Source organism: Nelumbo lutea, chromosome 8 (genome assembly GCF_056320005.1).
Source record: "Nelumbo lutea isolate HS-2025 chromosome 8, American lotus-T2T, whole genome shotgun sequence".
NCBI lineage: Eukaryota > Viridiplantae > Streptophyta > Magnoliopsida > Proteales > Nelumbonaceae > Nelumbo > Nelumbo lutea.
In genome coordinates this window covers 42,025,619-42,097,707 of record NC_142691.1, presented here as the reverse complement: position 1 = coordinate 42,097,707, position 72,089 = coordinate 42,025,619, and the positions used below count along the sequence as shown (strand labels likewise).

The window sequence follows — 72,089 nt, the reverse complement described above, 5'->3', positions numbered from 1 at the left end:
GCAACACTCAATACTTGGGCATTTTTTTGAAAGAAGAGACTCCTATAGCATAGTCGAACTAGCTTGTAAAAGGGGGTAGCAACTACACTGGTTCTCATGTGTGGACCTTGAGGAGAATGGCCGGAACCTAGATCTCACAATGTCCACATGGACACCTAGTAACAACCCAAATACCTAAGCCATTTTAGATATAATGAAATTGCAATATTCTCGCTTGGGAAAGTTTTCCTCCTTTATGTGTTTACACTTATAAATAGGAGAGGACCGAGACTCTCCCCACCTTTGTATTTTAGAACCCTTGCGTAAGTTCTACGGAATTGAAACCCTAATTCTCCCAAGCTGACAACCTCCCCATTGTGTTACCCTTCATGTTTACACCAACCACTTTCCTTCCTTTTACCAACATTATATAAACCAAAATCTATTTTTGTTTTTAAGCAATTAGGAAGTTAGGACTATTCCTTTTACTAACATTGTATTGGCTAAGAATCAACATCTTATTGCTTACCACCATGTTCTATGGAAGGAATAGGATCGAGGGAGAAAAAAGGAATAATATTTTTTAGGTTCACTACCATCTAGTGAAGCAATTGAAGGACAACTTAGTGGATGCACATGTGAGTTGGGTTTATGGTTGCATATGGGAGATTGGAGATCATGTTAGGGGATAGGTGGTGCTTTTATGGTTTGTTGGGAAGGATGTTAAGATCATATATAGAGCCTAGATTTTAGGCCTAAATTGTTACTAAAACAAATTGCTCTTTCCAAAACCATAAGAGAGCAAGGCATAACTTATTGGTTCTTTTTCTATGCCACAATTTATATAGGTCCCATCAACCTTTATGCTCTTAAGCTCGAGGCTCACACTAACCACTAAGGAATTATGGCTAGACTTCAAAAGAAACAATTTAATCATAAGACCAACCTTTGAATTCCATATCCAATTCCACACTTTCTTAGAATCTCCTCTATTCTCAGCCTCATTTTTTATTCATTTTAGGAGCAACTTGATACATAGATTTGATATAAAACTTTTCTTTCAGGCCAAGTCCCTTATTAGTTTATTATCACCCCAACCAAAATTACTTAGGTGAGTTCTTTTAAATTTTGAAGTGATACTAGGAATAGAATTATTATCATTCAACTCCACATTCTAATTCTTATTTGCACTATGAATAAGGTCACATGCTTTTGATGTGTCGAGGACATTGGGCCTAGGCCTAAAAATTCAAAAATAATCCACTTCTAGAATGCAAGGGTCTTTCCAAATATCCACATCCTACCCTTTATTAGTTACTCATTTGTCCCCATTTAAAAGAACTTGTCTTCCAATTAGTAAGCTCTTCCACCCTCATGAGGCTCTCTCTCACCAAGGAAGTTAGAAAGGGAAGTTTTCTCCTCAAATATATATATATATATATATATATATATATATATATATATATATATATATTTTATAACCATAACCCATAAATCATTTGAATTTGAGCAGATGTTGTTGTAATTAGGATTTGCTAAGGCTGCATTTGGAAACAATACAAATAGGTGTGAATGTAAATATGTAGAGTGTAAAACGGTTCATATAAATTGCAGAATTGGGTTAGATTTGCACTGACAAATTTACCTTCTTATCAAACAGACTTTTAGCTGCAATGGATGCAAACATGAATTCCAATAAAGTATATGCTTTTTTTTTAATCAAAAGCCCACTTGAATGCAAATTTTCTCATTTTTTATTGATGTACTTTTACATCTTATTATCAATGTAAATATGCATTGGTTTGTCATTTGTCAATGCATAAATTTAATGTTGCCAAACACATGCGAAAGTGAACCAAGGTGCAAATTTACCTTGAACCAGGATTTACACTCCATTTGCATAATTTCCAAACGCAGCCTTATGTTCACTTAAAGCCATATGTATTTGTTTTACATATTCTTTGCTAATAAAATGTGTGTTTTCCCTCATTGTTGTAGTTGGTGCTTTTGACTCTTGGTGTGTGGATTCAGGCACCATTGACCATGTCTACAATCCATTGCATGGACTATGGGAGGTCAAAAGGTTGCATGAAGGGGAGATGCATTTGAAGCTAGGCTTAGAGGATAAGATCACCGTTGTGGTTACCGGAATTTTACATGTTATTAGACTCTAGTTTTGAATTAGTTTTTAAAAGATTGTCTATATTCTCTTAGGATTAGAAGGAATTTACTTTTTTTTTTTTACTTTTTTGGATGGTTATACTTTTGTTTTTGATGGTAATGTAGAGATTGCTGTTGGAAATAACGTCATTGCTTTAGAAAAGTTACATAATGGTTTATTCATTCTATTTCCAAAACTGATTGTTTTAAACAACAAAGCCACAGGTCCATGTAAGACTGTCCTGTCAAAGAGAAAGGAAGCTTCTCAGAACTTCACTTATCTTTGGCACCTTAGATTAGGTCATATTAGATGGATAGGATAAATAAGTCATATTAGACTACGTCAAATGTGGGGTTCACTTGCACATGTGAAAAAACAATGAGTGACTAAGTTGGAATCCAAAACAAAGGTGTGTTTGTTCATTGGGTATCCCATGGGAAAAAAAAATTAAGGATACAGTTTCTATGACCCTAAAGAGTAGAAGGCTTTTGTTAATAGGGATGTAATAATATTCCTAGAGGATGAGATCCTCATGGAAAAGACAAGTTATGTGGTTTTATAAGGACTACGTAACAATTCAAATGAATCTCAATAACCCAAGTTATTATGTTCCCTAATGCAATAGTCATGAGACCACAGTTTGAGGCTAGACCTCAATAGAGAGAGCCAATAGTGGTACAAACAGTCTTCTTAGACACTATTAATTTGACTAAGGAGACATTTCCAAAATGACTTGCAGTCAATTAAATAAGATATTCCTTAGGAGCAGAGGTGAGCAAAAAAAAATGAAAAACCAAATTGAAAAATCGGTTAACCGAATCGGTTGATTCGGTTCCAATTAACCATTTAAAAAAATCAGCAGTTAACCAATTTGACCAATATATATACAATAATATATATTTATATAATATATTATATATTATACTTTTTATTTTTTTGAAAATCAAATAAGAGAATTCGACAGAGACTTTTAGCCTTCTCTTTAAAATTTTAACCTCTCAATTAAAAGTTTGGTAGTCTACCATCCGCCCTGCCCAGTCTCCAATCTCCATCATTTGCTCTTTTGTCTTTTCCCCTACCAGAATATCAATACTTCTTTTGACTATTTTATTTTTTCTTTCTCTCAATGTTTCACTTTTCTCTTCTCTTCTAAGTTCTAGTCTTCTTCTTCTCCTTCTTCTATAACTCTTCTTCTTCTTTGACTCTTTGTATTCCAGTCCCCACTCCAAACAGTTGTGCGGTCCTCGCCAACCACCAGCATGACAACACCAAGCAGCAATGCCAGTTGCCGCTTCACTAGAAAGTAAGCACCAATGGTCCAACGCCATCTGATCTCTTCTCTCTCTCTCTCTCATCTCTCCTCTTTGCGTCTCCACCCAACGCAACCTCTCAAGCTCTTAGTTTAGGCGACAAAGGCACCAAGCAGTCCGACATCGACAGCAACTACCAACACCAACTAGTCCAGCATTGAAAGATTTATTTATTTTTATTTTAAGTGCATAAAAAACAGAAAAACCGAGCTGCGGTTAACCAATTGCATTGGTTCAATTTCGGTTTGGATATTTAAAAAAGAAATCAGATTGATTTGGTTTGAAAAAATACCCCGTGAGCACCTCTACTTAGGAGACACTTCCGGAGATTTTAGAGGAGAAGCCTAAAATAAATTCACCTAAAGTTGTGTAGGTCATACCTTAAGATATCTCCTGTAGTGCCATAGAGAAAACTGCTTAAGAAGTTAGAGAACTTATTCAACCCACATAACCTATACTTTTGCATAGTGAGAGTCTTGAAAAGCCTCTTGAACCACCAACACCCCATCATAGTAGAGGGTTTCAAGACCCCTTAAATGACGGATGTATTTGGGAGAACTGTACATGATGACCCCAGATCATTCAAAGATGTACCTTGCCACTTATGAAGAGGCAATAGCATATGTAGACTCTAATGCCTTAATTCCTGGAAGAAATCCATGCAAGCTAAGATAGATTCCATGATGACCCCAGATCATTCAAAGATCGACCAAGTGCAAAAGGTTTATAGGTTGCAAATATCTATTTATAGCTTAAGGGCCCATTTGGCGCATCTTTCCATGCAGTCTTTCGGTTGTTTACAAGCCGGGAAGATCGATTTTCGGTCCATTCCCATTTGACTCGTGGAAGATCTAGCCGCCAAAATATGGTGCATCGAAAACAAGTTGTTATTTGAAGCTTCCTGATAAGAACCCACTAGACAACCTGCTCTAGGAACTCTTGAATCAAGTTGTTATGCGCACCCAGAAGGTAGAAAACAAGCTGTAGTTGATCAGATTAGAACTTTAAGGAAACTAAGTCATTGAAGAATCCAATCTTGAAGACGCCACAAAAGTTGATCACTCCCTTGATAAGTCAAGATATTGTATTCTACCAAGAACACAAGAAGGCAAAGCTAAGTTTGCTAAAAATACCTCTATATTATTGATGATTTTCGTTTTGCATAGTTGTGGCTTTTATATAGGCATGTAAACATCATTATCTTATAAGGAAACTCTTGACTAATGATGATCCCTTTAATTTAGGAAAACAAATCTGACTATAACTAATGACAACTAAGCATAGAAAAGTCAAAGTAAAACAAAGCAAGACAAAACATGCCCAACATGACAAAACAAACCCATCAATACATCTTAGCATGCGAATTGGGCATTTTCTTATCATGTCTATGTGCCAAGCCCATTAATACATCTTATGTCATGGATTCCAATCTTTGTTCTTCAAGGTCCAAGCCTCGCACATCGTCTTGCACATAAAGATAGGTGATTATCCTTGGTGAAGCTTTGGAAACTTCTAGAATAGTCTTAGAATCTTCTATAATAGTCTCTTTGTCATGCACTTTCATGATTAAGCCTTGTAAAGCCTCTTTCATCATCTTTGTTTTTGCCTTAGTCATTGGCCCATTAGTTCCTTGCAAAGAATCTTGAGAATATTTGGGAATATTAGCTTGAGCCATTTGGCCAGCACATCGATCTCAATTATTCCCTCCTTCCTCGAAAGGATCAAATCTTTGTTATTTTGTTAATGGCTCGGCAGTCCACACACATACGCCATGTTCCATCTTTCTTTGGACTAAGATGATAGGAACCGAACATGGGCTAAGACTCTCCCTTACAAAACCCTTTTGCACCAACTCATCCACTTGCCTTTGTATCTCTTTTGTTTTTTCGGGATTAGCTCTATAAGCATGTCGATTTGGTATGGCACAACTGGGTATAAAGTCTATTTGATGCTCAATACCTCTTAAGGGAGGTAATCCATGGGGAATCTCATCGGGAAATAGGTCATCAAATTCGTACAATAAAGACACAACAACACTAGGCAAAGAGGGGGTAAGGTCATTAGTAGAAAAGTAAACATCCTTGTACATAAGTACAAGTAGTTGCTGCCTTGCAATCATGACACTCTTAACCTCATTTTTTTCACTTATTCCCATGCTTTTCTTTCCATTTTGTACACTTTTCTCCCCAATTTTCCTCTCGGCCTCACTCTTTTTACTTGCACCTTTCCTCTCGGTCTTACTTGCTCTATTTTCTTTTGCTTGTTCACTTTCTTTCTTTTTCTTTTCCTCTCACTCACACTTTTGTTCTTCTCTCATTTTGCACTCTCTTTCTATTCTAATCTGATCTTCATAAACTTGCAAAGGTTTGAGAGGGGTTAGTACAATAATTTGGTTATTCATTACAAAAAAATAACGGTTTTTATTCTCATCATGTGTAACTTTCCTATCAAACTGCCATGATCGGCCAAGCAATAGATGACCAACATGCATTGGTGCCACATCACATAGAACCTCATCCTCATATTTGCCAATTGAAAAGGAAACTAGAACTTGCTTGGTTACCCTCACTTTTCCACATTCATTCAGCCATTGTAATTTTTACGGTTTAGGATTCTTTATGGTATGCAAATTCAGCTTATCTACCAACAACGTACTAGAAACATTAGTACAACTTCCACTATCAATAATCATAGTACATACCTTATCCTTCATATGGCATTGTGTGAAAAATATGCTCACATTGCTCCTCATCACCATCATCCTTAGGCTGTATACTTAGGACTCTCTTTGTAACCAGCAAATCACCATGCACGGGTTCTGCAACTTCAATATCAAAACAATCCTTCAATGGTGGCATCTCATTCTCACTTGATCTAGCACTTTTTATTTCTCCATTCTCCAACACAATCATAACTCTTTTGTTTGGGCGTTGAGAAGCAATATGCCCGAATCCTTGGCACCTAAAACACTTAACATCATATGACTTAGAAGAAGTTTTAGTTTCGGTTTTACCTTTATGAACAACAACCGAATCCTTTTGCTTTGCTTCCTCTTTTGTTTTTGAGGCAACTTTGTTGTCCTTCCAATTAGGTTTCCATGAAGAACCAGATCTGAACCCTTTTGATTTGATTTGCTTCTCTACTTTGATGGCTTTGTGCAACAACTCCTCCATCTCCACATAGTGTTGTAAATCAACCACATCAGCAATCTCCTTGTTCAAGCTGCCAATAAGTCTAGCCATTGTTGCTTCTCGGTTCTCCTCTATGTTTGCTCTAATCATGGTTATCTCCATCTCTTTGTAATTGTCCTCTACTCTTATGGAACCTTGAACCGGCCCTTATAACTTTCTATGCAAATCTCTATAGTAATGGCTAGGTATAAATCTCTTGCTCATTACCAATTTCATCTATTCCCATGACCGAATTAGCTTCTCTCCATTCCTACGCCTATTGATCACCAATTGATCCCACCATATACTTGCATAATCTGTGAACTCCTCGGTTGATAGTTTTACTTTCTTCTCCTCGGAGTAATTATGGCAATCAAATACGTGTTCAACATTTCTTTCCCACTCCAAGTATAGTTCGGGATCATTCTTTCCGTGAAAGGTTAGAATCTTTATCTTTATGCTGCCTAAGCTGCTATCTCTTTTGAAAACAACATTCTTGCCTCGTTTAGAACTTGATTCCTCTAAATCCGAATCATATTCCTCTTCTTTCTCAAACACACGTCTTCTAGTGAACTTAGAAATAAATGGGGATTGCAAATCATCCAGCATCGCATTCAACTTTCTAAATTGTTCATTAACAATCCTTATGAATAATTTCATGTTAATCTCTTGTGGTTCTCCTTCAATCTCATATTTATAACCTGTAAAAACTTGCTGGAAATATAAGAAATTTTGTTCCTCACCTCTCTTTTCCTTTTTTTTTTTCACTCAAGCCAATCCCATTTACATTCTTAATAGGATCAAGATCAACAAATCTCAAGGAGCAATTGGTTAGATGGTGGCAAATCTCAAAATCAGAACTTTAAAAACTTAGTTGAGGCAAACGGTATAAATAAGGAAGGAAAAAAAAATCAATTATAGGGGCTAAAAAAAAAAAAGAAAACTTCAAAAGTAAGCAAAAGACATGCAAAAGAAATCACTAGAATATGGAGCACGAAATTAAATTAATTTACACACAAGAATCCTTATTTGATAAGGATTAGTAGTAATTAATATAGTAAGACATATGTTTAAGGAAAAGAAATCCCAAATCAAAAAGGATTATACAACTAGCTTTTGAATTAGTCAACTAGTCAAACCCAAAAAGGAAAGGAGAACTCGTATGACTTATAGGAATGTGATTTTGCAATTCAAGAAATCCCATTCATGCTGGGAAAATGATTAAAAATCAAATTTGCAATCTAACTCTTTTTTTGAATTGGATGTACTTTTCTGTTTGCCTCTCATTCTTTTTTTTTCTGAATTGGATGTTCTTTTTTGTCTCTTTTTTTTGCCAAATTAAACACAAAACAGAATTGACTCTATTTAAAAACACAAAGAAGTCGAATGGAAGAATTCAAAGAAACTATGCAAGGACAACATAAGAAACGCGCAAAAATCAAAGAAAAACACAACAAGGATAAGCAAAGGATAAATTACCTGTTTCTAGAACCAAGGCTCTGATGCCAAATGATAAGAACCCACTAGACGACCTGCTCTAGGAACTCTTGAATCAAGTTGTTATACGCACCCAGAAGGTAAAAAACAAGTTGTAGTTGATCATATTAGAATCTTAAGGAAACAAAGTCCTTAAAGAATCCAATATTGAAGACGCCACAAAGGTTGATCACTCCCTTGATAAGTCAAGATATTGTATTCTACCAAGAACACAAGAAGGCAAAGCTAAGCTTGCTGAAAATATCTCTATATTTGTGATGATTTTCGTTTTACAAAGTTGTAGCCTTTATATAGGCATGCAAACATCATTTCTTATAAGGAAACTCTTAACTAATGAGGATCCCTTTAATTTAGGAAAACAAATCTGATTTGAAATATGAATCATTCTAAAAGAATACAACTAATGACAACTAAGTATAGAAAAGTCAAAGTAAAACAAAACAAGACAAAACAAGCCCATCAATACATCTTAGCATGCAAATTGAGCATTTTCTTATCATGTCCATGCGCCAATCCCATCAATACATCTTATGTCATGAATTCCAAGCTTTGTTCTTCAAGATCCAAGCCTTGCACATAAAGATAGGTGATTATCCTTGGTGAAGCTATGGAATTTCTAGAATAGTCTTAGAATCTTCTAGAACAGCCTCTTTGTCATGCACTTTCATGATTAAGCCTTATAAAGCCTCTTTCATTCTCTTTGTCCTTGCCCTAGTCATTGGTCCACCGATTCCTTGCAAAGGATATTGAGAATATTTGGGAATATTAGCTTGAGCCATTTGGCCAACACCTCGATCTCCATTACTTCCTGCATCTTTCGTATTTTAATCTCACATGGAAAGACATGGGAGGATGCACGGAAAGGCGTGCATATGCCAAACTATTTTCGGTCTGCCTGAATCTTATGTCAAAAGCTCAATGCGTCTTTTGACTATTAGAGCTACAAGAAGATCTTCTCAAAAAGGCATGCCAAATGGGCCCTAAATAAAGCATCTAGGAGTTGGAACATTATATTTTATCAAGTAGTTAAGTCCTTTAGTTTTGATCAAAATGTTGATGAACCTTGCATTTACAAGACGTGTAGTGATAAAGTGATTGTGTTCCTTATATTATATGTGGATGTCATCCTATACTAATTGGGAATAATTTCCATAGTTAGGCTTCTTATCATTTTTCCTATAAAGGACCTAGGGGAGGCATCCTATATTTTGAAAATCAAGTTGTTGAGAGATTGGAAGAATAGGATGATTGGGATGAAACAAAGAAACTAGGTAGAAAATGTTCTGGTCAAATTTGGTATGCAAGAATCTAAGATAGGGCTCTTGCCTTTCAGACATGATGTTTGTCTCTCCAAGAAGTAGTGACATAAGACTTTGATGAGGAGAAGAGAATGTTGGGAATCCCTTATGCCTTAGCTATGGAAAATATCATGTATGTCATGCTCTGTACTAGAATAGATATTTGCCATGTAGTGGAAGTGGTTAGTAAATTTCAAGGGAACCCCTGTGAGGAGCATTGGACTGTAGTCAATAACATCCTTAAGTACTTGAGAAGGACTAGAGACTACACATTAGTGTACCAAGAAGATAGCTTGAATCAGTTGGGTTACATAGATTCCGACTTCCAATCAAATCCAAACTCTAGCAAAACTACTTTTGGATACATCTTCACTCTAGAAGGAAAGGCTATAGGTTGGAAGAGTATGAACCAATAATACATTGTCGATTCCACCACTAAAATAGAATATATTAGAACTTCAAAAACTACAAAAGAAGAGATCTAGATGAGGAGTTTCCTACAAGGGTTTGTGGTGGTATCATCTAGTCAGCTACCACTGACCATGTATTATGATAATAGTAGAGTTGTAGTAAACTACAAAGAGATGAGATCTCAAAAGAAGGGTAAGAACATAGAGAGAAATCTTGTTTGTGAGTTTTTATAGAGAGGAGATCTAGTCATAGGTAAGATTATGTCTACAAATAACTTGGTTAGTCCCTTTATCCCAAAAGGTTTTTGATTGGCACGTGGATGCAATGGCTTGGCTTTTAAATGACCAAGTGGTAGATTGTTCGAAATAGTATTTCCTTATGTTCATTCAAAGCCATATGCATTTTCATTACATTCTTTTTGCTAATAACAATTATACTTTTTCATGAGTCATGCTCTATATAATTATTCTCTATATTCTATCATGAGAGATCTGGATAGCCAAGTTCCTTACAGACCTAAAACATCATGACCATGGGTAATCCTGGACTACTCACTTTAAAGGTTAGCACATGGATAGTTTCCACTAGGTGGAATGCTGAGATCTTAGTTATTGAAATAGGACTTTGATCTACCATGTAGGTGTGACTTGGGATATACATTGATACATCCGATTTAGAGATTGACTCATGAAAGGATTTGCTCATCATTGTCAATTCTATGAATTTATCTTTTGGAAAGTCTTTTGGTCCTTTTAATATACCATGAAGATGGCTTCTAATGATTTAAGGCTATGAGATTTCATATATTGGGTGTCTTTGAATGGTTCTATGAATTTATGAATTTCCAACAAGGAATTTGCACCTTCAAACAAGAGGAGAGTATCTCTACTAAATAACTGACACAAATCAGGGTTTTGGCTAGGAGTTCTAGTTAGACTAGGACTTTGGTAGAAGAATCCTAATGACATTAGCACTCCTACATAAATCTTTAGGCAATACTGAGATGAATATGGGAGAATCCTACTTGAACTGTGATTCTTGAGAAGGAATGTACTTGGCTCCGAGATGCCTTTGGGATGAATATGGGAAGAGTCCTTGTAGCATTAGGACTCTCAGGAAAGTTTATAGGACTTGTCTCATAATGTCCTAGTTGATCTAGGAATCCCTAACATACCTGGGTGAGAATGCTAGCAATTGTCTTGAAATAGTTTTTAGAGGAAGAAACTGAGTTGTTTCCTAGTTAGAAAACAACTCTTGATAAAATTCCATATGATGATAGTTGGTTGAGATAGTGACTCATTGTGTGGTTCCCTAATTAAATTTGAATATTGTTTTGCAAGTTTAAATTGTCTTTTTTACTTTGCATGAAGAGGACAATGTAATAATTTCAATGACTTAAGGACATTGCAAAAGTGTAGTGAGACACCTTTGCAGTTTTCGGAAGTCTTTCTAATCCTAACCACATATTAGAAAGAGTGGATGGAAGATTTCAATCCAATAGCAAAGAGATAGAGTATTTCTTGGGAAACCCTAATCCATAAAGATGGAAACCTTGATAGGATCTCACACCCCTTTAGAACTTTGCTTCTCTTAATATATAATCTGTTAGAGAGCTCAAAAGGAGAATTTGGCTAGTCCTAAAGGAGAGTTCAAATCACCCTAATATAGCCCCCAATTAAACTAAAACCGAGTGCTGAAATTTGTAGAAACAAGGGAGCAACATGACTTCTGTAGGTAGTGTTGTGAGGCTAAGTGTGGTAGTCTCCTTGAGGGACGAAAGAAGGCTAGGGGTCTTGGGTAACAAAGGTAGGCTACAATCTTCTATCGATAGAATCATGTGTTTGTTATGATCCTCACCCCTTTTGTAAGGAGAGATCTCAAGGCCATGAAGGGAAAGAGCCAAAAAGGGTTTGACTCCAATTTGGAAAGGGGATCTTTGATTCGGTGTTGGTTGTTAGGGGGCATTGCTAGGGATTTGCTATGTGTCTCATGAGATCTTTCTAGGACAAAGTTTCCTTTCATCCGAGGATTCTCATAGTACACACGCACTATTTCCCTTTGCGAGTCCCTTATGTTGACATGGTCTTGGGTAACAAAGGTAGGCTACAATCTTCTATCGATAGAATCATGTGTTTGTTATGATCCTCACCGCTTTTGTAAGGAGAGATCTCAAGGCCATGAAGGGAAAGAGCCAAAAAGGGTTTGACTCCAATTTGGAAAAGGGATCTTTGATTCGGTGTTGGTTGTTAGGGGGCATTGCTAGGGATTTGCTATGTGTCTCATGAGATCTTTCCAGGACAAAGTTTCCTTTCATCCGAGGATTCTCATAGTACACACGCACTATTTCCCTTTGCGAGTCCCTTATGTTGACATGGCGTGGGTGACACTAGAACTAATTTGACGTATTGGCCTATTTGCTTCATCTTCAGTTGGTTGTTTCATCATGAGTAGTTTGGTTTGTTGTAGATGCACGACATGCATTGCAGGCCAGTGATGTCTTTGAGCTCATTGCGGGTCTATGACGAGTTATGGGCTCATCATAGATCCACGACAACCTCTGTGTTGCCATGGGTGTTTTTATGGTTCCAATTTGATACCTCCACAGCAATCGTAGTTATGGTGATCAACATGTACTTACAACTTCCATTGGAGGAATTCATTTGGATAATTGGATTGATGTCATTAGTAGAATTTTATTCAAAGAACTCAGATTTGGGGAGAAAATTTTGGACAATTTACAGGTATGAAATAAAACAAAAATAAAAAACAGTCAAATACTCTATGGTGATCTTGTAGATATTGTGAATTAAGTATGCTTTATTTCCTACAATTTCACTTTCAAAGCTTCCACACTATTTTAATTAGAAGAGCCAAGTTAAAAGCATTAGGGATCTCTCATACTCATTCCACCCATTTACCCTACTCATTTTTAATATTACTCAATCTATTCCGAGCCCTTCGTTAAATGGTAGATGCGTGAAAAAATCTAGTAATTTTTTATCCCATAAGTAAACCAATTAATTTTGATTTTTTGGCCCACATGATTTCTTTTGGTTGAAGGGCTTTATTTAGCTCATTTTCTATTTCTTTCACATTTTTTTCCATCATATTCACCAAGAGAGCCATCTTATCCATACCAAGCATACCCTTCAACTCCTCTTTTTTTTCACATTCCATCATACCCTTCCACTTTCTACATACTTCTTAAATCAAAACATTTAAATTTCTTAACAACACTACAAAAGTAAACTTGTTAAATTAGATTCCATATAAATAAATTGCACCTACAATTTAGAATATTGAAAATTATATGATTTTGCTTGTTTAAGCTATGCACTCCTTTGTCTCCACACGAATATTTAGTCAAAATCAAATCACTTATGTGGCACTTATGTGAAAGAAGGATAGGAACACATGACCACAATTTGAAGTAACGAGGCACACCATAATTGAATACACAAAGGATCATCTATGTTTTGTTTGCAGAAAAAGGTAGGGAAATTAAAGGAAGGGAAATGTATGAAAATCTATAAAAGGTTAGTAAATTTATTTCTACCTTTTCCCTACATTTTCCTTCAAACCAAACACAACTAAGTCAAAGGCATGAGGTTCTTTTGTCTTTTGAAACATGTACTTATTTTGTCCAAATTACCCACTAATGCCTTTGATGGTGTGCGGTTTGAATGCTCATAGCTGGAAGGCGGCTTGGATGTCGGTAATGAAATAAACTAGTCGAGTTGCAAGACAGATGGATCAGAGAACTCAGGGTGGCTAACCCGACGAGGTTGCTCTGATGCTTATGTTAGTACTGGATATGAGTAGCGAGCTAAAAGTAAATAACTTGAGAGCTAGAATGCACTGTATCGCGTGTATTTGGGTCTCAAGGGGTTAATTCCCTTATATAGCCAGCCGGCCTGCTGTGAGTCTCATGAAATGCTCCCGAGATCTTTGGTGATGAGAGTAGAATTTATCATATTTTTATCCCCAAATATTCTGTCTTTCATAATGAATTAGTACTTAATTGAACTCATATTTGTTGTATTTCGGTTAAGGGCATGAAAGATGGCATCAGAAGCAAAGAAAGGCAAATCGGATGATTTTTCATAGTTTCGGCATCATTCAGTAATTTGGGCCTAACTCGCGTACCCGAAATCCGATTGGGCTGATTCAAGACCCACTGGAAAGATAAGAGAAAAATCCACAACTTTCATGTTTTGGGATTTCGCAGATTCAGCCTGAATCGAAGTCAAATCTGGGCCCGAAGTCAGAAAGAATTCATAGGAAGGCCCAATCCGGAGCTGAAACCCAACTTGCAGAAAAGCCTGGCAGCAGCCCAATTCGTAGAGGAGGTCTAATACGAATCCAAGAATAAGAAACTGAGAAGAGTCCTTCCAGATCTAAATTCTGGATGTAATCTTAGGAAGATAAAGGGATTGAGTTCACTAGATAAAGAGATAAAAGTAGGATTAGACTAGGACTTTCTATTCTTGCAAGATAAACTTCAAGAGGAAGTAGGAGACCACCCCCTCCCCTTTAAACTATGTAAAGTGGGGGGGGGGGGGGACTAGCTTTAGGCATCACTCAATCTCTGGATTGAATCAAGAAGAAAAAGAGCAATCAATCAAGAAAGGAGAAAACAAATCAAGAAACTAGGGGAAGGTGATCAAGAATTCAAGAAACCTCAAGAAGAAGGTGGTGGCAAGAAGTGGAGATCTCAACACCATGGGCGAATTCAAGAGTTCTTTCTTTCCCTTTGTTTGCTTTAATTCTTTTATCATGAACTGGTTTGTTTCTTGCTAGGGTTGTGGAAAGCCTAACCAGGTTAATGAATATTGATGAGGGCGGATTTGGCCCTCTAGTGAAATTTTGACACCTGGCACCTCATGCAAACCAAGTGCAGCCTCTTGACAACTGGGCAGCTCGGGCAGCTCGGCATAGCTCGGGGAGCTCGGTATAGCTAGGAGCAGCTCGGCATAGGCAGATGGCCACTCTACAGGCAGCCTGGCGTCTTATGAAGAGCTCGCCACTTAGGGGCAGCTCGACACTTACAGGTAGCTCGGCATAGGCAGCTTGCCACAGGTAGTTGGTCACTCCGTAGGCAGCCTAGAGTCTTACGAAGAGCTCACCACTTAGGGGCAGCTCGGCATATCGCAGGAAGATCTTCTACCTGACAACCGTACCTGACAGATCCGGAGGCCTACGCCCACATCTCTCGCTAGGCGGCGCCGTGCCTGCCAGTCCTGAGAGCTGTCCCTTGACTGGTAGAGCCATACTCTGTAGTAGTCGCCTGCACCCGCCACCTCAGCTCTGGCAGTAACGGCTATGGCAGAGAGATAGAGGCAATTACTCCTAACTTGACAGAGGCTGTTACGCCTAATTTGACAGGACACCACTATATAAGGACTCCGACTCCCAAAGACAAGGGGGAGAGAATGAAAAAATGGAGGTAATCCCTGTTCTCTAGCTCTCTCATTCCTCTAATATCATCTTCAAGCTCTCGACAATAAGAGTGCTAACTTAGGCATCAGAGAGTCCCTGTTGGGTAAATACCCCCAGGCCCCCTGGTTCAGTTCTTGCAGGTTCCCTAGCTCTCGCTGCCTACAAAGAGGAGGAAAAGATGGAGTTCTCGTAGGTCCCTCATCTCCCATCGCTTACAAAGGAGAGGAGATCACCTCATGCAGAGGGCTGTTGGGTTGCGCTACACCAAGGAGCTCCACCATTCTCTGAGTTACAGGCCGCCTAGGAGTAGGTCAAATGACGAGTCCACCAAGGTAGTTCACCACCAGGGAGCTCATCACCATGTAGCTCTCCACTAGGGAGCTCGTCACCACGTTGCTCTCCACCAAGGAGCTCGTCACCAGGTAGCTCTCCACCAGGGAGCTCGTCACCAGGTAGCTCACCACCAGGGAGTTTGTCACCAGGTAGCTCTCCACCAGGGAGCTCTCCACCAGGGAGCTCGTCACCAGGTAGCTCTCCACCAGGGAGCTCGCCACCAAGTAGCTCTCCACCAGGGAGCTCGTCACCAGGTAGCTCTCCACCAGGGAGTTCGTCACCAGGTAGCTCTCCACCAGGGAGCTCGTCACCAAGTAGCTCTTCACCAGGGAGATCGTCACCAGGTAGCTCTCCACCAGGGAGCTCACCACCAAGTAGCTCCCCACCAGGGAGCTCGTCACCAGGTAGCTCTCCACCAGGGAGCTTGTCACTTGGTAGCTCACCCCCAGGGAGTTCGCCACCAAGTAAATCATCACTAGGAAGTTCGCTACCAGGGAGCTCCTATCATCCTCTAAGTCACAAGCCACCTGGGAGCAGGTCAAATGACGAGGTACTTAGCCAAAAAATTGATACATCACAAAAAAAATTGGTACGTGACCAGAAACGGTTACATCAAATATATTTTTATCTTTACGATTTATCCAAGATTGTGATTTCCATATAGTCTATGAATTATTGTGCTTAATGCAATTAAGAGCTTGGCCACCTCTTAATTGATTTGGGTTATGTGAATGAATCGAGAGAGGAATTCACATAATCGACTGAATAATTTATAGTGTGAATTGAATGGTATATAGAGATATATATACATGATTCATTTGAAATTAATGGTTTTCCTTGAATTTAATGCACTTCCATCTTGAGAGCTCTACTTGAGAGATCAAAGGGTTACCTGATGGGCGTAGTTTTAGTATATCTCGAGAGAGAATATTAAATAAAATTGGAAAGACCTCAGCTTATGAGATTTGACAAGTAATCTTGGTTAATTGAATCCATTAATATTCATTACATTTGTTAGTGATCACCCTTGCTTCTATTTTCTTTTTCTAGTTTTTATTTTCAATAGTTCTTGCTCAAGTATGAATTTCGATTGTCCACATAATTAGGGAAGATTGTGGTTCTAATACTTATTTTGTTAAATCCTCGTGGGAACAATATTTTTATACTATTTGATAACTAGTGCACTTGCTAGGGTTATATTTATAGCTATCATTCGGTCCTGACCGTTAGAGTCTGTTCCGCTCCGGAAGGTGGATAACGTGCTAGCCAATAAGGCTTATTGTGTCCTTCCGATTTGGGCGGGATGAGGATAAGGCCTGTAGTTGTGCAGTGTGATCCCAAAAGGCTCGAAGGTAGCTGAGAAGCTTCAAGAATTCTAAGTGTCACTTCAATAGGCTTGGTCATTTGAGGGACCTAGGCTTCAGTGCTATCTGAAGTGACCGGGACACCCGAGGTGACTCATTTTGCCGAGATGGCCGAAGGTGCTAAGTCACAATCTAATTAGCAGATCGTGTTAACGTGTTTGAAAGAATGGTAGGATCCATCTAATGGACGCCATGAAGGGTGCGGAATGGGTGGGCAAATTTCAAAAATTTTCCTACCTTCTTCCAATTAGGAATCATATTTCCTAAATTTAGAATACAATATTCAAGGATTCTACTTGAACCATAATCAAACTAGATCTGAACCAAAAGGAAACATGAAGGATTATATATGATCCAGAGAAATAATATCCCCCAAAGTTGGTGTTCACGCCCAAAGAAGAAACCAAGATCCGCTCCTGCTGAAGATGACACAGCTGTGGATGGAACGGAACCAGTAGGGTGCGTCCTACACACTGGATTCTTCACAAGAATCCTCTGGAAACCTTGAACACCAAATCTTTCTGGTCTTTCTAGCAAGATTGTTGTCAAGAATTGATTTCTTGACTTCCTATTGCTGCAAAGATCCAATCTTGCAACAGGGAATGGCGGCTGCTGGAGGAGGAGAAATCCAGGGACGAAGAGGGCTGAACTGTGTCTCTTCTCTCTGGAGTCTGTGTGAGATTAAATCTCAATTCGCAGGAGGTATCTCTTGCATACAAACCCTAGTTCAAAATCTGAAATTTTTTTGTTAGGGTTTCTCCTCTTTCTTCTTGATTAAGAAACCTCCTAATTTTGGGAGTTATCCCAATCTAAATCAGTATTTGGATAGGGGATAATCTTAATCCTATCTACAGATTAGCTAACTCCCGATCTTATCAGGAGGTTACCAGATTCAAATCTAATTTGAATTTGGTCTCTTAGAATGGATAAGGTTAAAGACCCAATCCTTTTACTAACATTAATCTCAGATTCGCCCCCATGAATAGGTGATCATATCACCCCAGTTCGAAATGGGCTTTTGGCCCATTAAGTAGTATAAAAACTCAGCCACATGGGTTCGGTCCAGCCTTTATTACAAGGCCCGGCCGAATTCACTGAAAAACTCAGTGACCCCCTTGAGCCCATCACATGGACCCTATGGGCCCAACACTTACATTAAGTGGTCCCTGGGCCAAGCTATTTTATAAAAACCCAGGGACTGTGGGCAGGTGCAAGATTAGCCCATCAGGTATTATCCTAAATAGTTTTACACTTAACATCTCAGCCCTTAATGATCAAGCATTGCCCGACAAGAGAAGACCTCTCCCTCGGCTGCATGGAATAGTGTTGCACTCTCTACTCACATGGATCCCGGGAATTAAAACATTTTGCAAATCTTTTGAAATCGTACATATACATATATATATATATATATTAATTTTGCAAAACAAAATTCCAACGAATGAAATCAACTGTCGGCAGTTTGGTTTCCATTAGAGAGTGCATTCCCGATCATTACCATTGTCCGACAAAGGGGCTGATCCTGTCACTATGATCACTCACTCAGATGAATTCTCAGACTGCCCCAACATGTCTAGGTTTTGACCCCCACTAAGGATCTCATTGATTGACACATCAAAGACAGCCCGATCCGACACCTAGTGATGTGTCATAATCGAGTCTAGGGGTCAGGTGTAACTTTTCAATTTTTCCCATCTGTCTCCAAGGTCTAGGGCAATACTGGAAATCTGGTCCGGTTCAAGGGTTCAAACAATCCCATACTGCATGTGCCTTGGGTTTTACCCTAATGGCCGAAACAAGCCATCCCAACACTTGGTGGCACATCAGTATCAGCCTTGGTAGGATAAATCTCCCCAGACTTATCCAATGACTATGAACATTTAAAACTAACACAAGTTTCTATAAGTGTCCAGTTTTAGGATCTTACACAGAATTATACCAAACAACATGAATCAAACATGTATTTTATTTATTTACACTAAATGTCAAAAGTACATCAAAATGGATTGAAGCTAAGGGCATACAAAACTGTCCAAGAGTGTTTTCTTTCTATTAGATCATGCCAAATCACCCCTAATTAGCCTTTAAATATGGAAATGGTATGTTCTTATAAGTAAATATCTTCATCAAAAATCTTTTTGGGATTATAAGCCTAATGGTAATGCTGCAAGAGCTTGGAATGCCATGTTAAGCTGTCGGGACATTTTTCGTAGAGGTTGCCTATGGTTAGTGGGCAATGGCTGGGATATTTCCGCTCTCTTTGACCCATGGATCCAAACAAGACATGCTATCCTATATCAGAAGTAAATATCAAAAGAATTACCATGGCAAGCCTTAATGACCATAATACATTGTGCTAGAATGAGAATGAAGTAAGGAATCTCAACCATGTTTGGTTGTTTGGTTCATTGCCAGTGGCCTCATTCTTTTAATTATTGCCGATTATAAAAAAGAATAGGCAAAAATGAATGAGATGTAGTGTTTGGATATTCATTTCTTGCCGCAGAACTCATTCTTCCCATAAAGAAATTTTGGTCTCGCCAAAAATGTAACAATTTTCGTGCCCCATCCTACCAATTCTTTTTTTCTTTCCATTCGAGTTTGAAACTCGAGTCCTCTCGATTGAAGTCACTGAACCCTCATCCCTCCCTCTCTCTCTCTCTCTGTACAAGGTAAAGTTGAGATCGATCTCAATCTGTTGAAGTCCTCGACTGAAGTCATTGAACCCTCGTCCCTCTCTCTCTCTCTCTATACAAGGTAAAGCTGAGATTGATCCCGATCTATTGAAGTCCTCAGCTGAAGTCATTGAACCCTCATCTCTCTCTCTTCTCTCTCTGTACAAGGTAAAGTTGGGGTATCTCGATCTGTTGAAGTCCTAAAGCTAAGATCAACTCTCTCTCTTTTCTGTACAACATAAAACTAATCATCTCTCTCTGTACCAGAAAATAATTATTTTATTTATTAATTTTTTGTTTGTTTGATAATTGGGGTAGAATGTGCTGCTGGAGTTTGTGAGGATTGTGATGGCGAAGGAGCAGGTGGTTGCTGATACTCTGCACCATTTGACTCAGGAGGTGATTGAGGCTGGTAAGAAGAAAATTTATGAAGCCATGGTTGAACTTCAAGGAGCTACAGGAATTCAAGCCGGTTGGAGATGCCCCCACGATCACTTTGTCGGATCTCAGTGCCAGGCGAGGTAAATGATCTTGGAATCTCTCTTTGCCCTTGAATTTTGAAGCAATATTGAGTCCTGATTTTAAGGGGATCATTGACTGTAGAATCGTATATACATATTTTACATTTAGCTTGTTAGGGATTATCGGAATTAATTCTGGGTTTGGATGCGATTGAGAATGCATGTCTTCTGTAATTATGGTTTCTCGGATTTTCAATCCATCAAATATACAAGGCAGGGAATAGATTGTATCGATTAGGAAGAAATGATATCTCTGTTATTGTGCTTGAGTGGGTCTTCTTTAGAAATTTTGTAGGCTTCAAGTATCTGGTGGATCCCCTTTATTTTTGTTCTAATCGGAGGTGCTAGAATTGTTGGAGTCGATATTCGAAACCAAATTGGATCATGAAATCACAAACAGGAGAAGTTTGAACCAAAGTGAAAAGATTTGACTTTTTAATTTGATGCAAGATCATGAAATATACATATAGAAGTGTTATTAAAGCTTATATATTTCTGTTGTTGATGGCATAATACGATTACTACTAATAATCTAACAAAATTGCTGCATAAATTTTAGTTTGGTTTTAAATGCAAACAAATACTTGATGTAGGCAACTCCTTGACCATTTAGACTGATCATGTTATAAGTTTACAAGTATAAAATCCATATCACCAACTAAAAGTTTGAATTTGTTGAGAAGTAAAAGAAAATAAATAAAAGTTGATAAATGGATATTGTTGAGTCAATACTCAATACATTGGCAACCATATTATCTTCCATCTATATCTTTATTCTCTTTCTTGGTTGTTCTATTTTTGTTTTGTTTTGTTTTTTATTTTTTCCTGTTTTGATCTTTAATGATAATGTCTTAACATCTCCTTTGAATTTCCTTTATTTATTGAGATAGCATTTTAATACAAAAAAAAAAAAAGATTTTATTAGTCTCTAGAACCACAACTGTTCCTTGTAGGTTTCTTTTGCTATTTAATTTGGGTTGATGTTTATTGATCCAAGTCTCCAACATTCAAAGGTGCCTGTTTAGAATTGTGCTAAAAAGTAATGGCAATTCAATGAGCACTCATTAAGTCATTTTTGCCCCACCATGTTTTTCACTTATTGGCTTGATTTTTAAGACAAGATAAACTGTTAAGTTTTTCTATTTCCAAGAAGGTGAGTGACAAAGTTGTCACCTTGTTTGTATCAAGTCTTTGGGCTTTGAACATGCTTCATCTTTCACATGCAAAATACAATACTTTTCTTTTTCGGATATAAAAGAAAGAAATTAATCGACTTTTTAATGCATGTTTCAACCCCATTTGCATTCTTTTTTGGGGGGGGGGTTACTTTTTACATGATTTCTTCCCCCCTTATTGAAGGGTAATTGGTATTCTGCTATTTGTACATAAAAGCTCCACCCATGGGAACTTCTATCCTATGGGATTTGGAAATACAAGATGTCTAGGTTGTGTTATGTGCCTGAACCTAAAAGCATAATTAAGTTTCTTTCTTCTTTTACTTGTTTTGTAATTGCATGTTCAGATTCTTCAGGAGGACAAGAATATGCCATATTCACATTCTTTTAGAATCATGCTTGACCTAGACTAACCTCTTCCCATTAAACACTTTACCCTTCAATATCCAAAGCCTTCCTAAGCCACTGGAACCGATAGTGTACATGTAACAGGCCATGTTAGGGGGTCGTGTTTAAGTAAATTTGGGCCAAATATTTCCTAGTAGTAATTATTGGCCGATCATGTAAATCTAGATGGCCATGGACCAGGATGGAGAGCAATGCCAGAACATGATCCTATTGTCCAAGATGCAACAAATCATGCTGTGAAGACTATCCAACAGAGGTCAAACTTGTTGGCCCCTTACAAACTGTTGGAGGTCCTTCATGCAAATAAAGACCATTTATTTATCTCTTGGCATGGGAATTGCATGCATATTAGCAACTTACATAGTTCGGGAAGATAGATAAATGGTCTTATTTTTTGTGATTCATGCAGGTAATTGAAGAAGTTGAAAAGCTCGATTTGCTTCTCAAAGTCAAGAGGGAAAATAAGGAAGAAAAATTTAAAGTTGAAGTACATAAGAATGTTGAAGGTATCTTTCATTTGAATCTAATGGAGCAAGATCACTCATGAGTCATGACTCTCGGCACTACCCTAACATGTTAATATGTGTGGATTTATATAGACATCTGCTTTAATGCTTTGTGAAACTTTAATCAGTACTGCCTACAGATGAAAGAAATGTATATTGCTTGAATAATGTTTACATGTTACATAGATAAGAAATATAGCCTATTATAGATGTTGCCTTGGATGCTTCTTTTCTCTTGTTTTCATATTTGAAGGGCATACATTTGGGCCTTATGTATCTGTAGCGCCTTAATGAGAGAGAATTGCAATTGCAACTAACCTTTATGATTATGACCCCAATTTTGTCATTCGACAGTTGCGGTTCCTCTATGGTGCTTTGGTGCATACAACATGGTGGGGGAACAACTTGGGCCTGGGGTTTTAGGTCCGCGGGTTAGCACAACCCAGCACAACTCGTATATAGTGTATATATATTTTATATATACATATATATATATAATATTTATATATAATATATTATATAAATTATAGTTATATCATAATAAAGTATATAATATATTAATAAAAATTATAAAATAAATAATTATTTTCAATTTTATTATACCAATTTATTTAATTATTGCATATATAAACAATTGTATACATCAAAATTCATATAAAATTAAAATTTTAAGGTTTTTTTTTCAATCTTTTAACTAAATAGCTTTGGCCCGGTCCATGGCCCACCCTGGCCCTAGGCTTGGCCCATGGGCCAGCCTAGCCCATGACACGGCACGTGCTTGGGCCGTGGGAGGTGCCGGGCCGACCCCCCAAGTTATCCTAGGGGAGGGCGACACAAAACAACTCGCACTTTACGTGGGCCTGGCATGTCACGTTTTACACCTCTAACTCTTATATTATTATTTTGAATTTTTTATTAATAAAAAAATGAATGAGAATGAAATTTGTAACCAAACAGGTTACAAATTTTACTCTCATTCTTGCCGTAAAAAAATCATTTTTTTGGGAAAAAAATGTTTGGTTTGTAGCAATATTTTCTCATTCTTCCCATTTTTACTCATTTTTTTTTCCATTTTGGGATTTTGGATAAGAATGAGAAAAAATGAGAATTGAGCCAAACATGGTCCTCTTTGAGAGAGAGAGCAAATTCCATCCTTAAAATCAAACTCCCCTAGCCTGGTACATTGATTTCTGATCGACTCGTTTGGACAAAGACTCCACATGGAAATTTCACTATATCTTCAAGTCTGCTGCTCCTCCGAGATTCTCCGGGCCCATCAAATGCCAATTTTGGGGATGAAAACTTTAATTGGAAATGCTTCCAAAACATTTTGGAGATTCAAACTTCTGCCACCCCGCATTATCCTCTTTCTTCCAAAACATTCTTCCTACTAGAGCTGTTCTTGCAAATCATCATGTCCAGGTGGATCGTGATTGCCCACTTTGCCATAGTTTTGAGGAATCAACTGAACATATCCTCTTCTATTGCCACCACACAAGACTGATTTGGTTTGGTTCCTCCCTAACATTAAAACTTGTTAGAGAATATCAACATATTCAAGGACCTCAACTAATATCTTAAGCATTGAATGGTTCTTTAAGATGGCATTAAAGCCATTTTGACCAAATGGTCTAGTGTTTAATCCTCATTACCCCATTATAATTAATTAAGTTTTAATATAAGGTATGGGTGGGCCTGTGCTTATTCATGCTTCAAGCCCAATGGGCTTGTGCTCAATGTAAATGCTATTGATGAGGATCACACGGGCGCATGCTCTTATCAACCATCTGGTGAATGAATCCACACTTAATGACCTCAAATTAAATTACCAGCCCAATAGCCCTCCAATCGTCTCAAGGCTCTGTTGGTTTCATCTATGTCCAGATTTTGTGAAAGTCAATGTTGATGGCGCTACATCTGAATCATGTGCAGGCGTGGAGATTATCATTCCTGACCACAATGGCCACTTCATTGTTGCTAGATCCATTCCAACGGACCCAGTTCCACCCTAGTTCTGCCCATTATGGTTGAAGCCATTGCTTTCTTCTTTGGGGCCTGTTTGCTAGATCATTTTGGAAGGCGACGCTCAATCAATTGTCAAGCTTCTGTTGGAGAATTCTTCTCCTTCATGGTGCATTAACACCATCATTGTGGACTGCAGAAGCTATTTGTCTCGCCTGAATTCAGTCTCAATCGTCTGTATCAATAGGGGTGGCAATTTTCCCTGTCCCCGACGGGTACTTGGGCTCCCCAACCCAACGGGGTCGGGTATGGGGTACTTTGGCAAGGTCGGGGTCGGGGATGGGGCTATCTCTGAATCCCCGATCAGATTCGGTGATGGGGATGGGGAATGCAATCCCTGCCCCGACCCGTCCCCAATCAATAAATATATAATTATATGATATAATATTATATATTATTTATACAATATTATAGTATTATATATTATATTATTAATTCATTTATTTAATTATTTTAAAGATTAAAACTTAAAAAACAAAAACACTTGACACTTGGAGGTTAGAATCTTCGATAGACACAGACAAAGAACTCTGAACCGTGAACCCTAGTCAGTTTTCTTCTTCCTCAGTCTTCATTGCCGACTCATTGACTACCGTTGCTATCGCCACTCACCTATCGGACATCTATTGTCTCTGACTACCGGTTTACCACTTGAGTCTCGACAGAGGACAAAGATACTCAGAAGAAAGAACTGAAACTCAATTTCAGTCTCTCAAACTACCAGTCTATCGTCGCCGACCACTGTCACCGTTGCCCGTCGAACTCTCTCTCATCACCGGCCTCAACTCACAATGGTCCTCTCTCTCTCTTTCTCTTTCTCTCTCAGTCTCTCACACTTCTTTCTCTCAACTTTCTCTCAGTCTCTTGGAGATTTGAGTCTCGTGGAATTTATCCCCATCGGGTCAAGAATGGAAGGGGATTTATCTCCCCAACGAGGATCAGAGACGGGGATGCGGAGTGAATTGGGGGTCGGGATCGGGAATGGAGAATGTAATCTCCGCGCCGAACCCGCCCGTTGCCATCAAAGAAATCATCCTATGCACCGTCTTACAAAATATGCTCTTCAATGCTGTAGACCTACTACGTGGACGTTATGCCCTTCCGTCCTTGAGAATTCAAGGAACAACTAATTAATTGCTTGGTGCCGTTTTGTACAAGTAATCAGACTATTAGTAATTTTCTTGTGACCACTATGCAATTAAACATCGGAAATCATTACGTCAGTATGCTCTCTTTTTTCCATGCTCATTTTCTCCTTCCTAGGCCCCAACCATTTCCTAGTATAAATGACATTTAATTGTGAGAAAATGAGAGAAAAGTAACCAAAGTAAAATAAAAATAATAAGGAAAAAAAAGAAAGAAAAGAAAGAAAAGAAACTCTTTGCTTCCTCTCACTGTTTCCTTCTTTTTATCTATCTTCGCCCAAGGATTAAAACATCTATATGCCCATATGCCTGATACCCAAACACGGGTATTGATGTGTATAGGTTCACCCTTTTTTTTATTATTTATTATTTTATATTGATAACTAAAGAAGTTAGGAAGAGAGTCTTGGATCATTTACAATTTTTAAAAAATTCTATATATCAATATATTTAGATGTATCTATGTACACTGATACCGATATAATCCTCTCATATCTATATTTTAACCCTTCACTTATTTTTTTGGTTTTAAAAATCGATCTGAAAATGAATCGTTCTGGCCATCAGTTTTTGGGTTGATGGTTTAACCATCTAATTTGAACAGACGACCGTTTTGACAAAAAAATTAAAAAAAATAATTAAAAATAAAAAATAGTCAAAACCATTAAATAGATCAAATGAATTATTAACTTATTCAATAATTTTTAACCAGAAATTGAGTTTGAGATAAAATAAAACCAGTTAAATGAATGATTCTGGGCCGAATAATCCAACCATCCGATCAATGACAGTTAGAAGGAATTCGTCGTAAGACTAAACCACTTAAAAAAATATGTTCATCCTTCCCTTCCATTTCCTTTGGAACCAGATGCAGTATAATAGTAAGCAAAAGTAGTACAAGGAATGCGTCGTAAGACTAAACAAAAGTACAAAAGTAGTACAGTGGGCTCAAAGAAGACCGAAGTGTGAGTCAATCCTATCGATTAGGAGGATTAAATTGGCGTATGTGGTGATGAGGTGAAATATAAAAGCACAGAAGTAGAGGAAAGATAGAAAGCAGACTAGCAGCCGAAGGAGGCCTGCAACAGACACCTGGACCCATGAAAATACACACTAGACAAGACAACCTTTGATGGGTCCCTGTTTGTCTGTGGCAGGGTTGCCTCGGCAGCCGACCTGTCTGTTAGCATTTCACAAATGGTGTTCTATAAAATCTGGATTCCAAGAATCCATGAGCTGCTAGCTTTCTTTTCTTTTTCTGTTTCATCTTTGGAGAGAAGTGGGATCAGAAAAGGGATGATGATGACTACTTCAATGGATGTGCTACAGGGTTTCATCTTCTTGTTCGTGGTTTTCTTGGCCACAGCAGTGTGGGTTCAGGGGCACCATGAAACAGGTATATGCACAATTCACAATCTTTCTACATGCTTGTCCATTAATTGGTATATGCTTGTTCATATGCGTAATTGAGTTTAAGTTGGACCCTTTTGATTGAAATGAGGGTCTGTTTGATTGGCAGTTAGAATTGAAATGGAGATGGTTTATTTTCATAGTCTTTTTGATTCAGAAATGAAAATGGGAATTGAAATCAACAAGAATGAAATTTCATTTTTAAGGGAGGAACAGGGAATGATCATATCCTCAAATGGGGGAATGAAAATGGGATTCCAATTCCATCCAACCAATCAATTAAAATCAGAATAGCCCATTCCAATTCTGATTCCAGACCCTTATTCCCGGGTAACTAACAAAGCCTGATTCTAATGACAGCATATTTGGGCTTTCAAGGTTTTTCAGCATACATCATTTATAAGCTTGTTTGTATGAGATCCACCTCACAGCTGCTGCGTGAAAACCTTCCCAAACAGGCTACTGCTACCACGGGAACAGTAGAATATATTCAGAGAACTTTGGGCTCCTGAATTCGCCAATCAGGAGCTCCAACTGTATGATCAAAGACTCATTATGTTTGGTTATTAAGACTGTCTAGCAATAGGACTTAGGGGACACATATCAGCTGAAATGGTTGAATGATTTTAAGGGCTGAAGCCGAAGTTGGGTTCATTACTTATTGGGGAAGAATGGAGTCATTGTAATTTTGGAGGAGAAGCTTTGAGACACGTCTGAAGATACTGTCTTTAGAACATTATTTGCCTCCACTCAGTTTTATTGAATTTGCTATTGAGTTACAGACAAATTCATTCTCAAGATACAACAGAGCTTTGGGCGAGAATCTACAACCAGCAAAGTTGAAGAGTCTCCAGAGAAACCTTCTGTGAGACTGTAGCAGATCAGACAGAGAGAGAGAGTGTGTGTGTGTGTGAATTTCGAAATTGTGTGATTTGGAGTCTGATTCATGCTCCTTAAATAATTTGTGAAGAGGTATGAAGAAAAGGTGGGTGCTAGTTTAGAGAAGGCACATTGAACAGTCATAATTTCAAACATTGTGACTGTTTAAAAAGTAGTTAACAGTTGGTGACTGTTAACTTTGAATTGTGTCTCTTGATCACACCCGATCAAATCGTGACCGTTGATCTCATCAACGGTGATCAACGGTCATCAACGCACCAAAACCAGAGCCGTCCATCGTGAGCCACACGGGTGCGCGCAAAGTGCGAGCAAAGTGCACCTCATTGTGTTGCACACATGCGCGCGTGCGTTGCACGATATCGAATCCCCACACTTTCCTCTACTAATTCTAAGGAGTGTAAATAAGCTCCTATTGAAAAACTGAAAACAAAACTTATAATTTTCCAATTTGGGACAAGTTCAAAACTGGGTTTTTTGTAAGAGAAAAACTGATTTTTCAACCAAGTGTGCAGGTGCAATTTCTCATGTAATTGACCAATCAAACCAATTGGATTTAATCCCTTATGAGATTAAAATCCAACAATCCCCCACATTGATTGATCAATTACGTAATTCTCTCACAATTCAAAACTACTATGACACAATTATGCATGCAAAAGGTGTTTATCAACTTAAACCTCTTGTTAGTATAATTATCTCAGAGCCTTGTCAAAGTTATTGGTGGTAAGACCTTAAACCAATTACTCTCAAGATAGACCGGAGACACCTATACATACAAAAATGTCCAGTCTCTATAAGAGTTTCAAGTTTTGCTCAGCACTGTTATGGTCATGTGCTTCTTTCCTGGTTTCATGAACAATCCCAAGAGCAAATCCAAACCCTCATGAGAAGCGGCACCACTTCTATGTTCACATAGGTGAAGTTCCACTATGTGCTCTGTTATTTGACACATTTCAGAACTTCATTAAGAGTTTATCTCAACCTCTCATCATAACGGACAACACTGTTTATGTTGTGATGGGAAATTTCTCAATGTCAGTGCTAACAATCACATTGTTGTAATTTGTTGTTACCCATTAAATCCAATACTGATGGTTTTTCAGTTCAGGTTGGGTTATCGTTATAGGTGACTAAGTAAAGGGTTTTAATCTCATCTCTTTGGTTGTCATTCTTACCAATTCTTTGGCTAAACCCTTGGTAAGAGGATCAACCAAGTTTTTACTTGACCTCACATAGGTTATAGTGATGACTCCATCTTGAATCAGTTGCCTAACAAATTCATGTCTCAGACTTATATGTTTGGACTTACCATTGTATGTACCACTGTAGGCCCTTGATAGAGTTGCCTCATTATCATAATAAATGGAAATTGGAGGCATAGGACTAGGCCAAAGTTCTATATATAATAATAAATTTTTAATCCATTCAGCATATTTTCCATCATCCGCTAAGGCTATGAATTCGGATTCCATGGTCGAGTGAGATATACAAGTTTGTCTCTTGGATGCCCAAGAGATCGCACCCTCACCAAGGACAAAAATCCATCCAGATGTGGACTTGTTATCTCCATTACCGGTAATCCAACTTGCATCAGTGTACCCTTTTAGTACAAATGGATAATCACAATAAAACAAGCCAAGTTCCAAGGTTCTCTTAAGATATCCAAAAACTCTCCTAATTGCCTTCTAGTGCTTTGCACCGCCATTACTTGTAAACCGATTGAGTTTACTTATTGTAAATGCAATATCAGATCTGGTACAAAGCATAGCATACATCAAGCTCCCTATTGCACTAGCATACTCAAGTTGTGCAATTGCTCTACCAGTATTTTCTACTAGCTTTATACTAGAATCATAAGGCGTGCTATTTGAACCCTAAATGCTTAAATTTCTCAAGTACTTTCTCAATATAATGTGATTGGCTTAATACATAGCCCCTACTATGCTTTTTAACTTTTATTCCCAATATGGTTTCTGCTTCTCCTAAATCTTTCATCTTGAAGACAAATGATAAGTAGTTTTTAGTTTCATTTATGCCAACCATACTTGTACCCATAATAAGCATATCATCAACATAAAGACACATAATTACTCCATAATTTTCAGTGAATTTTGAGTAGATGCATCTATCAACACTATTATGTTTAAAACCAAAAGCTAGAATACAAGAATCAAATTTCTCATGCCACTATTTAGGTGCTTGTTTTAATCCATATAGTGATTTAACCAATTTATAGACTTTCTTCTCATTTCTAGGAAGAACAAATCCTTTTGGTTGTTCCATATAAACCTCTTCATTTAAATCACCATTTAAGAAAGCGGTTTTAACATCCATTTGGTGAACAGATAAGTGATAAATGGATGCTAATGCTATGAGTGTTCTAATGGAAGTTGTTCTAACCACTGGTGCATAGGTGTCAAAGTAATCAATCCCTTCCTTTTGATTAAATCCTTTGGCTACCAATCTAGCCTTAAAAGTTTGTACAGTTCCATTAGTGTTGTATTTTCTTCTAAATACCCATTTACATTTAATTAGTTTTGATCATGGAGGTAGGTCTATTAGTACCCATGTGTTATTTGACATTAATGAATCAATTTCATCATTTATGGCTTCCTTCCAAAAGGCAGCATCTCTAGAGGTCATGGCCTTACTGTAGGTTTTTGGATCATTTTCAATGTTTAGGACAATAGGTATCTTATTTAAAATATTTTCTCTATCAGCCTTAACCAAAAATACAATTGGCTGAGTAGAGATAAAATCTGAACCTAAGTGTTTCTCTGTTCTTGTTTTTGACTTCTTCTAAGTCCTATTGTAGGTATTACAGTTGTGTCATTTGTTCTTTTAGTCTCATTATTATCAACAGGTATTGAGATCTGAGTTTCTCTGTCATTTTCTGTGGATTCATTTTCTGTAGGTTCAGAACACAGTTTATTTTCAAAGAATTCAACATCTCTAGTTTCAATTTTTATGTTGGACTCTAAGTCTAGAAACCTATAGGCCTTGCTATGTTCTGCATATCCAACAAACATACTTTTCTTAGCTCTGAGTCCTAATTTGGTTATTTTAGGATCTGAAACTCTATAATATGCTAAGCACCCCCACACTTTGAGATATGTTAAATTAGGCTTTCTTCATGTCCATAATTCATATGGCCATTTGTTATTAACTCTAGAAACAATTCTATTATGTAAATGGTAGGCTGTTAGGAGTACTTCCCCCCACAGGTTTAAGAGTGCATTAGCTTTTAACAACATGCAATTTATCATTTCTGTAAGTGTTCTATTTTTCTTTTCATCTAGGCCATTCTGTTGAGGGGTATAGGGAGCAGAACATTGATGTATTATTCCAAATTCTTCACAGAAAGAATTAAACTTATTTTTAAAATATTCAACACCCCTATCACTTCTAAGGATTTTAATTTTATTTTCTAGTTGATTTTCAACTTTAGTCTTATATAGTTTAAACATGTCAAATGCTTTATCCTTAGTTCTCATAAGGTAGACATAGGTGTACCTAGAAAAGTCATCTATAAATGTTATAAAATATCTCTTGCCTCCTCTACTTAATACACCATTGATTTCACAGATGTCAGAATGGATTAGTTCTAAAAGTTGAGAATTTCTCTCAACACTAGGGAAATGTTTCTTAGCCATTTTAGATTTTACACATATTTCACATTTTTCATTACTGTAAGCAATTATACCTAGTTTGTTCATGTTCTTTATGGATTTAAAATTCAAGTGTGCTAATCTATCATGCCATAAAGAGAAAGAATCAACAATATAAGTAGAAACTTTTCCTTCATTAATACTTAATTTGAATATACCATTACAGCCATATCCTTTTCCAACAAGCATCCCATTCTTGGATATGATTAGTTTGTCGGATTCAAAGACAACTTTGAATCCTCTCTTACAAACAAGATTTACTGAGACCAAGTTCTTTCTAATGTTAGGAACATGGAGAACATTTAGGAGAGTCAGTGTCTTTTCAGAGGTGAATTTCAACTCTACGCTGCCTCTTCTAACAACTTTGGCACATGTTTGGTTTCCCATCTGTACGTCCTGACCATCAGTCACTTCTTCACATGTCTTGAAGAAGGACTTATCCTTGCAAATATGGATTGTGGCGCCTGAATCAAACCACCATCCAAAAGACGATTCTGCCATGTTGACTTCAGTAATCATGGCCATGAGATTGTCTTCTACCATGTTTGCAGACTTGATTCCGCCTTTCTGATATTGGCAGACTCGGGCATAATGCCCCTTCTTTCCACAAACATAGCAGGATCATTTCTTATTGTTGCTCTTCTTGAAGTTCCCATCCTTCTTCTATACTTGTAATGTAGGGTTAGTCTTCTTAGATCCGTTTTCCACAAAATTGACCTTAGAGTTCAGCAAACCGGTCATGGTCTTATCCCTACTACCTCTAATTCGAGACTCTTCTTCAATACAAAGGTGTTGCTAAATTTTCTCCAAGGTAAGTTTTTCAGCTTTTGCAGAAGCTTCTTCCTGTAATCCTTCCAAGAGGGTGGAAGTTTGGCCATGATTGCTCCCACTTGGAAAGATTCAGGAATGATGATGTTAAGGGATCGAATTTTGTTGATTATCACCTATAGTTCATGAACTTGCTCCAATATGGGTTTATGGTTGTTCATGGTGAAGTCAAAGTATTCTACAATAAGATACTTATTTGTACCTGCTTTTTGCACCTTGTATTTGAATTCCAGGGCCTTTCAGATTTCTTTTTGAGATGTAAGTTCCTTGTAGAAGTTGTAGAGCCAGTTTGATAAAGCATTTAGTATGTGTCCTTGGCACAGAAGTGAGTCCTCATCTCGTTTTGCTCTTTCCTTCTTTAGTTTCTCCGAGTCTTTGCCAGTGGGTTCAGGAAGTGATTGTAGATTCGGGTCCAGCAGATAGTATAGCTTCAATGTGGTCAGAAAGAAGATCATCTTGTCTTGCCATCGGCTGAAATTTGCTCCATCGAACTGGTCTAGTCGAACAAGATCTTGGTTCATCATCTTGATCAAAGTCATGCTTGCTTCCGCCTCCATTGCAGAATAACATTCTAAAATTGTTGAGGAAGAATGGGGTCACTATAACTATAGAGGAGAAGCTCTGAGGCGCATCTGAAGACACTGTCTTTAGAACGTTATTTTCCCCCACTCAGTTTTACTGAGTTTGCTGTTGGGTTACAGGCAAATTCGTTTCCAGGATACAATAGAGCCTTTGGCGAGAATCTTCAACCAGCAAAGTTGAAGAGTCTCCAGAGAAACCTTCTATGAGACTGTAACAGATCAAACTGAGAGAGAGAGTGTGTGTGTGTGTGTGTGAATTTCGAAATTGTGTGATTTGGAATCTGATTCATGCTCCTTAAATAATTTGTGAAGAGGTATGAAGAAAATATAGGTGCTGGTTTAGAGAAGGCACATTGAACAGTCACAATTTCAAACATTGTGACTGTTTAAAAAGTAGTTAACAGTTGGTGACTGTTAACTTTGAATTGTGCTTCTTGATCACACCCAATCGAATCATGACCGTTGATCTCATCAACGGTGATCAACGGTCATCAACGCACCAAAACCAGAGCCATCCATTGCGAGCCACACGGGTGTGCGCAAAGTGCGAGCAAAGTGCGCCTCATTGCGCCGCACACATGCACGCACGCGTTACGCGGTATCGAATCCCCACACTTTCCTCTACTAATTCTAAGGAGTGTAAATCAGCTCCTATTGAAAAACTGAAAATAAAACTTATAATTTTCCAATGTGGGACAAGTTCAAAACTGGGTTTTTTGCAAGAGAAAAGATGATTTTTCAACCAAGCGTGCATGTACAATTTCTCATGTAATTGACCAATCAAACCCATTAGATTTAATCTCTTAATGAGATTAAAATCCAACATTACCATATATCACCCCTTGTCACCCCCAAATTACGGGAAATGATCATCTAACACTTAAAATCGGAACCATGGAATTGTAAAATTTTTGAGGGAGAGTAGACCAAGGCTATGTTTGGTTTGAAGGAAAAGATAGGGAAAAGAATGGAAAGATATCAAAACATATAAAAAGTTTGTAAAGGTTTCTTCATCTTTCCTTTCATTTCCTTACATTTTCCTTCAAACCAAATATAGCCTAAGTTTCCTTAAAAAATAAGGCAGCTCAAAGTCGTAGTATCAGTGCGTCCGGGTCTCATGACCGAGTCATCTTTGATCATGTGAAGGAGTTGAACCACTGCTTTTAAAACCGGACCGGATCGGACCGGACGGTCGAACTGGAGAAATCGGGAACCGGTTCCGTTTTCCTTCAAAACCATTTTTTTCCCTCAAAACCGTTGATTTTGGCCAGCAAACCGCTGTATCGGCTGGTTAACCGTTCAAACTGTTCGAACGGTTTTGACCATTTTCCAATTTTTTATTTTTTTTTAAATTTAAAATTTTTTTTTGTCAAAATAGGCTGGCCATTTGGGTCGAATGATCGGATCATTCAAACCGGTAACTGGACCCCTGACCGGTTCGTTTTTAAAAACCATGAGTTGAACACAATTTCATTGTACCCTACCATAACATAGAAAAATGAGAGAGAAGGAATTGTGGGAAAGCTAAAAGCTTGTTTTGTTGGCGGTGTAAATTTGAATCAGTTACAAATTGTACACCTAATTCTTTTTCTTAGAACACCTGATTCAGTTTTGTATCCTACAACGTTTGTTCTTTTTGTCTTATTTGTACTTACGCAGTCCTACCTCAATTCTCTCTCACATAAAATGGGAACCACACTTCCAATCATAACCCTTATTCCATTTCCATTCTTTTTCATATAAAGTGGTGACCCTTCAGAAGTTACACTCCCATGAATTTACCTTTTTGTGCAATAAAATTTGCATTGCAAACAAATTGAAACTAAATATATTGGTTAAGATTATGACAAAAATTATATATATATATATATATATATATCTTACGTTTTATTGTAACACCTAGGTTCAAAGTATTGATATATATCAGCCTGGTGGCTTTTTGATATGCCCCTACAGGGGTTTTATTGGGTCATCCACTGGTTTAAAGGGTAGTTGAGCCTTAAACCGGCCCCTCTGAATTGATTTTAGAAAAAAAATTAAGTAAAACATAAAATCGGCCCATGTCGATATTTAGAACCTTGGCAACACCCCCTATAATTGTTGCCAATTTACTTAATCGACATGTTAAGTTAAAAATGATTACATGACCGTATTAATACACTGGAAAATGTATAAGGGCATAAGTCCATACTTTTTTATTCCAAAAGTACCCTCTAAAACTTTATATCAAGCTTCTAGAAAGAAATGAGGTTTGATTTTTAGAACTATCAAAAAACGTTTGACTTCAGTAGAATGAAGAAAAGAGAATAATGGCATTTAGGGTTCTTTACCGGCAATGGTAGGTCTTCCTTCTTCAAATAGACAACAAATTTTACCGAATAGAATTGTTGCGCGCATTTTGAAGAACAAGAATGGCATTTACATTTTTATTTTCTATAGATTAAATTTGTTTGAAGGGATGTTAAGGTCAAAATAGTCATTTTCTATTTTTATATAATGGAAGATAGATTAAGGGCCTGTTTGGTGTCTTTTCGTACGGACTTTTGGTTGTTTGTAAGTCGGGCAAACCGATTTTTGGTCTATTTCCATTTGATTTGCGAAAGATCTATTTGCCAAAAGCTAGAGCATTAAAAAGATGCAAGAAACCCATTTTGGGCTGATTTCAAGAAGCTCCAAATGAAGCTTTTCGTGTTTTATTCTCACGTGGAAAGACATGGAAAGATGCACAGAAAGACGTGCATATGCTAAATTAGGTTCGGGTTGCTCAGATTTTCATGCAAAAGCTCAATGCATCTTTTGACTGTTAGAACTATCAGAAGATCTTACCAAAAAGATGCACCAAACGAGCCCCAAGTAAATTGGTTGCAAACATAAACTATAGGGTACACTTCAATAAATTCACAAAACTATAAGGAATATTTTAGTAAATGACAGAAAACCAAAATTGTGTTTGGTTTGAAAGAAAAGTAGAAAAATTTACAGAGTTTCCTACCTTCACTTTCAAACCAAATACAGCTTAAAATACTTCGGCCCACCATGACTTCTTTTTTAATTTAATTTAGTGTTGGGTCCATATTAGCACTTCTCTTATCTATGATTTTGAAAACCAGACCGGACCAAATGAGAGGATCAGGAACCAATCATAGCTCCAGGTCTGATTGGACCATTTGACATAAGAACATGTGGTCAAAGTGATTCGATTTCTGGGTTGCTTTTTAAGACCAAGCTCTTATCTCTTTGTTGTAATACTCTAAAAATTTTCTTTCTTTTTGTATGTTTAAAACGTAAGAGAAAGTATAAGACATTGGGAACTCAATGGCCATTAATTGCTAAAGATGTTAAGCACTCAATCATTAATAATTGAAAGATGCATTTGTTATCCCTTAATTTCATAATCTATTTTTTATTAAAAATTTAGTTAGTATTAAAAATAAATACAATACATTAATATTAGATTAGATGCCTAATAATAATTAAATTAATAAATTAACTAATTTGATTAGCTCATTCCTACGCAAGATATTCTATATATTAGATTGGAAAATATTAACTTAAAGTATTAAGCCTATTGAAACTATATTTTATATTAATCCAATATTCTATGTATTAGATTAGAAAATTAATTAAATACAGAAAATAAATATAATGATAAAGAAAATAAGGATTTATGGATATGCCTAGTTAAATTTAATTTAAATAATGACTAGAAATGAAATGCTTTTCCCTTAGAAGTGTGGCTTAACAATCCAAATATCCATGCCTCATTATAAATCATATAATATATGTATAAAAAATGGATGAATTGCAAAAAAAAAAAAAAATAATAATATATTACAAAAAAAAGGCGTGTATAAATGATGATTGTTTATTATTAATGATGGAAATAACTAAAAATACAAAATAAAAAAGGGAGAATGATGGTTCAGTCCAAGATCAGAATTTTTAGGCCCAAAGTACAGTTTGGGTGGATGCCAGTTCGGAATTTATGCCAATTCACAGGTGGGCATTGGTGTATAGAGTGGGGGGTTTTTGACATTTTAAATGTTTATAGCTCTGCACTGGAAATCAGAAATCTGCATTGGGCCTGTCCATACTTCTCTGAATAAAAAATAGAATTTAATGTCTAACATGTGGCCCAGTTGTCTAGACAAACAGATGTGTCATTGGGTCAATGAGTGAGTTAAGGACTTAACGTTCTTTTTCTTTTTTTTTTAGTATGTAAATGGTTGAGATTTTTTGCCAACAAAATACTTACCAACCCTTTACCAACTTGATCTAACACCGCACATCTCACCATGAGACCAGGACCCATAAAAAAGTGGGGACCCACCATGTATGAGATATGCATATTGATAGAGGGTTGGAACGTATTTTGTAATTGGCAGGTGATCCCAACTCGATTTACGGGCTACATGGACCTAGAAACATAGGCCTAATGATGGATTGACTAATCACAATTGTTGGGTCAAATGACAACTTGAAATTATTTATAATTAACAGCTGAAGATGCTGAATAGAAAAATTTATTACTTTGTCTTTTAGTGAATGAGTTTTTAAGAAGGTTGTGGGGTTCTTAATGGCTGAAACCGAAGTTGAGTACATCGATATATCCTTTAAAATTATTATTTAATTATTTTAACAACTAAAAGACAAAGCAATAAGTCTTTCACTTGGGCAACTTCAGCTGTTATTAAAATAATAATTTAAGCAATAAGCTTAAATATAAGGTTATTTAAGCTTACCGTGGGGCAATTTGACACCAACCCATGTATCTTTAGTTAAAAGAAGAAAAAATAAAGAAAAGACAAAGAAGTAAAACATTCAATTGGAATGGGTTCCAAATACAGAAAAAAAAAAAAAGGAATGGGTTCTGCCTAATCACAAAGCACATCATCTCATGTTTTATAGAATCCAGATCTCTTGTCTACAAAAACTCTGCCCATGTCTATGCACATAACATCGCAAATATATATGGGGAACATTCCATCCTCCTACATGATATTATGCATGGAGAGATATTTCTAATGCATGGAGATAGTGTGTTGTGGGTAGACATATGTGGAGTTCTTGTGTGACAGGAGATCTGTAGTCTATTTTATAGAGATACAACTTGGCCAGGCTAGGGTTAAGATTTTGTTAAAATTTAAATGGGCCTGGCCCATAAGTCTGAACCTGATGCAGTGTAAACTCTTTAAGTCTAGTATCCGATTTACATCCCCAAGGCCAATGGAAAGAGTATAAATACAAATGTACACAGTGTAATAAACTTTGTATTCACATTATACATATTTATACTCTTATCAAATTGAGCCTAATATTTTGAATTTACAACAAAGAGCAATACTGTCCATGCTTTATTGACTACTTCAAGAAAATGTTGTGGCCGTGGCCATAATAGATGCAAATTCAATTGTTTATATGACCGTTGGACCACCCATTGACCCAAGAACCAGTCGATCCAATTTTGGATCCTAAAATCATCTTACGGGGGTTTGGACCAGACAATTGGGCCTTGAAGCAATGGTTAAAACGGTTCTATTTTCGAGTTGGTTTTTAAAACCATAATTCTAATAATCTATTATTATGAAAACAAACAAGTTCATAATTAATCTTGATTTCATTTTGTCAATTATAATATAGGATATGAATTATTGATTCATCATCCAGTCTAACCAAATTCTTTTTTACTTGGGAGCTTGTTGAAGAATTTATAAGTATCGATTGTGGGATACCTGATGAAGGCTACACTGATGATAAAACCGACATAAATTACTCAGTTGATAGCAACAACATTGAGACTGGAGTAAACGTGAATCTCTCTCCTTACTACTTATCTGAGACTCACGACAAGCAACTTTATACTGTAAGAAGCTTTCCTGAAGGACGCAAGAATTGTTACATCCTGAGGCCTGAAGATGGCAAGAACAACAAGTACTTGATCAGAGCTTCCTTCATGTATGGAAACTACGATGGGAGCAACAAGTTGCCAACGTTTGATCTCTATCTTGGGGTGAATCACTGGGACACGTTGACATTTGACAATGCATCTCATATCCAGACCAAGGAAATTATACACGTGGCACCAGCAGACGACATCTACGTCTGCCTCTTGGACAAGGGTCAAGGAGCACCTTTCATCTCCTCTCTGGAGCTTAGGCCTCTGAATGATTCCACATATGAAACTGAGTCAGGAGCACTAGTACTCATCCACCGCCTTGACATTGGATCCATCCGTAGCGAACAGAAAGTCAGGTGAGTCTCTTCATATGGCCACCATGGATTACGTTTTAATTTTCTTAACAACCTTCTCTCAATTTTCTGTTTCTTTCTTATGTTCTTTTAAACCAAGGGAAAATCTATGATGCGAAAAAGATATGGTATGAGAAGAGTTTTGACCAATCAAAACTCACCCATGAATTTTGATAAATAACACCTAATTGGTTATCACGTCTATGATTCTAATTGACTTGTTAAAAGATTTTCAGATATCATATCTTTTCTAAGGCCCTGTTCGCTTTACGGTAAATTACTTACTCGGGTAAATGTAGTTACCTGGGTAAGTTTTTTCTGGAAAACACTTACCTGGGTAAGTGCATTTACCCATGTTCTTTTATTTCTTGTGTAAATAAGGCAATGACCATTTTAACCATAAAAATCTATTATGAAAATGGACATTTTTGTCCCATTCAAGTGTTGGCAACTTTCTCTCTAGGTGGGAGAGTTATTTACCCATGCAAGTAAATGATACCCTGGAAAATAAACTTTCCCTACTCTCCACATAAATCTAAAAAAGGAACATGGATTTCTTGGTCAATGGGATTTCCATTGACCAACTTTCCCCCTTCTCAAAATCTAAAAAAGAACACCCCCTAAGAATCCTTCATGGGGATATCTAAATTGTCATTCATGGGGAGATGTTCCCAATGTCTTGCTGTTATGTGTTGATAGTATTTACAAGAGGTGCAATTTGGGTCCGGTTGAATAGTTGCCAAATTTTAAATGGACCCAAGCCCAATTTACTTGCAAATTCTTCAAATGGAGCAGCCCAATTTGCACCCTTAAATTTAGTTTGGGTAAAATATAAAAAACTCATTTGAAGTTTCCGACAATCATAATAACCTTTCTCGAGCTTTCATTTTAACAAAAATCTCCCCTATAATTTGAAAAAACCTGCAATTACCTCTCCATGTTTGTCCCATTAATAGAGATTTCAAAATTAAGAAATCACCCTTACAACTTATTAGGGCATCTTTCAATATAATTCAAAATGTCAACTTTGCCCATCTAGATAGGGGTGGCCATGAGTTGAGTTTTTCACGAGCTATTCGAGTTCGACTCGTAAAAAGTTCAACTTAGCTCGATCTAAACCGAGATTCAAGTAAGTTCAAGCCCAATAAAGCTTGGCTCGTGAGGCTCATGAGCCTAATTGAGCTTTTATATAAATAAAAAAATATTATATATAATATTTTTATTATATATATATATATATATAATAACTAGTTTTTACAATTCTTAATTGTTTATATGTCAAATAAAAAATAGATTTATATATATATATATATTATTTTTATAAAACATTTAACTCAAATTTGAGCCCAAGTCGAGCCAAACTCGAACTTATGAGCTTTTGAGTCGAGATGAATTCAAGGTCAAGCCCCATAGTTTACTGATGAGTCAAACTCGAATAACTAGATATTCTGTTCGAGTTGAATGAACCCCTACTTCTAGACATCAAGAACTAATGTTTTTATATAATAAAATTACTTTACTACTCTTTTCAATTTGACTCGGAGAATTTTTTTAGTTAAAAGTTCTTCAATAGAACTTTAATAAATTTTCATATAAATTGATAGGTATGAGGCTAAAAGGGCTATTTTTCAAACATTAATGCATTAGTTTAACGTTTTCAAAACTACAAAGGAAGATTTTATGAAATTAAAGCCTCAAGGGAGGTTTTTATATATGATTGTCATAAACTTCAGAAATGTTTCTCTAACAACTAACAAATAGAATATTAGAATTTGCATAAAATAAAAAGCTCACTTTCTAAAGCATTACATCTTAAAAACATGTCACCAGGTTCCCAGACGACATCTACGATCGCATTTGGTTGCCCTCTAGCTGGTCAAATGTGGATCCAATCAATGCCTCATCTCCCGTTGAATCTGAAGATAACATCTACACCCCACCATCAACGGTCATGGGCACTGCAGTCCAACCAAAGAACGGCGGTGATTCATTGGAGTACCAGTTGAGAGTGAGAGACACCACCTTAAGATTTCGTACCTACTTATACTTTGCAGAACTCGAGTATCAGAACCAGTCGAGACAGTTCAGCATATATTTTAATGGTTTACCGTTGGAAGAAGTTGGATCAGTTGTTCCTCGTTACCTATCTTCAAGTACTTGGAGTTTCACACAAACATTAAGTGGGCCTGATATTCAAATCTCCCTCAGAAGCTCGAATAAGTCTAAGCTTCCGCCCATCCTCAACGCCATTGAATTTTACTCAGTCAAGCAGCTCAAGCAGCTCCCAACAAATAATGAAGATTGTACGTTTATCTCCCCTTCAGATATTCCTCCTGATTTTCTATTATAAATTTATGCATTTATCATCTAATTTCCTACCCACAAGGCTTCGTCATTGATGAGTTTTTGTTTTCGAGCTCTGGGTTACGGTCTAAGGGAAGTGAAAATAAGCCCCAATGCACAAAGCTTAAAATTAGGGCTTAACCAACTGAACCGTTGAACCTTCACCTCAGCTCTCAAACAGGCAACAGTCCAGTTCAATAAACTGACCTAACTCTATTTATACAGGGTCTGACTCTGCATTTTGAATTCTATTTTATAGGGTCAGGATTGATTATTCTGCCTGTTTCAGCCTGGTTTATCTAATGGTTTTATGGTATTAGGGCTGTCAATGGGTCGGGTCCAATCTGGAGGATTCAACGACCCGAACCAATTGGGTGAACCAATGGGTCGATTTCAGTTTCTGATATATTTTCCTGATCATTATCGGTTTGGAACCGGTTCTACCCATTCTGAACTGATTCAAACCCAATTGTCTCAAGAACCAATCAGTTTGGTTCTGGGTCTAAAATTACTGATTCTATCGGGTCTGGTTCGATTCCGGGTCCTAAATATTTTTTATCGGGTTGATTCTGATTCTACCCAGACCCAACCCGTTGACAGCCCTGATGGTCTCATACTTGTATGCATGACGAAGATACCTTCTAGCATGGCTCATGATCACCAATAATTTCATATATAATATGCCTGAAATTATATTAAGATATTTTGAGAAAGAGCAGGAGAATTAGCTGGTTTTTTTTTGTTAAAAATTAAAAAGTTTGTCCAATATTATCCAGTCAGACCCGGCAAACCCGATTGATAATAGGGCTGGTTTCTGATTTGTTACCTATATATAGGGGTGTCAAATTGTCAATAGACTGGGTTTGGGTTGGATCCGTCCAAAACAAAGTTAATTTAAATGAGTTGAATGGACCAATATTGAATTGGATCAGCGCATATTTTATGGTCCAAAGTATTTATTGAATTGGATTGAATTGAATTGAATCAATAGTCAGTTGACAAAAGATAAGAGTACAGGTGTCAATGGACCAGGTTTCGGTTTGACTTAATCTGAATTCAACAGATTGGACGGTCCAAACATTGAAATGGGCCAATCCAGAATGATCCAAAATATTCATCGGATTGATCCATCTGTAATATACTCATATTAGACCGAGTTGGGTTGGACCAATATTCGATCCATTAAGAGCCCTACCTATAGAGTTGAGACTGGTGTGCGTTTCCTTATTGGGTGAGAAGTCAGGAGTCAGGACTGTCTACTGACAACAGGATGTTTCTCTACATTCTTTCTCATTGTCAGGCTTAAATGTTGAACAGTTAATGGTTATCCTTTTTTGTGTTCTCTGAAAAATTAGTTGTTGCGATCACGAAAATCAAACGCACATACAAGGTGAAGAAAATTTGGCAAGGAGATCCATGTGCTCCAGTGGGTTACGCGTGGGATGGTCTGAATTGCAGTTATGTTGGTGTTAATCCTCCAAGAATCATCTCATTGTGAGTGTTTCTCCATGCCTGCTTTGCACACACAGAAATGTATTTGCATTTTTAACAGCTACAGTTTTCTTAATAGAGTTCTTTGTTATACAATCTGCAGGAACCTATCTGGGAGTGGATTAACTGGGGAAATAGATTCTTCTCTGGGAAACCTCAAATCTTTACAGAGCTTGTAAGTATACATGATACTATGATTAAATCAAAATAATCTTCCATTTTTATGTGGCACCAAAGAGAATGGCATCGCGATACAGAATTCATGTAGCTGGACCCCATATAGTTGGGAAGGTTTGGATGATGATAATGAAAATAATCTTTGTTTAAGGCTCCGTTCGTTTTCACTCACCTGGGTATGGTTACCTTGAACTTTTATGCAAAATATAGAGAAAAGGCATAGGCGAAGTCCCTTGCTCTTGTCCTCACACAAATATTATTTATAAGCCTTCAGTTGGCCAATTGTAAATGGTAAGAAGATAGGTAACCTACTCACAGAAGGACCTTAAGATTTTGAGAGCCATAGAAAACAACAACCAAGACATGACTGCTGCATTCTCTACCAAATCTTAAATTCTAGTTCTTCCTTGGCTTTTTTGATTTTTCCATTTATATTTCTTGAACAGTCTATGGCTACTAATGAAAAACTTGACTGAGATTGACAAATCTTTGTAGTTATATTCTTTTAAGCTGGACAAATTAAGGTTTTCGAAACTTGTAGTGTTCTCCCCTAACTAAACTAGTGCTTCAAGATATTCTAGATATTCAACAGACTTGCAACCAATCAAACAAAGACAAGACAATAGCTCCTTTAGTCCAAATGGCCAATGATATCTTTCCCAATCGACAATTACCAATAAAGAGAGAGAGAGAGAGAGCTTCAACTTATGTTGCTTATTCTTCTCAGTTCAACAGCAACCAGATCTCTATAGCAGTCAACTGATTACTGCCTACTACTCTTGCCCTAATAGTAATAGGGATAAGATAGTGGGCTGAAGGTTTAATGATCGAGAAATAAAACGAGAGCAAGAAGATGAGAAGAGAAGCGTGAAGAAGTGGTGGGAGTTTATTCTATTCTGTCCAGCCCTGTTTTTTTTTTTTTTTTTTATATATATATTTTTATATGAAACCATAATAAGGTGAGAAAAGAGAAGTTGCCCCTCATTTGGTGGTTACAGAAAAAATATATAAAAATATAACAGTGGGCCCGGGCCCACTAAGCCCAATAAGAAATAAATAAAAAATATAACCGTAGAATAACACAAACAACGTTGTATATTCCCTTGCAACAAGCTAAACAATGTTTAATTAAAACCCGGACTAACGGCCAGCCCACTTTTCTTTATAGGAGATATAATTCACTAGTTCAACCATCTAGGTTGCTGGGTCTACCTGTGACAATTGTTATATTATATGATCGTGTGTTGAAGAAGAAAAGAGGAAGAGGAAGAAGAACCATCACAAGAAAAGTAGAAAAACCAAACCTTTACATGTCCATATTATGACTTCTTTTTCCATTGAATTAAATCCCCCTAGCTTCATTTCCCATTATATATTTTGTGTTTGAAAGTCTTTTCTAGCAGTTAGTGTACATGGAGAAATCCGAGCTTCTACATTTTGTTAGTATTGTTCAATTTTAGTTTGTTATTTCCCATTTTTTTAGTTGCTTATACTGCTTTAGATTACAGTATGATTTTATTTGCTCCAGTACAAATGCATGCATGTGAGTGCAAATGAAAAGAATGTAAATTTTGGTTAAGGTTTTATTTTATTCTGTTCCAGGTCTTATTTTATTTTATTTGTACTGCAACCAAACAAAATAGGATAATATTTTAAACAAAAACAAATCAGAATTTTCACCCAAATCATTTGCACTACTATAGTTTTACATCAGTTCAAATAGACTTGCACTGCAGCCAAACACAGCCTTAATTACATTCATATTTTTCAAATATATATGCTCATATTCATCTAACTTACAATTCCAAATAATAGAAACCTTGGCGTTTTATAGTCACTTTAATTCTCCTAGTCATCTTATTTTCCTTAGATTTAAGTATTTTCAGATTGATCTTTTAAAATCACTACCCAATACCCATTATCTAAACAACAAGATAATCAATGCTCAATAATATGTCCCATGTGGATTTGTTGACCATATAAGGCTGCCAATTAATTAACTACAAAAACTTGAAATTTTCCTTTGGTTATGATCATTTAGATAATGATTAAAGCCTATTATACATAATAGGAACTTGAACTTCCATTAAAGCTTAACTCCTTCACGTGACAGTGTGGTCCAATTAAGTGGTTCTTTTATTTCAGGGATCTATCATACAATGGTTTAGGTGGATCAGTGCCTGACTTTCTATCGGAACTACCATCACTGAAGTTCTTGTAAGTTATTTTGATTTAATTAACAAAAGAAATGTTTTTAAGTGTTCTTGATAATAAAGGGAAAATTATAGTTAGTATCTATGTATTTGTAGGAATTTAGCAGGAAACAAACTCTCAGGATCCGTTCCTACGGCTCTCATTGAAAAATCGAAGAATGGGTTACTTTTAAGGTCTGCTCTATCATCTAAAATCATGGATTTCACATTTCTCTTTTCAATCATTAAGTGGTAAATCTAGTTTCCATTTTTCCATCCATATATAAAAGATTTTATTTGAATTGAGATTGCTAATATTTAATTCATGCCAAATCATTTAAGAGTTTTTTAATGGCATTGTTCCTAACTGTTTTCTTTGCCTTAAGGTATATAACTTTATAAACTGAATTATATATTCAGCATAGTTGAGACTGCTATTTCCTAAGATTACCATAAATGGAAAAGCACTTCTCCAGGTCATTTTTACTTCTTGAAACTCATCAAAACAAGAAAATAAATTCTGCCCTGATATAGGCTTAGGCCATGTTTGGGAGTGCTTATGTTAAAAATACGAATAAGCACTTATTTGCATTTGATACCCAACTTTTTTCAGTGTTTATTTAAAAAAATAAGCACTTATTTCATATTGGGAGTTTGGTAGTCTTTTTCTCCAATAAGCACTTAAATAAGCATTTGTGACTATTTTGTCCTTCATTTTCTTTCAAATTTTCAAAATATACCTTTGTGAAAGTACTTTTATTAAATTATTTTTATAAAAGCACTTTATGAAAGCACTTTTACAAAAGAACTTTTACGAAAGTACTTTTATAAAATTCAACTAGGGATAGTTTTACAAGTGGTACTTTAAAATTCAACTAGAGATAATTTTGGAAGAAAAAAAAATTGAATAAGTGCTTATTGTATAAGTACTTAAAAAAATCTGAAAATTTGGGCTTAAAAATAAGCACTTATTTTGAGCTTATTTCCCAAACACCAATAAGTGCTGAATGGTATGATCCCAGTCCAAATAAACACTTATTTTTAAGCACTCCTAACATTGCCTTCTCATTACTAATAATGAATTTGTTTTCTGATTATTTCATTTTATTTCTAGTTTGGAAGACAATCCAAAGCTTTGTCTATCTTCATGCAAAAAGAAGAAAAATATTATTGTTCCAGTGGTTGCATCAATTACTTCTGTGTTAGTCATCTTAGTTGTCGTAGTTATTTTTTGGAGCTTGAAAAGGAGTAAACAAAGAGGTAAGGTTTATTTATGCTACTAATTTTTCATTTCATGTTCATTCCCTTTTTGAGTGTTTGCTTTATAGCTAGTTTGTTCAATAATTTTCTTTATAATAGAAAATATATTTTATACCAAAAATAATTTATTGGTGGCGATATGCTATATATATCCCATAAAGAAGATGGGCTATCAGGATCAAAGAATCATCAACATAGTATTGGGTCCTTGGAATCAAATAATCGACGATTTACACACTCCGAAGTTGTAAGGATTACTAAAAACTTTGAAAAGACCCTTGGCAAAGGAGGATCTGGAACTGTTTATCATGGTCACTTAGAAGATTACACTCAAGTTGCTGTCAAAATGCTCTCTCCATCATCTACAGATGGGTTCAAAGAATTTCGGACTGAGGTTAGTTAATCCATCCATGATTTTGTGCTTTATCACATTGTAAGGATTATATCCATAAAGCAGACTCATTTTAATTCAATTAAACTATGACAACTAAAACAATCATAATTATATGCCTATGATCATATTGGAATGTAGGTTCAACTCCTATTAAGAGTTCATCATAGGAATTTAGCATCATTCATTGGTTACTGTGATGAAGGCACAAGCAAAGCTCTCATATATGAGTACATGGCAAATGGAAACTTACGCAACTATCTTTCAGGTATCAATTATTTTACTTATCAAATAATTCTTATTTCCATCATAATCTTCATGCATAAAGTTCATATCCATCTTTTTTTTTTTTTTGTACTAGTAATGCTCAATTACCATTCCACATGACAACTACCCCTTAATGTATTTATGAAATACCAAATGAGGATTTATAAATTAACATGAATGCCAATATTTATCCTATTCTACTATTTTGTTCTGTATATAATATCCAATCTTAAATTATGAGCTCTTAAATCATTTAATTCCACACTACTGGTCATCTAACCAAGACCCAGAAAGACCATTGGGTCCTTGGTTCAACCTGTCTAATCCAATGCAAATCTTGCAACATTCCATCAAACCATGTCATTTTTGTGTACCCTTCGCTCTTCCAACCCCTTAAACTTGTAACAAATCATTTTTTCTCATCGGTGTTGTAGATGGTCTAAACCATTTCATTCTACTTTCCCTCATTTTAGCACTTATTAGAGTTTCTTCTAAACTATTATTTTCTTGGTGAAAGTATGTTAGAAAGTCAGAGAAGAGAAGAGAAGAGGGAAGAGAGAAGAGAGAAGAAACAAAAAAATTTTGGAGTAGGAAACTTAGGTTGGCGGTGCTAGCTTTTGCATTTATATTAGGGTGACCCAACTAATAATAAAAGAAGTGAAAATTATAGATGTGCCCCTATGGCACTAAAGTTTAGAAATCTGATAGTTTTAACACTCCCCCTCAAGTTTGGACATAGATGTCTATGATGTCGAATTTTTCACATAAGTCATTGTGCCGCAAGTGATGTAAACCCTTTGTAAACATGCCTACAAGTTGTTCCTTGGAACTAACATATGGAGTACACACTTACTCATTAGCAAGTTTCTCCCTAACAAAGTGCTTGTCCACCTCAATATATTTAGTTCTATCATGAAGAATTGGGTTGGCTGCAATGTTGATGGTAGTCTTATTATCACAGTACAAGAACATGGGTTTATCAATTGGAAAACTCAGCTCGCTCAGCAGATTCTTTATCCATATAACCTTAAACACTCCATGGGACATTTCTCTATACTTAGATTTAGCACTAGACCTAGCCACTACATTTTGTTTATTGCTTCTCCATGTGACTAGGTTTCCTCCCACAAAGGTATAATACCCACTAGTAGACTTTTTATCGTCAACTGATCTGGTCTAATTAGTATCTGAATACACTTTAACCTTTAAATGCCGATTATTTTGGAAAAGTAAACTAACTCCCGAGAACTTCTTTAGATACCTAAGGATTCTCTCGGCTACTTCTAAGTGTGTGGTTTTAGGGGCATGTATGAACTAATTAATAACACCCATGCCATAAGTAATGTCTAGCCGGGTCATGGATAAGCACAAGAGCCTTCCCATAAGTCTCTGGAATTGCTTTACATCCTTGATAGTCTCACCACAGCAATTACCTAGCTTATGGTTTGGATCAATGGGAGAGTGAGTTGGCTTAACCCCTAATTTCCTTTTTGAAATAAAGATTCCCTTTTGTGAGCAGACCACTTCAATTCTAAGGAAATACCGTAAGGGACCTAGGCACTTCACCTCAAATTGAATGGATAGAAACTCCTTTAGCTTTTGAATTTCAACGTTCCAATCACTTGTGATTACTATGTCATCAACATACATTATCAAAGCTACAATTTTTCATTCTTCTCTTTTCGCAAATAATGTATGATTGATTTGGCATTGTTTGTAGCTAATCTACTACACAACCAGAAGCTTGCTGAACCAAGCTTTTGGTGATTATTTTACTTCATATAAGGACTTCTTTAACCTACACACTTTTTGTTCTTTGCCTTGGTCACAAAAGCCAGAGGGTTGTACTATGTACACCTCTTCTTTAAGGTTACTATTCAGGAAGGAATTTTTGATATCTAATTGATGAAGATCCCAATCAAGGTTAGCAACTAGATAGAAAATGACTCATAAAGAATTTATCTTAACTACTGGAGCAAATGTCTTTACATGATCTACTCCGTACACAAACTCTTTTGTCACAAACCAGGTCTTATACTTTTTCATTATGCCATCAGCCCTGTGCTTCATTATGAATACCCACTTACACCCTATCAATTCCTTACCCACAAGAAGATCCACTAATTCCTAAGTGTCATTTTTATGTAAGGTGTTGATTTCTTCTTTCATTGCATCTACCTATTTAGGTATTGAGAAAGCCTTTGTCACATTCTTAGGGATAGGGACACTATTAATGGAAGAAGGGAAATCGCAAAAAGAGGGTGAGATGTTCTCATAGGAATCAAAATAAGATATAGGGTGCTTAGTGGTACAAGACCTAACTCCCTTACTTTGCGTAATAAAAATATCTAGGTTATTAGCAATAGAAGAATTAATAGCAATAGGGTTAGAAACATCAATAGGAATAAGAGTACTTGTCTTGATAAGATTTTTCTTCGGTGATTCGATGATATTGGTAATATAGCTTCAAGTTGCTCCATATCTCTTGAACTCGATTGGCCCTTGTGGTGACGAAGGAAAACACGGAATGGAGGAGGGTCAAGTAGAGGAGGAAGAACTCAGACTTGTTTCTCTTTCACCTTACTCTCCCCTTGAGGAGAAACAAGAAAAGAATGATCACTTTTAATGAAAGATAAATTCATGTATAGAAACATGGTATTTATTGGAAATGGGATCAAAACAGCGGTAACCTTTTTAAAATGAGGGTAGCCCAATAATGCATAAGGAATATTACGAGGATCAAGTTTACCACAAGTAGGAGACAAGTATTGAACAAAACAACAACAACCAAATACAAGAATATGATAGAAAATAAGGGAGCTTTGGGGAACATGAGCTAATAAGGGGCTTTGTACTTTAACAAGCGAGATGGCATGTGATTGATAAGGTATGCAACACATAACACAATATCCAATAAAAAATGTTTCAAAACATTTATATGTATGAGTAACTCATGAGAAATTTCAAGGAGATGGAAAATTTTTTTTCTACAACACTATTCTATCGGGGTGTTTTGGCACAAGAACTACGATGAATGGACCCACACAAAGCAAAAAGCTCCATGAGGTCACTATGGAAATTCTTTAGCATTGTGAAATTGGAAAATTTGAATCCTTTTCTGAAATTGAGTGAATAACATACATTTGAAATCTTTTATAATTTTTAGCACTTCATATGTGGAGCACAAGGGATACACACATGTATATCTAGAGTAGTTATCAATAAGTGTATTAAAGTATTTATAGCTAGTCTTAGATGGTAAAGTAATAGGACCCCAAACATTAGAATAAACAATATGGAAAGGAAATTAAATTTATTATTTCTTGAATCAAAATGATTTATACAATGTTTGCTCAACTGACTAGTTCGCCATGTGAATTCAAACACTAACACTGACTAGAACAATTTTGGAAACAAAACCTTTAACGATTCAAAAGATAAGTGGCCTAAACGACTATGCCATAAATAGACTAACTCTTACTAGTTTGACTCTTGAACTCAATAACTATAAGATTAGCTTTATTCTCTAGCATGTAGAGACTATCCACTCGCCATGTGAATTCAAACACTAACACTGACTAGAATAATTCTAGAAACAAAACCTTTAACGATTCGAAAGATAAGTGGCCTAAACGACTATACCATAAATAGACTAACTCTTACTAGTTTGACTCTTGAACTCAGTAACTACAAGATTAGCTTTATTCTCCAGCATGTAGAGACTATCCACCATACGACCTCTACCAATCATCTTCCCCAAGGCCAAATCCTATATCACACAAGAAGGGAAAAGGTTATTGGGCAGTTTAATGAGTTTGTAATACTATTAATAGAGAACAAGTTTATAGGCAGTTTTGGAACAATTAACACATTAGGAAGGGTAAGTCCAAAAAGAAAGGGAGATGGCTCCTTGAATAGCTATGGTGGAAAAGGAGCTATCATCTAGTCTCACCTTGTCTTTGCTAGATAAGAGATGATAGGATTGAAAAAAAAATTGACTTACTAGTTATATGATTCAAGGCTCTAGAATTTATTATTCATGGGGAATCAAAGGGATGAGATGACACATGGAAAGCTATGGCTGAAGTACCATTACCTGATGTAGATGCAAAGGAAGTCGAGAGAGGAGGAGTAGAATCCATCTGACGAATTTCTCTATTATACAATAACAAATGATCACAAAAGGAATTAATAATATCTTTCTTGGAATCAATCAAAGAAGAAAGGTCCTGGCTCAAGTTAGTGATAGATGGTTGAGACTCTTAAGAGGCCATGTTTAATGCATTAAACTTCTTATTAGCTTGCTATTCCAGTTTCTTATTCTAATACGGTTTCTTACTCACCTCCTAGGCCCACTTCGGCTTTCCATGAAGATTCCAACATGTATCACAAGTATGTTTAGACTTCTAACAATGAGTGTACCATAACTTATCTTTGTCATCAATTTTCTTCTAGAAATCACCCTTCATAAAAGAATTATCACCTTCTACACCTACACCCCCTTTAGTTGCCAAGGCAGTTTGCTCCCCTCAGAATTGTTCATCACATTTCGTCTACTCTCTTCTGATTATATTAGGGCATACACTTCTTACACTAATGAGAGATCTTTACTTCCCAATATTTGAACCCTAATAGACTTATATATATATATATATATATATATATATATATATATATATATATATATATATATATGCTTGTATATATATAAGAACCTAGAGACTTGTAGGCCTTAGCATCTGCATCACATTTTCAATCTATGTTCAAATAGTTGTCCTGCTCTTTTCAAATTGAGGTTAAATCTGAATAGTATACAGAGAGACTCCTTCCCCCTACTTACAAGTTAAGGATGCAGCTTGCAACTAATAGATTTTGGCATAATGTCGTTGTTCTGAATAGGTAGATTTAGCCTGCTCCCAAATATCATAAATTGCTTCTACCCACTTGAAGGTCTTCCTTACTTGTGGCAGCATAGACAGTAATAGCCATGACATTACCATGTTATTTTTCTATTCCCACCTATCATGTTCTACACTCCCAAACTTTGATTCTTTGATTCTACCATTAATATGACCCACTTTTCCCTTGGCAATTATGTAAAGTTTAATTCCCCTATGTAATTTGAGTCTATTCAAAAGGGTCACAACCATAAGAAAAACCATGCCAAATCTTCCACTCACTCCACCTTGACTAGAGGACATACCAAACATACTAGAATCTTCAAAAGACATGATAGGGAAGGTCTGGTCACAGTTCAGTCACATTTTAGTCACAATGGTACTTATTCTCACATAAACAACACTATATGATTGTTCTCTTCTGTCCACACACAATGAACACACACTACCACACTACTAAACCAATTCCAGAAGTAAAATAAGGTCAATTTTAAGATGGTCAGGATGTTCCTTGGGTAGTTGGGAGTTAAGATTTTTTAGCTCCTTCCCTTTAATTCTGATTCTCTCAATCATTTATAAAATTTTATTGTTATTGATAAAAAAAATAAGGTCAATTTTAGATTTAAAAAGCCCCTATGATACTTCATCATATTTTTGGCCACACAATTATTGCAATCTCTAAAACAAAGTAGAAAATTGTTGCCATAGAAATCACATGTCATTTAGACCTACACAATCCACTTATTTTGGGTACAAAAGGATCACATGATCCACAAAACTAAAAAAAAAAAAATACTTTACAGTAGTCAAAGGTCATTCAGACCTACATAACCCACTTACAGTACAAAAGGATCACATGAACCACCTTCATAGCATTTAATTTCCCTTCCCTTGGTGATTTCTTGGCACACTACCATGAAGGAAAAGGAAGAATTCAAAAGAAACTCCTTTCAGATCAGTCTGACACAACCCCTAATAGGTTCGATCCACAAGAGAGAAAAAACTGAGAAATTTGAGAGGAAAACTTGATCGTACTACTTCTAATCCTAAAACTACCACTCCGATATCATGGTGAAAGTATGCCAGAAAGTCAGAGAAGAGAAGAAAGAAGAAAGGAGAGGAAAGAGAAAAAGATTTTGGAGTAAAAAACCTGGCAGCACTAGGTTTTGTATTTATACTAGGGCAACCCAAACTAATAAGGGAAAATTTCCGATCAGTACCTTGTACTTTGGCTCGAGTGACAATTTGGTATCCGAACTTTAAAATGCGATAATTTAGCATCTGAATTTTCGAAATGTAACAATCTAGTACCTTCGGTTAACCAGCCATTAAGTGACATGTAAAAGGACACAAATGTCCTTAAAATGTCATTTAATTTTCCTTATTAACCAATTCTTTGCACTGATTGTAATATGCGGAAGATGACACCGATAATGAAATATCGCCGGAAAGTTGTTCGAAAAACGTCATGAGAGACATGATCGAGACAAAATCCTCACTTAAATCTAATTTTGGACTTTGACAAAAAGATTAGGACTCCTCCATCTTCCCCTTCTGCCTCAACCATTTAACCCTATCAAGCATACTCGGACAACCACCCTACTTGTAGCAACTCTGCTTTGTCTGGGATTTCTTTCTCCAATTCTGATACAAACTGAGTTGTGCCTCTTGAATCAGAGCCAGACTCACATAATAGTCGGCTTCAAGAACTAGAGAAGGAGACACGACTTTGGTGATTACCAACAGTGGGTGGAGCGAAACTATACAGGGCTTGATCCAAAATTAGAAGCCTCTCTCATCTTCAACCTCTTCGTCGTCCTTGTCTTCAAATTCACCAAAAGAAACATAGACGCTGCTACGACAACTCTATCCCGCTTGAATCAGGTCTCCAACGTGCAAGGCAATCCAGAGAAGAGATTGACGGCGTATGTGGTATCTGCTCTCCAGTCCCGCATGAACCCAACCGAGAATCCTCCCCCAGAGTTGTTCAGTGATGAGCACATGGTGACGATGCAGCTGCTATATGAGGCATCCCCCTGTTTTAAGCTTGGATTCGTGGCTACTAATCTAGCAATTCTCGAAGCCCACAAGGGACCAAAAAATGGAAATCAAATAGAGAAAGTCTTTTAGACATTAAAAGTGAGAGAGAAGGTCGGTGTGTGCAATGCTGTGCCAACTGTCAACAACGGTGATCTTGTTGGTTGGCTCTTTGGTCAAGACAGATGGTTTCGTATTCTCCTCATCCTCTAATCTTCTCAAATTCTTCTTCGTCGATCTCATCTTTCAATGATTTCCGAGACCTTCCCATTCTAAGCAAAAAGGGTTTTGGTATTTGTGAGAGAGTTCGGGTTCTATTTCATCTTCTTGTGTAAGGCTGTTTACGGATTGGGTTGGATGGGTTTATCGATGTTTTTCCAATCGATCTGATCTGGTTGGATTGCCTGAAATTGAAATCGAAATCGACCTTGTATTAAGTAAAATCGACCTGATAGATTTGAGTTGGTTTGGGTTGGTTTGGATCGGTTTCAGTTCTACTTAGTAGTGACTTAGTTGCTGTACAACCTAACTTTAATTTCAGTAGGTTGTAACTAAGTAGGTTGTAACTTAGTGGTGAGTCAGTTATGTATATCGATTCAAGTAGGAACTAAGTATGTTGTAACTACTAACTAGGAACTAATTACTAAGTCGGTTCGATTTGGGTCGGAACCAAACCGAATCATCGGTTTATGATTTTTTATAACCCAAAACCAATCGGTGCTGAAGAAAATCCGGCCGACTCGGGTTGGGTTGGTCCGAGTTGGTCGGTTTGGTCAGGTTGGGTCTTCTTATGAACAGTCCTATTCTTGTGGAAGAAGATGATAAACAATGTGTTTTATTTTTTAAGGGTAATTTTGATATTTTCAAAAGTCTTAAGTCGCACATAAGGTCACGTGACATATATAACTGACGATCAATTAACGGTAGGTACTAGATTGTCACATTTTAAAAGTTCGGGTACTGGATTGTTACATTTTAAAGTTCGGAGACCAAAGTGTCACTCGAGCCAAAGTATAGGGTACTGATCAGGAATTTTCCCAACTACTAATAAAAGAAGGGAAAATTATAGATTTGCCCCTATGACACTAAAGTACAAAAATCTGATATTTTTAAGAGTTCATTTGGACAAGTTCATTTCTAATCTATTGTTTATAATTTTTTTTTCATCCATCTCAACATTCACATTTTAGCATTCAATAGTTTTGGACATAATGTTTCTTGACTACTAAAAGCTTTGTTAACTAATAACCATTTCATAAAATTTTTCCTTTTAGCATGATCATGAGTCATATTCTCTTATCACATAAGACTCCAAATGTACCCATCCATTTTGCCCATCTTACCATAATCATATACATAAATCCTCCTAAATCTTTCCCTTGTTATAGATTATTGAATGAAGGCAATAATTGTTGCATGCTAGAAGCTCTAAGTACCACTTTCTTGTCTAGGTGCAGAAAATAAAAACAAGAAAGCCATTAAACAGTGAAGATTTACTTGTAGAATGGTTGTAAGTATTATGGTATACAAAATATGCCAATAATTTTGTCTGTAGGTAAATCTTGTATACTAAACCTATGAGACAAAAGACTTTTTACGTATAGGTAAAACTAATGAAGACAAACTGTATCAACAAGAACAAGAAAGACGGTCATTTATCTGATAATAGGCCAAACTGCTTTGGATAGTAATGGCATTCCCCTTAAACCTTCTCCTTTTAGGTTTTGTAGGTTTGTTGGAGATGTGGTGGTTTCAATTTCATTTTGAAGGATCAACTAGTTACATTGTTAGTAAAAAATTAAAGAGCCTAAAGGAGAAGATAAAGGTATGGAGGAAGGACAAGTTTGGGAAAAAGATAAAAAATAGGAGTCTGAGAGCTAAAGCTGACTTTGATAAACTAGCTTTTCAAGAAGAGATGAAGTGAGAGACAAAGATCAAAATGCTTATGGCTGAAGGAGGGTGATAAAAATACCAAGTTTAAAAGAAAATGCTAGAAGAAGAGAAAATCTGATAAAAAGATGGTCAAGGATGGAGAAGTGGTGGAGCAAGCAAGAATCAAAGAGGTAGCAAGGTGTTTCTTTTCGAAACTCTACAAAGCAGAATGTAAGGTAATACTCAAGGTAGATGGTTTAAATTTCAACAGGCTACACGAGGAATTCTATAGGAGGTGTGGAAAGCAATAAATGAGATGGAGGGTGATAAATCTCCTGATCCAGGCAGCTTTACTATGGAGTTCATTAAGAAGTGCTGGGATTTTCTAAAGGAAGATATTATGGCAGTTTTATCAGAGTTCCATACTTTGGCCACTTTAGAAAGAAGTCTAAATTTTACTTTTATTTCCTTAATCCCTAAGAAAAAAAAGGGACTGAGGAGTTTAAGGACTTCAGGCTGATTAGCCAAAAGATTGAAACCAGTCATGGGTTATGTTATTTTTGAGTTTCAAGGCGTGTTTGTTAGAGGAAGATAGTTGACATATGGAGTATTAATAGCAAATGAATTAATAGGCTCCTAGATTAGGAGCGGAAGAGTAGGATTGGTGTGCATTATGGACCTAGAAAAAGCCTATGGTTATGTAAATTGGGATTTTTTTAGATTATATTTCATGGAGAATGAATTTTAGTTCCATGTGGAGGAATTGGATGATGGTCTGTGTAACAATTCCTTTTCGGTCTTGGTTAATGTTGTGGCAAGTGGACATTTCAAGTGCTCAAGGTGCTTAATAAAAAATGCTATATTAATACTCCAGGGCACATGTGGACATTTCAGGTACTCAAGGGGCTTAAAAAAATTGATAACATTTATGCAATTATTCCTCAATTCGGACTATAAGAAATGTAATCACAAATCAAGAAAAAAATGCAAATATTTAACCAATCATTCATATTAAAAATTATGAACAAATTTTATAACCACATATTTCAGCATATTTTTTGCATAATCTTTTATAAAAAACATTCAAAAAATCTTATTTATTCAAAGGAATCATCACATAAACAATGCACAAAAAATACTCATAAATATTTTGGATTTCATCTATGAAAAAAAAATGATTCCAGCACTATATTCATACAAAAAAAAAAAAAAAACACAATAGCAATGATGGAGGGTGTTCATTTAGGCAAACTAACCTTCGATCACTGGCAAACACCTCCCAAAACAGATATGGGAACAAAAAACGCAAGGAAGTTTCCGGGCATTAAAAACCTTCCCAAAACCAGTTCAAATCAAGAGTAAAAGGGATAAAATGGTTCAAAACATCAAACCAACTGATCCGGTTGGTTTCCTGCTCCTATCGGTAGTCGTCAGTCGCCAAGGAGACTGGTGCGTCACCCCTTTGTCTTCTTCTGTTCAAATGGAAGGGGGAGGAGGGTTTTCTCCTCGGGGGGTATAATGGAAAATAAATGAAATATTCTCCTTGCAGAGGAGGGTTTTTTACATGTTTCTTTTTAGAATAAGCATTTGTACCTGAATTTTTTACCAAACAGGAATAAGTGTTTATTTATCACTTAATGTGTGGCCCCAACATTTCATTTAAGTGCTTACAAAAATATGTGCTTATTCTAAGTGAAATCAAACAGGACCTTAGTTTCTTTCCTTCTTTGTAGCTGCAACTGATTGGTATTAGAGATATTCCATTAGACCATCACAAAAAATTTTATTTGAGGTTTTTTAATTTCTTAATTTCATTTTCAAATATCTAGGAAGTGATTGAATTCAAATTAAATATTTGCTAAGATAATCAAATTGAATTCAAATTAGTATGTTTGAAAATCTAACAAATTTAAATTGAATTTGAACCATGTATTTGCATCCCTAGCTTGGTGGAAAATTTTGGGTTTTTTAAAAATTAACTAGCATGTGAAATCATGTGCAAACAGATGAGGATAGAGGGGAGGGTTCTGTCCGATATATCATCACCCAATAGGGGACATCTTAGTCTAACTTGAAAAAGAGAGGGGATGTTTGAGTATTTGGGAGTTGAGGTTTTAAGTCTTTTACCCTTCTTTTTATTGTTAGTTTTTCTTTAAATTTTTCTAGCTTTTTTCCATTCAAGTTGGCTCACCTTTTTGTTAGGCACACATTTTCTTCTTGGATAAACTCCATAACCCCCATACTTTGGTGGTGTATTAATTTACCTAAACCTTGTTTTGTGTCAAATTCCCCCTTGAATTTTCACAACATGAGCAGTTTTAACAGAATATGCCTATTTATCAAAATAACCCTACTTATTTGATACATTGAGGGGATTTCCTTTCAAGTTGGCTCACCTATTTGTTGAATTCGGATTTGTTCCTCATAGAGTGCACTTCATACCAACCTCACAGCATGTTGCAACCTAGCAATTGAAATATCTTTTCATAAATGACAACATACAAGTATGAGAGATATTCCTGATGTGCGGTTGTAAGTACTGTAAGGTTGGTGTAAAGTGTGCTCTGTAAGGACCAAATCAAACTCAGGAACCTATTTTCTTCTTGGGGTAAACTCCATAATCCCCCTATACTTTAGGGGTGTATCAATTCACTGCCTAAACATTGTTTTGCATAGATTCCCCTTAAACTTCCACAACATGAACAGTATTAATGACACATTTAGGGGGTTTCTTCCCAAACCTAGAAATTTGAGCAATTTGTCTCTCGCTGTCGAAGAACAAGAATACTCCAAGCATCACTGGAGCCGGAGATAGTGAAGAAGATAATGGAAAAATCAAGAAATGAAGTCATTGACCCAACTAGGTTGTTGAGATAACCGCTTGAAGATAAGTTGCTTCTTTGGCAGTGATTCTCCCGAGAAATCTTGGCTATTTGATGCATTAATTCTCCTATCTCAACTCAAACATCGTTTCAGGACATTTCTTTCCTATTCTTCATTGCTTCTTGGCAAGCACACTTTATTTCCTGCAGTTAAACCTTTTCTTTTAAAATATTTACAGCTTATCAATTCTTCAATTGTCTTAATTTATTGTGGTTTTATTTTCTACAAATGCTTGGCCATTAACTAGTTTTCTCCATGGACATTCCATCTCCAGTTTTAGGTTTTCTTAATCTCCTTTGGATTTTCTCCTTGTCACCACTTCCGGTTTCGAATCACCATACTACCATAGTGACCGGAAAATCTGTGGAGTTAAAACTTTTTTGGAGCTTCCTCGCACTCCCCCACAAGTCTTCCATCATTGAGATTCATTTTGGAACTACAATTTCAATCCCATTTTACAACTCACAACACTTTATGAATTCTTTCCAGGAGTAATTTCCTTGAACTGCCTACTTTGATTTTGCAACTCTTATTTTTATGGGCAAAACATAAAAACCTCCCCTGTAATTTTAAAAAATGCTGCAGCTACCTCCCTTCCATTAGTTTCTCAGTTCATTATCAAGAAAAAAACTGTATTGTCTCCCTAATAGAGACTTTGAAGTTACAAAATTGCCCTTATTACTTGTTAAGAAATCTTTCGATATAATCAAAGTGCCAAAATTTCCCTTTAGACTTCACTCAATCATAATGATTTTACAAAATTAAATTATACTTTACTCTTTAATTTGACCTAGGGAAGTTTTAGTTAAAAATTAAAAGTTCTTTTTGATTATTTTAATAAATTTCCATCAGAATTGTAGGCATAGGAGTAAAATGGGTATTTTGAAAAAAATAATGCATTAGGTTGACGTTTTATGGCTGGGACAATGATGGAATGGAGGTAATTACGGGACTTTTCAAAACTACAGGGGAGGTTTATGTTAAAATTAAACTTCAGGGAAGGTTTTTTATATTTTACCCTATTTTTATATGTCAGGGTTTAAAGAAAAAAATCAATTATTTTCTTTTGTGAATTATGAATTTTTATCCTGCTCTTGCCTCACTTATTTCTCTAATGATTCTAGTGATATCATATTCTATCAAAGCCTAATATATAGTAATAGCTCATAATAAATAGTTAAGAAATATCTTAATTAGTTTTCCATTCATTTCGCACCTCTAAAGCTTTAATTTCTTCGAGGTGTCACTTGCCACTCCCCATTTTCATTGGTTTTGATTAACCCTTTCACCTGGGATTGGGGGACTAAAGAGTCAAAAAAGATAAACAAAATAAATAAATGTTTGGATATGTCCTCTCCCATCTGGGTACCCAGCAGGTTGGGGATGGGAAGTGAAGTCCCAACAAAATACATCAAAATATATTTAAAATATTATTTATATTTTAATTTTTTCTTCATTTTAAGTAGATTTATTTTCAACAAAATACATTTAATTAAAAATTTTTAGGGATTCGAGTCTCCATGAGGAATTCATTTCAGTCGAGGATCGGGGATGGAGGGTGACTTTTATCCTGACAAGGATCGAGGTTGGGAATGGGGCGGGATTTATTTCAAAGTCAAGGTCAAGGATGGAAAATATGGTCCCCACCCGTTGCCATCCCTACTTGGCCAAGGATGTCATCATTAGAGCTTCTCGAAGTCTAATTCTAGCATCACCAAGTCTAACATTGAACAGACTTGGTGCTCTAGCTAGGTTATCCATCATATTAAAGGAAAGATGAAGAAAACAATGGAAAATTCATGGTAGCTATTAACAATGCTTGTTCTCTTGATGCACATAGGGTAAAGAATCCCTTTCTCATCTCGAAAGATAAAAAAAAAGAAAGCTGTCTATTTTTCTGATAGAATGTTAATGGTGGAGTTTCTTGCTTATGAATGTTACGCAAAAAAAAAAAAAGAAAAAAAAAGCAAATGAGTTGATACACTCCCAAAGTATAAAGGGGTACATGAAGTTTATCCTTTCTTCTTTTTATATCTTTTAATGCACACATTTACTTCCATTAATTTATGATATGTGGTTAAGCTTTCTCTTGAAATAAAATTATAGTACTTGCACATCTAGCTTTTTTCCTTTTAGGTTGGCTCATCTAATTATTAGGCACCTATTCTCTTCATTTTTTTGTATCTTTTAATGCACACATTTACTTCTATTAATTTATGGTATGAGGTTAAGATTTCTCTTTAAATAAAATTATAGTGCTTGCATTTGATCCACTTTTAAAGGTTATGAAATGTCTATCGTTTTTTAAGTATATTTCACTATCATAAGTTTGCTAAATATTCTAAACCTCATGTTTAATTCCTATTTTTAATGACATACCTGCTTATAGCCTATCATATCCGAAAGTTTTTTTCCTGTGCCCATTTAGATCTCTTCTTATAAAATTTGCGTAAAATACTGGGACCTACCATGTACTTTGGGTGTAGTGACATAGGTTCCCAAACTTTCATTTGTGACAAAGCTGCCTTGTACTTTCAATCCAACACTTTGCTCCCATTGTTAGCATTCTACTAGTTTTGAAATCTCTTTTATTTCATCTTCAAAACCCAAGTTTTGAACTTTTTCTATCTTCTTTCTACTTTTTTCTATCTATTTATTGAGAGAGAGAGAGAGAGAGAGAGAGAGAGAGAGAGAGAGAGAGAGAGAGAGAAGGGCTAATGAGAGTCAAAAGAAGGAAAATGGTCTCATAAAAGTTGGATGCAATAAAAGAGAGGACAAAATGGTCTCATAAATTTGAGTTTTGGAGATGCATTAATAAAGGAAATGGAAAAATGATCTCACAATGTTAATGGTGCCAGTAAAGTGTTGGAATTTGAAAGGAGATAGCTCTTTGTTGCAAATGCATGTTTAGGGAGCTAACTGTCACTACCAAAGTATAGGGTAGTTTTTTTTAATTATTTTATCTGATCTTTTCTCTATTTAGAATTTTTGAATTAACTAATTTATGTTTCTTTTCAAAATTGTCTTTAATGTTTTTTTTTTCCTCAATTCACTTGAGGTGCATAAGCATTAATTATGTTAATCATTTTCTCACCTAAGACAAATCTGGTTAAATCATTCTATCCATAGGTCCCCTATCTACCATTATTACTTATCTATTTCCTTTATTTACTTCTAAATATCATAGTTTATAGGCATCAATTCCTTTAGTTGTCTATCCTATTTAGTCTTCTGTAAACAACTATATCGATCCCTCTCAACCTCTTTGTGCTTATTCTATAGTATTTTCTATGAACACTCCTACATTAATGAGCTAGCTAATCAAATTCTTGTTTTTGGACTAAGTTCTTTATTGTAATCCTCATATGAAAGGATGTAAAAACCTTTACTTGTTTTTTACCATGACTAGGCATTGTTATAGTATGCACATCTAAGAAGTACCCTAACACACCCTTTTAGAGAATGCTATCAGCATAAGCACAAAATAACAACTCAAAATCCAACCTAACATAACTTTGTCTAGGATTGGGACTAGTAATATAAAACAAGCTCATATTAGTAGAGCTATTCATGAAAATAATGAACATGGCAAATGTAAAATAGATCTTGACATTAATAATATTACCTTCGAAAATAAATGCATATCTATTCACATGTATACAAACATGCATGCATGAGTACATCTAATACAACTAAGGAACCATTTGATAACACTGAAGTGGTTGAATTGAATGACTTATATATGTTACTCTTTGATTTTTAATGGATAAAATAGTCATATGGGAAAATATATAGGGGTATGATAGTCAACCCAATTAACCATCAGCCATTAAGGATCTCACAACTTAATTAATGACTTATTCTCTAAAAGACAAAGAAAAAGGTCATCAATTGAAAATAGTTAAAATTTATTATAGTTCTCAGATGCAGACTTCGAATAGCAATTGATGCAGCACAAGGTTAGTTAAGTGAAAGTTAATTTCCTTGAATTTTCCCTTTTCTCCCTCAAATTAAACTAATAGGTTGAGAAAGAGTTGCAGGATTGGAATATTTACACAATGGTTGCAAGCCACCAATAATTCATAGAGATGTTAAGACATCCAACATCTTATTGAATGAAAGATTGCAAGCTAAATTATCAGACTTTGGGCTTTCCAAGGATATACCCAATGAAGATGGCACTCATGTATCAACCACAGTCATTGGGACACTAGGCTACCTAGATCCCGAGTAAGTGCTCTCTAATTCTTAGCATTTAACTACCAAGTTTCTTATATCTCAAATTTGAAAAACTTTTATTTTAGTACATGAATTATGAAAGAATTCTTCTAATAAAAGAAGCTTGTCCATGTAGGTACTACAATTCTAACAAATTGAATGAGAAAAGTGATGTTTATGGCTTTGGGATTGTCCTCCTAGAGCTAATCACAGGCCGACCAGCACTTGTAGGAAGTGATACCATGATTCACATAGTGCAATGGGTAGGTCCCTTGTTTGTAAGAGGGGAAATAAAAGGCATAGTTGATCAAAGATTACAAGGAGATTACAACATCAATTCCATATGGAAAGTTCTAGAGATTGCAATGGCATGCACAGAACCAACTTCTATTCAAAGGCCAATTATGACCAATGTGTTAGTGGAATTAAAGGAGTCTTTGGAAATCCAAACAGCTAATAATATGAGTTGGAAAGTAAAGGAAGATCTGGAGACAAAATCTACTGCATCCTTTGGAATGAGTTCTCTAGATCTTTCAGCTGAAATTGGTCCCTCAGCAAGGTAGTAAATGAGCATGTGTTTTGCAAATAAAGTTTCCATCCATTACATAGATCTTACTAGTATCAATAACCTACCACTTCAAAATGTTAGTGTCTAGCTAGCTAGTGTTTTGGAGTTAATTTCTCTACTCTTTTCATTGCTTGTACAATTTTGATAAACCAATTAATAAATAAATAGAAGAGTAATTTATTGGCCTCGTTTCCTTGCTAAAATGTCAACAAGGAAAGTAAGGGATTTCACCAATGTTATGTATGATGTATCCATTTCAATCTCAACATCTATAATTATGTATTCAATTTAAAAGTTATCATATGGGAATCTGTAAAGGGAACCTCCAACCTATTAATTTTGTACAAAATTTTGAAATTTACGTCGAAAATTTGAATTTTACACCAAAAAATTAATTGTGGAAAACCAGAACCTATTAAAAAAAAACTAAGCTTATAGAAATATTGTGCTGGAGGTGTGTGAGAACAATCTGCCCTCAGGATCCAATGATCAATCATCTCTCTACACATACTTCTATAGAAATATTTCTTTATACCTCAAAAGCACACAATTCATTACAAGACCAAAAGAAAACTAAATGTAGAAGACTTAAAAACATAAAGCTGTTTTTGGTTGCAGTGCAAATTCATTTGCACTGATGCAAACTAAGGTGGGTGCAAGTTTTGATTTATTTGTGTTTCATATTTCACCTTACTTCGTTTAGTTGCAATAAAAATGAAGTAAAATAAGACCTGAAGTAGAATAAAGCAAAATCCAAAATAAATTTAAACCAAAATTTGTGTTTTTTTCATTTGTATTAGTGCAAATAAAATTGCACTACAACCAAACACAGCCTAATGGAAAAGCACACAAGAAATGTAACTATCTATCTATTTATAGAGACATAGCGTAACAAAAGATGTGAGTCATGTGACGAAGGTTCAAAGTATTAATGCAGGGTGATACGCCTACCGGCATATCGGCCTGTATTAGTACTCTTTTTTTTATACTTTTTTTGAATATGGTTCAGAGGGGCCGATTTAAAGCCATTTTGCCCCCTAACCACTTGCCGACCCAAAACACCCCCTTGTAGGAAGGCTCCAATTGATACTTTGAACCTTGGATGTGACCGCTCACTTTCATAAAAAAAGCAACGAAAGTGGATTGGCAGTTTGGCCCAACACATTTCCATCACAAAAGATAAATAAAATAAACAATAACAAGTCTTACATTTCTGTATTCCATGCCACATGCCTCGCTACGCCTCAACCAAACTGGGTTTAATCTAGCACGCATGTGTGAAAAACACCCCAAACCCAACTCCTTTCTATGCATTTTTTCTTCCCTTTCACTCCCAAAGCCCCAAGGCAAGCTCCTACTTATATACTCATTTCCACTTTGTTTTCTATCCAATGTTTCATCACACTTATCTTTCAAAGTTTTGAAGGGAAATGGAAATATACAAGACAAATATGCAAGAGAGGGGTCAACACAAAAATGAAAAGACTACGACAGTATGTTTCCACTTAGTCAAGAATTTTTTAATCTTAAACAAATAAAACATGAATACAAGGTACATATATTACATTTACTTTGTCAAAAATTTAAATACAGCAGTATGTTTCCACAATCATAAGGTTTTATTACCATATATACATATACATAGAAACCTTCTGTACCTTTTCAGTTGACGTTGAAAGTAGATATCTCCATACCTCTTTAACAAGGTGATGACTTTAATAGATTCTTCATATATCCATCACATTTTTAAAGCCACATGTAATTAATATATGCTTCCAAGCCATTTATTTATTTAATGAATTGTTTGTTTTATTTATGATGTATAATTATATTTTATATTATGATTTCATCAAATAAATCATGTATTCCTCAGGTGACAAAGTAAAAATATAAGTAACAAAAAAGTTGCTAAGTACATAATTTTGTGCCACTTGTCATCAACACATGAAAAACATGCATTTATGCACATTGTTATTTGAATACAAAAAAAAAGAAAGTTTAAAATTGCAACTTTACCTTTGAGAGATTCATATGAAGGAAAAATTTATAAAATAAATCAATTTCCGAAAAGGGATTGGAAGGGTTTGTGGTAGTGATTGATATAAAGAGAAAATTTGGAATTAAACATTTTGGTCATAATAACTATATGGTTATTTTGGACATTTTCATGCCTCTTGTTAGAGGATTATAAGAGAAGGGGTCTACTTGCAACTGTATTAGAACATTTAGGGAAGGTGATTGCAATTACCAAATTTAAGGGAGGATTCAACAATAGTCAGAAACTTCAGGGGAAGTTTTAGCAATTTTCCCTTTATAAAACATCGGTTTCATATTGTTAAAAAGTATTTAGTATAGATCTAACTATTAGAATTATTAAATAAAAAAGGCATTAAATACACAATTTAATGTGAGAGAATGAGAATTAATACCTTAAATATAATACTTAATTAATGAGAGGGGATTAAATGTGGTAAAAAGTTGTAAATGATATTACATTATTAGATTGCATAATTAAAGAGGGCCTAAATTAAAAAAAAGGGGTAGTTTAGTCAAAAAGAAAGTTTCACACCCTCATTGGAACTTTTGATAGTACTAGTAAATGTGCATGTGGCAATTCTAGATGATGGTATTGATAGTAATAATTTATCCAAAATTTTCTATAAACTTTATTTATTTATTATTTTTCATTATTAATTAGATGCAAATTACAAACTTCAAATCTAATTATATAAACATCTCATCCAAATATGTGATAATTGGATCGAAATGTGAAATTTCAAGTATCATTGACAAGCTTACATGCTTGGATAGACTATATTTTTTGTAATGTTTTATCTTTTTGGTGTATCTGTTTTTTGTTAATTTATCAAAAAAATGTAAGATTTAAATAGAAGAAATTGAATGAGGTGAAAAGTAGTAGTTCAATTTACAATTTAAATTTATTATATAGGGACAAAGTTAAAAAATGAGTATATTAGTTAAAAGAAAGTTCCACAATCTTATTCATATTTTAATAGTAGTTTAAAAATTTAAATATAGAATTATAGATGTGTTCAATTTTTTTATAGTTCTTTTGTATTTATATGTATAAAAATAATTTTGATTTTTCACAATTATTTTTTGCTTAATATGATAAATATATGATATTATACATGTGCTTGAATGCTTTTTTTGCAAAATTTATGTATTTTTTTCATTTTTGTTTTTTTTTTCATATTATATTTGTTTATGACATTAAAGATTAACACATTTGACCCAAAAGTTGAACTATTTATCTTTGCTAAATAGTAAAATAATTTCATTTTGGTTAGTTCTAAATTATTTATTTTATTTTTATTATCAATAAAAATATTTATTGTTTATTACACTTTTTTAATTTTATTAATAAAAATATCATAAATGTGTCTAATGTTTTCTATATTTTTATAATTTTCTATATTTATTTCTATTTTAAAAATTTTATTACCTAACTATGACTTCATAGGTTGATCAATTAGATTCAGATGGTTGAATTGATTAACTACCTTTTGGATAAATAGTGGTTTTGTTTGGAAATTGTTTTAAAATATATGGGTTTAATTGTTAAAAATATTGACATAGATCTAATTAGTAGCATTTATTAGTAAAAAATAACTTAAATATAGGATTTAATAAGAGAAAATGGAAGTTAATACTATAAGACTTAATGAGAAAAGATTAAATGAGGTGGAAAGTAATAATTAAAGTTACATTTTCAACCCTTACAATTAGAGATGGAGTAAATACACAAATATGGACATTTTAGTAGCCATTAAAATTGACATTAAGGATATAATAAAATGACTTTTATACCCTTTCTCAAACAAAGAAATAGAGGATAATTTTAGTAAAAAAACCTTGAACTCTGCATCCACACTTTTATATATTGTATTGATAAATATAAAATAAAATATTATAAAAATTATGGATTGCACAATTTTAAATTATAATAAAAAGATACACAAAATTATAATAAAATAAAAAGTAAATATACACAAAAGAATCTAATCATGTGGATTGCACACGAGAATTTTAAATTATAATATAAATTATTATTATTATTATTATTATTATTATTATTTTTACCAAATTTTGTATTTCATTTCCATCATAAATAAAAACAACTTTGTTTTTATGATGAATGTATAACATTAAAAAATGTTCCCAAATGCTTTTTACAAAAAAAATTGTACTTTTTCATTTTTCTTTTATTTTTTAATATTTATTATTCAATTATGACATCATGAGTTTATTTGTAAAATTAGATCATTAATCCACCTTCTAGATAGGAAAATAGATTTGCTGTTAGATCAGTTTTAAATTATATATTTTTTCTATGTTATATAAATAATTTTTACTTATTATACTTAGTTTTTGTATAATATAATTAATATAGAACATTAGATATGTGCCCAAAATTTTCTTTAATTTTTTATTTTTGAGATTCTTTGTATTTTCTACTTTTAAAAATTTTATTATTTGACTATGACATCATTTCATTTCTAGATTGATTTTAGGTTTGGCATTCCATTTTCATCATTAATAAAACAACTTCTTACTTTTTATACTTAATGAACATACAATATTAGAGATATGCCCAATTCTTTTTTTATATTTTATATTTTATTTATTTTAATTTTATTATTTAATTATGACATTGTTGATTAACCCGTTTAACCCCAAATGATTGAATTGCTTACCCACCATTGGGAGGGGAGATAATGATTTTGTTTTCAAATTATGTTTCAAAATATTTATTTTTATACTATTAATTTTTGTGGATATAATTAGTAGAATTTAATGATGAGAAAAATATATCTTAAATATAGGATTTAATAAGAGAATATAACTTAGATATGTGATTTAATGAGAGAGAATAGGAAAATAGTTTTATTTCCAATTGGTTTTAAATTCTATGTTCCATTTTCATCATTAATAAAAATATTTCTTATTTTCCATACTTATTATTGTTTAATATGTCAAATATATGATGTTAAAAATGTTTTCAAAGTTTTCTTCACTTTCTATATGTTTTTTTGCATTTTCTCTATTTTTGAATTTTTGTTATTTAATTTTGGCAACATGGGTTGGCCCATTTGACCCAAAATGGTTTAATTTCTTACCACCACCTAGATGAAAGCAATATTTTTTTCCAAGTAGATTTTAAAATTAAAGTTTTAATGTTATTGGAATTATTAATTTATTATGTATGGATTTAATTAGTGGAATTTAATTATGAGAACAAACAAAAGTTCTTTAAATATATGATTCAATGATGGTGAATGGGAATTAATACATTAAATGTGGGATTTAATGAGAGTGAATAGAATGCAATGAATAATAGTATTCAAATTACATTTTCTACCCTTATAATAGAGGGAACATATTTCAAAACAGGGCATATTTTGGTTAAGAAAAATGAAGGGATGAGAGATCCATCATATGGATGGTCGAACCCTATAAGAAGGTAGGGTGAAATTTCAAAAATTTCCTCTCTCCCATGTAGGAATCACATTCCATGTTTTAGAAAAATTGCATTTTTCAAGCATCAATCTTGAACCAAGAACCAAACTAGATCTGAACCAAAACTGTAGGAGAGGTATATACCTGATACGAAGATGCAATATCTCCCAACGAAGGTGTTCATGCCTGAAGAAAGACTTCAAAGATTGCTTCCACTGAAGATGACATAGTGAATGGTGGAGCAGAATCAATAGGGTCCGTCCAATGAACCGAATTCTTCAGCAAGAATTCGATGGAGGTAGTGAGCACGACTTTTGATAAGCCTTTCTCCAAAGATTGATATCAAGACACCCCTTGATCACTCCTACAAAGGAAGGAGATCGAATTGGCAGTATGGCGGCAACTGGAGGAAAACGCAGGGAGAAGATGGCACAGTCACACTGTTGTTGTCTTCTCTCTGGGTGCTCTGAGATCTGATCTCTAAGAAGCTTGGGATGCTGAGGATGAACTGAATGGTTCGCCCCCTCCTCCTTTTATAGGCTTAAAGAGAGCTCCTAATCTCATTACGAGTTTCCTAATCTAAACCTGTATTTGGATAAGGAGTTCTCTTTAAGAGATAAGGATAATCCATTATCTTATCTTCAGATTAGATCAACTCTCTCCTAATCTCATTAGAAGGTTTCCAGATCTGAGTTCAGATCTGGACTCTCTGAGTGGATAGGATAAGACCCTATCCTATCTGTTGATTTAATCCCAGATCCGCCCCCTTTATTTAACTAGTCAAACTAGGCCAGTTCGAAATGGGCTTTAGGCCCAATAAGTCTAAGTGCTCAAATTGCTTTCAACCCGCTGTCTAGTTGGGCTTGTTTGTATGGCGTGGGACCCAAACATTGATCTACACATCAGCCGCATGGGTTCGGCCCAACCTCTGTTACAAGGCCTGGACAAATTCACTAAAAAGACAGTGAACCCCCTGAAGCCCATCACATGGACTCCTAATGGGCCCAACACTTACACTAAGTGGTCCCTGGGCCAAGCCACCTTTTAAAAACCCAGGGACTGTGGGCAGATGCAAGATTAGTCCATCAGTTATTACCCTCAATGGTCTTATACTTAACCTCTCGGCCCATAATGATCATACACTACCCGACAAGAGAGGACCTCTCCCTCGGTTGCAAGGAACAATGCTGCACTCTCTACTCACATGGATCCCGGGAATTAAAACCTTTTGCAAACAATTTGAAACCATACTATATATATTTATATCCATATATAAAATATATTTTGCAAAAAGAATTTCAACGATTGAAATCAGTTGTCGGCAGTCTTGGTTTCTATCAGTGAATGTGCATCCCCGATCATTACCTTTGTCTGACAAAGAGGTTGATCCTGTCACTATGATCACCCACTCAGATGAATTCTCGGACTGTCCCAACATACCCAGGTTTTGACCCCACTAAGGATCTCACTGATTGGCATATCAAAGACATCCCAATCTGACACCTAGTGCAGTATCATAATCGAGTCTTGGGGTCAGGTGTAGTTTTCCAGTTTTGCCCACTAATCACCAAGGTCCAGGGCAATGCTGGAAATCTGGTCCGGTTCAGGGTTTCAAATAAACCTACACTACATGTACCTTGGGTCTCACCTTGGCAGCTGAGATAGGCCACTCCAACACTTGGCGGCACATCAGTGTCAGCCTTAGTAAGATAAATCTCCCCAAACTTATCCATCGACGTGAACATTCTAAACTAACACGAGTCTTATAAGTGTTAAGTTTAAGGGTATTACACAGAAACACACCACTATAACATGAATCAAATATATACTTTATTCATTTACAATAAATGTCATAATGTACATCAATCTGATTGGAGCTAAGGGCATACACTATCTAACAAAAAAGTCCAGAAATTTTAGAGGCTATTCATACTTTATATAGTAGTATATATATAATGAGTAATCTCAACCATTTAAGCACTATTTTAAATTCATCGCTTATGTTGAAGCGCCATGATTGGTCAAGGAGTATATTTGGTGACATTTGAGTCATTTCACCTGCATATAATGATTACCAAAATGCCTTAGAGATACCACCTCATTCAATCATAGAGTTTTAACATCATTTTTCTTGTTGAAATTTCATTAGTAATTTGTGCTCAAAATATACGTATGCATTTAAGACTTAACTAATTGGTTGAACATTGATCACCCTATCTCCCTGAGGTAAGAAAATTGTATTTCTTATGTAATTTCATAATTAATTTGACTTGCCAAAAGTGATATTCTAAAGATTATACACTAGCTTCGATTAATTGTATAATGTTATGAATCCATAATTGATTGACAAGGAATCCAATGGTAGTACTTACAATATTTTCATAAAAATTTTCAAAGCATATATTAGATTAATTGATTACATAGCTAGAATTTTTATTTCATTTCTCTTTTTGTTTTTTACTAATGGGGGGGGGGGCATCAGACTCTCAATCGGTACATTATTTATATATAATTAAACAAAGTTTGTGACATGTTTTTATAAAATATATAAAAATGTGAATTTATAGATACATTTTCCAAAGAAAAATGTTTCTATAAATAATCAAATGTTGCTTAGATAACTAATAAAATTGTTTTCGGCATTATTGTTTAATCATCCATGTAATGAAGTTATTATAGGTATATATGAATAAGGGAGCAGTATTTACACACATGTTAGAAGGCTGCAACAGCATTAGTTTCTCCTCTTTAAGTTTCACTAAAGCAATCCCTAGCGAATGAAACTTAAAACAAAACACTAAATATTGTCATTTTTAATAGACAACATAAAATAGAAAACACTAGGTAAAGTGAAATAGATAAATAGTAAAACTAAAAAAGAAAACGCAAATAAATTGAACCAAATAAAATTAATGAGGAAAAACACAATAATTAATAAAACAATGGCATTCAAAGAGAAAA

At 35.4% G+C, this 72,089-nt stretch overlaps 1 protein-coding gene and 1 long non-coding RNA gene across 2 annotated transcripts; both read left to right on the top strand.

Annotated features, from left to right (window-relative positions):
- The first annotated feature begins 19,176 nt into the window (after positions 1 to 19,176).
- LOC148843912 (uncharacterized) lies at positions 19,177 to 22,469 on the top strand. The gene is made up of 3 exons (XR_016103255.1): positions 19,177 to 19,805; positions 19,956 to 20,158; positions 22,151 to 22,469. It is a non-coding gene; the product is annotated as an uncharacterized LOC148843912 (long non-coding RNA).
- Positions 22,470 to 26,537: 4,068 nt separating this feature from the next.
- Positions 26,538 to 63,829, top strand: LOC148843911 (putative LRR receptor-like serine/threonine-protein kinase At1g05700). Its single transcript, XM_088957110.1, has 15 exons — positions 26,538 to 26,810; positions 38,507 to 39,053; positions 40,881 to 41,353; positions 42,749 to 42,887; positions 42,988 to 43,059; positions 45,207 to 45,278; positions 45,371 to 45,448; positions 46,368 to 46,513; positions 46,675 to 46,907; positions 47,046 to 47,172; positions 48,438 to 48,458; positions 55,744 to 55,756; positions 62,792 to 62,820; positions 62,902 to 63,091; positions 63,216 to 63,829. Exons 1-15 carry the CDS (start codon positions 26,612 to 26,614, stop codon positions 63,640 to 63,642), a joined length of 2,766 nt encoding a protein of 921 aa, XP_088813236.1. The 5' UTR covers positions 26,538 to 26,611; the 3' UTR covers positions 63,643 to 63,829.
- Positions 63,830 to 72,089: the final 8,260 nt, after the last annotated feature.

Bases quoted from the DNA above. Each gene is read 5' to 3' on its own strand.
- LOC148843911 (XM_088957110.1), top strand. From the start codon at position 26,612: ATGGTGTTCTATAAAATCTGGATTCCAAGAATCCATGAGCTGCTAGCT. The intron at 45,279-45,370 runs GTAAGTTATTTT...ATGTATTTGTAG, and splicing joins CTACCATCACTGAAGTTCTT to GAATTTAGCAGGAAACAAAC. The intron at 47,173-48,437 runs GTATCAATTATT...TAGATACCTAAG, and splicing joins CTTACGCAACTATCTTTCAG to GATTCTCTCGGCTACTTCTA.